The sequence below is a fragment of the Panicum virgatum genome, chromosome 8K (genome assembly GCF_016808335.1).
Source record: "Panicum virgatum strain AP13 chromosome 8K, P.virgatum_v5, whole genome shotgun sequence".
NCBI lineage: Eukaryota > Viridiplantae > Streptophyta > Magnoliopsida > Poales > Poaceae > Panicum > Panicum virgatum.
The window spans coordinates 37310644-37375282 of NC_053143.1; the positions used below are offsets into that span (position 1 = coordinate 37310644).

Genomic DNA, 64639 nt, shown 5'->3' on the forward strand with positions numbered 1-64639 from the left:
GAAAAAAAATGAATGATGATGAAAAGCTCCTCGGTTCCTTTAGCTTCATTAAACTCCAGGTACTTTGAAGATTATTCTATACTCAATTATTCCAACCATGTGCAATCTGATAACAAGGACTTCAGTTGTGCCTTGGGATCAACTGTTGCCATTTGCACATGTCCACCATCTAAAGTGTGTGTTCCATTCTCTCCCTCTCCATAATAAAGAAATTATTTTCCAATGGTCTTTTTGATGAGTCTCGGTAAATCCATAAGAAGTATTTCTTGTTTTGATAATATCTTGATTATAATATCTTTTGTTAGGACTAACCTTTCCAGAGCTCCAGATAAAGCTTCACACATACATATGAGAGAAAGAAAGGAGAAATTTCTAGCAAGTTTGAGAGACAAGATGAGCTGAGAGTTTCCATGAGCAAATTGCAATGAGGTTTAAATTATTGATCTTGGTTTAGCATTATTTATGGAACTTACTTTCTTAATTCTGAGACTTGTTTAATTTTGAGAGCATGTGCTTAATAATTGTGGGGAAGCATTTAACTTGTATCTACCCTCCACATTGAAAAAGCTGGTTACAACTTGAACTATTAACTGCAAAATATTTTGGGAGCATTGTGTTTTCTCGTGTATGATCGAGTGCAGGGATTAGACACTGAAAGGCAGCGCTGATTTTTATCAAAAACTTACTCGAGGACGAGCAAGGTTTAAGCATGGGGGGAATGTTGGCGCTCCTTAAGTATCCGTTTTATCCCCTGTTTAACTTTGATAATGGCATGAATTTAATATCAGAATCACTAACCATCCTAACCTCGGCCCAATTATTGGTCGTTTTCGCGTTTGCACATATATTTTGGAGATACTTCGTTTTTGCAGGTTTTTGACCAATTTTGGAGCATGAAATGGTGAGGCCCACGATCACGCGATGACACGAAGAAAGACGAAGGCCAAAGCCCGAACAAAGGTTCGAAGGCCATGATGATCAGAGGCCCGTTCATGCACATCCACCCTCCAATGAAGCCCAAAAGACAAAGCCCACAAGATAAGATCGAGATACTTCGGGGCTAAGCAAAGCAAAGAGATATTTAAGGAAGGATTTTCCATCCTATCCTTCTCCTCGAAGAAATCTCGAAGATAACGACGTCTAAAGGGGTGCAATCGTGAAATACATAAACTCTAGAAGATTCCAGGAGGCTTGGGGAGAAAGTTGAGCACGAGCCGGCAAAGGAAAGTGCTAGGCCGGCCGGCCTAGGCTCATTGGGCCGGCCGGCCCAGGCCTTTTTTAGGTCGGTTCGACCTCTCCTTTGACCGAGGGTTCCCTGAGGCTATTTAAAGACCCCTCCCCAAGGTTCACGCAGAGACCAATTCGGGAGACGACACCAAGGAGTAGAGAAGATAGAGGGACACCTCTCGGAGAGCCGAGGGTCGTGCTAGTTGTCTAGGGTTTGCCCTAGCCGACGTGGGAACCTTGCAAGGAAGACCACGTCGGAGTTCTGGAGCTAGGATCATCAAGATCAAGGTAGGGCCCCGGTTGTGATCTTGTGATGTATTATCATTCATGGTGAAGTTATTTGTGTTTCCGAATGTTTAGCGACCATGTTCTCCTCTTTCGATTTCGTTCTTTTCTTTGGGTTCGCTTCATCTTAGATCTATTATCGAGATAGATCACTTAGCATGATCTTGTAGTCATGGTGGCTAGAGGTTCATGGTGGAACTGCCAATGGGGGTTCGACTTGCTTCAGGGTATCTCGTTGAAAGGGGTGGCATCGTGACAGGCCGTTGCCACTTAGTAGGTTGGGTATCGAGGGATCGGATTGGAGATTTTGGGTTTAAAAAGGCTTTTCATTGAGATTCACATCTATCTTACTTCACTTTATCTAGCTGGAACTACAACATATGCATGATCTAGGTGATCTAGATTGGTTATCTCTAACTTTCTCTTGCTACCTTCGGTGTTTGTCGAGTTTTTAGTAGATTAGATTCGTTTTCACCATCTCAACACAAAGGAATCTCTATGCTAGTAGATTGTTTCTTGTCTCTTTGGTTCCGTGGATTGATAAACCTTGGGGGAATACTCTGAGGGAAAAGCTACACGAAACCGTGCGCTTGCAGTATATAAATCGGGGGCGCTAAGGAGCGTCAACACTCCCCTCGACCCCCGTCCGCTAATCGGTTAGCAGAACCACCGTAGGGGCGGCCCTTCGGGCCTAGCTATGCCTATCTTCTCTTTGTCATCACTTGAACCTAAAAGCCTGGGAATGTTCATCTTAACAATCATATTAGTCCAAGTGTTGTGTGTGTCATCAATCGCCAAAACATTATATTGAAATATGGCATGAGAGGCCATTTTCGCTACAACGGTGCGAAGAACGGCCGCTAAACCTGACGCCGACACCATGGGCAACGCCATGGGCAGGCGTCTCAACACCCCTTCAGGCTGAGGGACATCGCAGAAGCAGGACCCCATGGGCCCGATGTGCTTCTGCTGATCCCACTGAAGATGAGGGATGGTAAGCATGCCCTCTCCAGCATTCGCCCGCCGCTCGCAAGCATTCTTCTAGCCTCAAACCTAAGTACTTTGGACCACCCAGTCTGGCGGTCGGCCATTGGAAATGAGAGGAAACATTGCAAGTTAAAGGGAGGTTAGGAGCAAGAGAAGGGAAGCTGGAGTGGCAAGGGAGACCCTGGACCCCTATTTATAGCCCCATCGGACGCTAAGCCTTAGCCCAGCAGCGTGGGCAAGGTCTGTAGCACCCATGAAGGCACAACACCTCACAAGCAAAAGATGCCCTCGGCGACCATGCCGAGGCGTGACCAAACAAGGCAAAGCCGAAGCCCCTGGACGCTAGGCAGTGCAGCACCGATGCTGGCCGACTGCCCTCGAATGGCGCGTCGCGAGGCAGCCAGGGAAGGCAGAGCTGAGACACTGCGCGCGGGACAGCGCGGCGTCAGCACTGGCAGTGGAGCAGCAGGCGTCATCATGACCCTAGCCCGCTCAACGAGCTGATGCGTCTCGTCACCAAAACAAACAAGAAGGGGCGCGCGCCTCGGAGTGTTTTTTCTGCAGGCGCACTACCCCGGCGCCTGAGCTGTCGCATCCAGCAAGAGCGCTGCGCCGATCAATCACGTCAAGAAGTAAAATCGCCAAAATACCCTCTGGCCGAGTCCCCCGACTCAACCAAATGCTCGGGGACTATTGTCGGGTACCATAACTATGGGGCACCCTAACCCTGGGCTAAAACACGCGCAAAACATAATTCGGCACCCGGGCTGGATCCTTCCCGAACTCGGACACCCGAAGCCTCTTTAGGCACGGAAAGCCCAAGACATGCTTGGCCCACGGCCCAGCACCACGATTCGGCCCCTCTAAGGCCTTGCTGACCGAAGATGAAATCTCCGCCTCGCTCGAGGATCACCCGTCGGGACCCCTCGATGCGAGGATGATCTCCGCCTCGCTCGAGGGTCGCCCGTCGGGCCCCTCGATGCAAGGATGATCTCTGCCTCGCTCGAGAGTCACCCGTTGGGGCCCCTTAATGCGAGGATAGACTCCGCCTCGCTCGAGGCTCCCTTGGGCGAGCCCTCCACGGGGCCTCGGTGTGGGGGAAACCTCCACCTCGTTCGAGACTACCCTCGACGGACAGAAGCTACGGCTCAACCACCCTGCTGGACAGGATGCATTTACTCGCCAACCACTCCGCGGCGGGGGGCGGGTGGCGGATGGTGTTAGGTGGCATCAGCTGGCATTGGCCATCATGCCACACAGCGGACGTGGTCGGCATCTCATCAAACTGCACCCGCCACTGTGATGCTATTCCCGACACGGGGCGGGACTGTGAAGCTCTGTGCGGACTTGCCTGACACCCCCCGCCACTGTGCCGCCTACCCCTTGTACTTTTCCTTTCCGCAGAACTTTCAGAGGGCATGGGTGGTGACCCTCGAACGCAGTACGGTGCTTGACCGGGGCAAGATTTGGGCGGCGGCACCCTCGATGCCTCACCTCATCCGACGTGGGGTTCTGCGCACTTCTGCAGCTATCACCACGCCATTGACTGGCGCCACAGGACAAGGACGCGCTCCGGGCATGGGCAGAAGGATTCGTAAGGACGATGACCATAACTTGCGCCATGCCCCACAGCGCTCGGCGATAGGGAAGACCAATTGTTCTCCCCCGGACCACGGGGGGAGAAGTAGACGCCCTCACTGATCCTCATGCATGTAACCCTACTTCCTTGAGTCTATAAAAGGAGGAAGGGGGAACGGATCGAACAAGGATGACGAGAGCTCACGCTCATCCCTACACACTCACACCCCATCCGATATTGGCACTTGCCTCAATCAAACCCCTACGCACCAAGGGACTTGGGAGCTTCCCTCCCTCTCTCGCCACAGCTTGTACCCCATACTACGAGCACTTAGGTGCAAGTAATACAGTGCATACCCCTCTGCTGGACGTACGGCCTCGTCGGCCAGAACCAGGATAAACCCGGTGTCATTGTGATTCTTCTTGCACCAACCATCTGGAGGCAGGGACACGCAGCATATTCACTAGTTGGTGCTAGACCGCGAGGTACGGACACCGACACTGATGTAGTTTAGTAATTTCCTAAGTAGGACAAACTTCGTGACTGACTCCTTGGCCTCAACGCCGCCGAGATGGAGGGCATTGATCCGGTTGCTCACCCCGGCCTCCTTGTCCTCGTGGTGGAGGTCCTCGAGGTCCTCAGGCTCCCCATCGCTAGTCAGAAACCACTCCACATCATTCTCCGCCAGCTTCAAGTCCTCCATGTCCACACCGCAAAAGCCGAGCAAGTTTGCCACGCACGCGATTCTTTGACCCTCCATGGTGACGTTGTCGACCACCTCTAAAATGGAAGCTGGATGCGCATGGGCGACAACCTCATTCGCCTTCTGCCTCACACCATCGAAACGGATCTTCTTCATCGCCAGCCCATCCTCGATATCCATCTTCATCAAATCAAGAAGCAACTCAAGAAGATCCAACTTCTGATAGTACTCGCTCGCTTGGAGAAGCGTGGCCAGCGAGGCGTCGTCGACCGGCAATCTGCATCCTCAGGCTGTGGAGAAGCGGGCCCGCCTCGAACAGATCTCCAACGCAAGGGACAAAGACGTGGACATGAAGCCACTCCTCTCCCAACGAGCCCGGATAGTCTCCTCGAGATCCGCCAGACTCATGACCTCCACCTGGCAGGGCGGCGGGGAGGCAGCCTGGAGACAGGTACACGGCGGCGAGTAGTTGGGTTTTGACGTGGATTGTATTTGGATGGGTTAAAATAGGTTGTATTAGCTAGGAGAGGAGATGGGGGTCCGTTACCGACCCTGCTAATGGTTTGGGTTAAAATGAGTTTTATGAGTTGGTTTTTGACGTGGATTGTATTTGGGTGGGTTAAAATGGGTTGTATTAGCTAATGGGTTGGAGCGGAACGAGTTATATGTAAATGCGAGTTGAGATTGATTATAGTGGGTTGAAATGGATACTTTGTGCAAAACAGTATATATGGATCCTAAAACTAAAAATCACGCATTCACACCATAAAATATTTAAATTTGACTAAAATTTATTAAAGATGACTCAATATGACTAGCAGTTACTCTGTGCAAAGTAGTATGGTTAGATCTATACTTGGGCCCCACGCAAAGAGCCGGATCCTAGAAATAAAATCTCATGTTCGCACTATAAAATTTAATCAAAATTGACTAAAACTTGTTGAAGATAACTCAGTATAACTGACAGCTACTCTGTGCAAAGCGGTGTGGCTAGAACTACACATGGGCCCCACGTCAAGAGTCGGACACAGAAATAAATCCTTGCGTTCACACTATAAAATTTTATTAAAATTGACTGAAACTTGTTGGAGATGACTCAGTATGACTGACAGTTACTCTGTGCAAAGCAATGTGGCTAGAACTGCATACACGTGGGCCTCACGTCAAGAGCCGGACTCTAGAAATAAAATCTCGCGTTCACACTATAAAATTTATCGAAATTGACTGAAAATTTTTGGAGATGACTCAGTGTGACTGGCAGCTACTCTATACAAAGCAATGTAGCTTGAATTACATATGGACCCTACATCAAAAACGGAGCCGCCAAACTAGTTGGAGAGAATTTGACGTAGTAGTTCAAAATCAGTTTGTTTGGGTTGAAATATTGATTTGATTTACTTTGGAAGAAGAGAGCAAGTAGCTTGGGTTGGTTTGGGTGGAATAGCAAGTGGATGAAGTTGATTTGGTTTCTAAAGTATATTAATAATGAAGTGGTGTGCTTTTAGTTTGGTTTCCAACTCAATAGCAGCGTGTACGGGCTTACGGCCGGCATCCGACGGCTTTTATGTTGCGACAAACCAATATTGAGCGTAGAATCCACCCCCGATCCGCATCATCCTTCTTCATCAGCCATTAGAAAACAGACGTGTGGACGAGCCGAGAAACTGGTTGGCTCCAGCTGGCACTGCCGGGGCGGGCCGCGGAGCCGTCACGGAGCTGGGCCGTCAGTCGGGGCCGTTTAGGTCCCACCTGTCAGTCTACAGAGGGGCGGAGACTTTTTCTCTCTCCACTTGTTGGACTGACGCTGTTTGGTTCACGCGCCCGGTGAAGCCTGCGCCAAGAACCTGGTTTGTTCAACACCTAGTAGAGTTTCCACCAGAAAAAAACACCTAGTAGAGTTAACCACATTATGCAGAATAATCACTCTGGCATGGGAGTGAAGACGTTTATAATTCGAACCTACCCTTGTTCGAATCTCCATCCTTGTTATGTTGACCGCTGGCTTCGAAGTGCCATTACACCTGGAATTAGAGAAATCAAAGTATCAATGTTCGAATGTGGTGGGATAAAAGTACAACTTCCCAGGTTCACTTCTATCTAGTGAGATAAGAATCTCAATTCAGACTTTTCTGCTTAAGGAATGTTCTTTTCACTGTGCGGCCCAAGTTGGTTGTATGAGTAGCCTGACCAATTTGGATTTGCGTTCAGTAAACATTACTGGGGAGGAACTATATAGTTTTCTATCCAATTCTTGTACTCTGGAGCAATTTAGGCTTTGCAACTGCAATGATATAATTTGCTTGAAGATACCTTGTCTGCTGCAGAAGCTTGATATCCTCGATGATTGATAGCAGTAAGCTGGAGATGATTGATAGCAATGCCCCTAACCTCTCCGCTTTCTTCTTTTCTGGGTTCCCAATACATATCTCGCTTGGTGATGCATTGCAAGTGAGGAAACTAAGATTTAGCCGTCACCATTCACCTGATGCGCTACATTATGCTAGTGTCAAACTTCCATCCATCGCGCCAAATCTCCAAACTCTTGTGCTATCAACAAGTGATGAGGTTAGTTTTATCTTTCCCTATAAATTCATCGTTCTGAAAGCAAAACTGATGGTAGCATTATAATTTTATATTTACAATACTCAGTTACTCAATTCACATTAATCTTTGGTGGCATCTCTTTCTTCAGACAGTCAATACACCAAAGGTGTTTGGCAAATTCATCCAGCTCAAGTATTTGGAGACAGTGGTTTCCGGATCAGAGTTTTCCCAAGACTATGATCTATGCTCTCTTATTTCTTTTCTTGATGCTTCTCCTGCCTTGGAGTCTCTCATTGTACGGGTATGTCATCATTTATCCCTGACAAGCTATTGTTTAGAAACTTCTTATTTAGGGTGAAAATTAGTGTATTTAGACTAATTGAAACCTTGTTGTTATTATTAAATAGACTGACATGTCATGTATGTCTATGCAGATAACGCAGCCAACCATAAGACGCGATTCAGTTATTGAAGACTCAAGTGGTTACTCATGTCCACGCTGCCTTCAAGGACAGTGCCATGACAACCTCAAGAATGTGATGATAACCGGATTTTGCTCTGCGAAGAGCATGATCGAGCTCACGATCTGTATTATCGAGAAAACAAAGACACTGACGTGCCTTACATTAGACACTGCCCGTGGTCATGATAGGAGGTATGCCAAGATTGATAAGTGCCTGCGGCTGAATAAGGAGGCACTTGTGGAGGCTAGAAAGGCCCGTATTGCCATTCAGAGATATGTCGAGGGGAGAGTGCCCCCTTCTGTGAACCTGAATGTTATTGAGCCATGTAGCAAGTGTGTCGAGAAATATTAGGCACTTCTCCAAAATATGATATGCATAATTTAGCTTCCCAATTCACCCTGAGTAACTAGGGACAGTTCTGTACGCTACTTCTGCCAGAAAGCATGTAGGAGAACATTCTTATTGCTTGATAACAGAAGTCGAGTTAGTAATGTAGACACTAGCAGATTGCACGATTCAGTTTCCTGCAATCTACTGTTCGTTGAATGAGTTGACTTCTCCACACCTACTTTTCAAAAGACCCGACCCTAGAGAAAAAACAATTAGATGATATTTCCCAGATTTTGTATTTATTGGTGGGTGATAAATGTTCGAAAAATTCGTGTAATTAATATATTTAATGTCTTAAACTTGTATAATGTCATATGAACTATGGACTATGGATAGTTTCTATCAAAATCATGTGAAAACTCTGAATTTGACCTGATATTTCTGATATTTAGTGTTCATTGGTCGAGTCTAGGAAATCTGATTTACTGAGTTGTTTCCCTACCTCTGAAAATCCATATCTCGTACTACTACTGTCTGTCTATCTTCCGTTGAGGTCAAAATACGGGCCCGTTTGACTGTCATCCATTTAAGTATTTTTGGTTTTCCAAGGGCCAAGACAGCAGGACGTGTGAAGAGGAAAGAAAAGAAGCTGCAGCGTCTCACTTGTAGGCGAAAATGCTCAGCAAAAATGCTTGGTGTGTGGATCCATGACAGAAATGTTTTGCAAGAAAGTTACTGATCACTCCCTCTCGTCATAAAACAGAGGACTATAGTATTTTTGGCATCACTATGACATTGACACATGGGACCCCTCATATGTCACTCGCAAAACGGCTCATTGAGCACCAGCAAAAAAACAGCACCATCAGTAAGGAAGTTGAATTTCCTTAGCTGACGGATTTTGCTTGGTGATTGCCTACCATGGACTGTTTCCTTAAAGGTTTTAATACTTCTATTTGCTATTTCTGACAGTCAAGGTTATTCTGATTTGTGGTAGTGTATATGCCTATGCCATGATATATTTTATCAAGCTGTGGTTAGTTATAAAACCCCCAAAACCTATGTCTTTGTGATCACAAGGTGAATCAATGGGCTTGTGACTAGACCTTAAAATTTTGATGTTTACGCATTGTAAATTCGAGTTTAGACGACGAGAGGGTATATATGGGCCCACTCTTATTCTTCTCTTTCACATCCAGTACGGAGGCAATGGAGGTTGAACAGGCATAAGTGGAATTGTAACACTGGAATGACAACAGAAGAAAACAAAATCACTCGGTTCATTGCATTGTGTTTTATTAGTAATATTGTGTATGCATTATCGACTTTCCACAAACATTCATCACTCCAAACTTCGATGAAAACAAGATGCACAACCTATAGGTGTTAAAAACTTCACTGTCGATTTTCCCTCAAGTATTCATGGCACTCGATTCCAGTGGCCAGTACCCTAAAGCCTCAGTAGATATATAAGCACTTAGCTTATGTCTGCCTTTCTTACATACCTTTTCCAAGTTACAACCACAAAGACATAAATTCCATCATAGAACTTATCAAGTAGGAGAAAATAAGCAATCCTCAAGGCTTTGTGGAACAATAGGGCACAAAAAACCACCCAGAGACCAACGACATATCCGATGCCAAGTCCAAAGTACAAGGACATTGGCTTAGAACGGTTTTCATCTCTCTTCTCATCTCCATGTGCAGATGTGTTATTGCTCGGGCAGTTCCTTTGAATAGGAGGCCCACATAGACCAATATTTCCGTCATACATTGAGGGATTATTCATGTAGAGTGTGTCAAGTTGACGTCCTGATGGTATTCTTCCTGTCATATTATTGTTAGACAAGTCCAAAATGCTTAAGTATGTCAAATTTGATATGCTTGATGGGATTTCTCCTAAAAGATTGTTATTGGAAAGATCGAGTGACTCCAATGACTGCATGGCCCCAATCTTGTCTGGAACTTCTCCATTCAATTGGTTCCGAGATAAATTCATATCTACCAGTCCAGCCAGAGATGTTATTTCCTCTGGAATTTTACCGGTTAAATAGTTGGATGAGAAGTCAATGTTCATTATCTCCAAAGCACCATAACCTCGGTAATTTAGTTGCTGCCTCTTGGTTTCTATTGATAACTCACCAATTATTACTTGGAACCCATGGATGATTTCATCAGGATCCAGTATATATCTTCTTGTCATGAACGTTAAACTTGAGAGTTGCGGAGGTATGACACCTGATATCCAATTGGCTGCAAGATTCAAATGATAAAGATTTGTGAGAGCAGTAATATTTCTCGGAATATTCCCATAGAACATATTGTGATTCAGTCGCAAAAACTGTAATGACCTAAAACTCCCGATCCACATGGGCAATGTTCCAGAGAATCTATTATGTGATAGATCAAGAAAAGATAGACTTGTGCAGGTTCGTAGAACTGTTGGGAATTTTCCAGAGAAGCTATTGTTACTCAATAATAGGTATGCCATATCTGTCATATTTAAACATTTTGGGAGTCCTCCTTCAAAAAGATTATTGGCCAAATCCAATGCATACAAGCCCAATTCACATATAGATGTTGGGATCTGACCTCTAATGTAATTAGAATACAATATAATCCCTCTTAGCTTTGGTGCTCCAGAATCTGATGGCAAGGGCCACGGTCCTGATAAAGCGTTTCTTGAGATATCCAACAAGCTAAGGTTTCTTGGTAATTGAGGTATTGGACCGGTCAAATTGTTTGAACTAGAATATAGATATTCCAGCGACATGATATCCATATTTATTGGCACGCCACCGCTGATTTGATTATTGGAGATGTCCAAGTTTACAACCCTTGAAAATGCATTGCAAAACCAATCTGGCAGCCTAGCTCTTATACCTGTGCTTGAGATATCGAGCGAAAGAAGATCCACTTGCGATTTAAGCCATAAGGGGAATGAAGGACCCATCTGGCAAGATGCAAAAACTGCTTCCTGTAGCCTGAAGGTAGGTACCCATTCTGAACCCACCACAAGTTTCAATTGATTATCGGATAAATACATGTATTTCAAGCTTTGTAAACCATCCATGTGTTCTTCCGTGATTAGGCCATCCAAGTCATTGTGTCCTAGATCCAGTTTAGTTAAATTGCCCAGCATACCTATTTCAGATGGCACATGTCCAGTAAGGTGATTAGCAGAGAGGTCCAGGGTCTTCAGATTCGTGAAATTCCCTATGAACGCTGGGACAGACCCTGTGATGTTGTTCCCATGGAGTTGAAGAATGACTAAACTGGCCAAATGCCCCATGGAGTTTGGTAGGGACCCTCCCAGGTTGATTGACCGCAGATGCAACTCCTGCAACCTGTTCGATGAACACTGCGGCAACCTCTCAAACAGTTCTGCTACATTTCCATACGAGAGAGATGCATCAAGGTGTACAACCGTCAAGTTGCAAAGTTTCTCCAAGGTCGTCGTCTCGGTGCTCAACCGATTACGATTGCAGCACATTTCTAGCACTTGAAGGGATACCATGTCTCCCAGCGTTCTTGGAAGCTGTCCGTGAAGGGAAGTTGCATCCAGGTAGAGGTGCTTCAGACTCGTCACGTTCCAAAACCAGCAGGATGCAACTGGGTGGTCAAAGGCATTGCAGGAAAGATCAAGCTCCTCAAGGTTTGTAAGGTTGAGGCGCGGGAGCGATTGGTTTGCGCTGGTTAGGGAGCAACCGGAAAGACTTAGGACCTTCAAAGAGGGAAGCATGTTCACCAGGTACGGCCAGTCATCTGCCCGGCCGAGATTCACCCAGTCCATGCCGAGATGCTGCAACAAAGGCATGTGTCTCAACCACGAGAGATCAGTGCAGTGCAACTGCTGCTGCAAGACCCAGCTCGTCGAGAGATCAAGGTGGTGTAGCTTTGAGAGATTCCCAAGCTGCGGCGGCACCGCACCGGAGAACGGTATGCCCGAGAGGTCGAGATACCTTAGGTTCTTGAAGGAGCCTAGGAACTCCGGGATCTCGCCGGCTGGTCCCTGGAGGCCGTTGAGGTCTAGAAGTTCCAGGTGCTGCAAGGAGAGCAGGGAACGACTTATCTCGCCGGTCAGGCCTCCTTCACCGAGGTGGAGCTGGAGGACATGGCCCGTCAGGTTGCTGCACTGGACTCCTCCCCACCGGCAGCAGTCAGGTTCATCCGACTTCCATGTTGCCAAGAGGTCCCCCGGGTCGCCGGTGATGCCCTGCTTGAACGCCAGGAGGGCTTCCCTCTCCTTGGGCGCGCAGGCGACGCCGGCATGGACTCCGGTGAAGGAAGAGGAAGCAGCGGTAGCGGAGACGACGAAGACGAGGAGGAGAAGGAAATTGGGGGTGGACATGCTTAAGCTCAGCCCAAGCACCATCTTCATCTTAGTTTTGGGGTGAGATAGATTTTGCAGCCATAGGAGGTTTACAGATACTGCCCCACGCCGGCCTAGTCATCTGTGATAATCACGGAGGTTGGCATAGTCGTCGGCGTTGGAGTGCGGGGAGGGGCGTCGCCTGTGTGAATTGTGATTGAGAACACGCCGCGTCGTGGGTTTTGACTGCGCTGCAGCGCGTGAAGACTTGGGACGACATAGATGGGCCTGTCTCTACTGCTAAATTTTTCTACACTAACTTTGACAACTAATAATATGTTCTACGCTCTGTAACGAACATGGCACCATTTATGCCATTTCGAGTGATTTTGATGATCGTATAACAATGCAATCAATGGGACTAATGGTTTTGTTAAGTGAATATTTCTAGATCCTAGGAAAGAAGTAAAAAGGCCATGCAAAGCAAAACACGAAGAAAGAACTAAAAAAACGCTGAATTGGACGAGTTCTACTGAAATCAGTAGCACCGGAAGAACCGATTCCTATAGCATATGTGCATCCGATGGTTGTGGGAAGATCCGACGCCCTGGCTTCGGCACGAGTCTGTGCGCCTCTGGAGATCAAGTGAAGAAAGAAGTGAAGCACCGGATGAACCGACAGTGTCAAGAGAGACATCGGTGCATTAAATGTACTATGTTTCAGAGACGATGTCAAGCGTGAAGCAGCCAGCCATTCAGCACCGGAAGAACCGACGCTCCATTGGAGCAAGCGTCGGTGCAATGACGTCAGCAAGGAGCAACGGCTATCTGTGGATCAAGTGTCACCGGAAGAACCGACGCTTAAGCATCGGTTCAACCGATGGTACCTGAAGGTGCTGCGGCCGTGTCAGAAAAGCCAACGGCTAGTTTAGAGCGCAGAGTGACCAGAAGAACCGATGCACTATGCACCAGATGTTCCGATGCTTACGCAGAAAATTGGCCAACGACTAGTAACGGCTCTCTTGAGTTGGTGGCATATATATATATATATATATATATATATATATATATATATATATATATATATATATATATATATATATGTGTGTGTGTGTGTGTGTGTGTGTGTGTGTGTGTGTGTTCCCCCGGCCATTTGAAGATTACTAGAGTTGCTAGAAGTCATACGCACACCCAAGAACACCTCCAAGCGATACAAGAGCTTATTGATCATATTCTTAGGTTTTAGCACTACCTTTGTAAAGTGTGAGTGCTAGATTAGCTCTTGAGTGAGTGAACAAGTAAGGTTGAGATCCTTGTAGCTGGTTCTAGAGTGAACCACACTTGTATTACGTTGTGCCGGCCCTTTGGAGCAATTGGTGGCTCGCCGGCAAGTCAACGACCCTCCGGCTTGGTGTGGAGCGGCGTCGACGACATTGTGCGGGGGACGGAGACTCCTCCTTCGTGGGCAATCTCCCTTAGTGAAGATCGGGATCAAGGTGACCGTGATTGTGTTCACGGAAGAGACTTGTTTGCCGGGAAGCGATACTCTTCGTGAGTGCTTCAATAACGTGGACATAGGGGCGCCTTTGTGGCAATCCGAACCACGGGATAAATCCTCGTGTTGAGAGTTCGCTTTATCTCATCCCTCCCTTTAAGCTTTCTGTAAGGATCGATGAACCAAGAGGGGGGTGAATTGGGCCTTTTTCAAATTTCTAAAACAAAGTAAAGCAACCTTAACCTATGCAATACTAGTAAGGCTCAATTCACCAACTGGCTAGCTAAGTAAATTACACAAGCTTACAAAGATACAACTAGATATAAAACTAAGCAAGGTAGAGCTAAGCTATAATCTCTAAGGTCAAGCACATGAATAATTGTATGAAAGTAAGTGCTTGAAAGTAAGGAGTGGGCAAGAGACAACCAGATTTTTTCCCATGGTGTCGATGTGTTGGCACACACCCCTAATCCACGTTGTGACACTCACTAAGAGTCTTGTCACCTCCCAAGTCACCGAGACGAGGGCGCTCACTAAGAGTCTCCGTTCACCATCCCGGCGTGGTGGAGCTCAAGCCACGTACAAACTTCTTCAGGCTCCCACAATCGTTGGCAAGCTCCGGAAGAAACACCTTTAATCACCAAGATCACCTAGGTGCTGCCAATCACCAAGAGTAACAAGCTAGGGCCTTCACTTGAGCAAGAACCGATCACCAAGAACGGATGCACACAAGCTTCTCTCTACTCAAGTCCTTAGTCTTGCTTCTTGATTGATTGAATGAACAATATGTGGAAGATGAAGCTCAAGGTGGCTCTCAACAAAGTATGAGTGTATGAATGTAGCCTTGTGTTAAGAGTGTCCAAAATGACCCATTGGAGGGGTATATATAGGCAGCTCACACGAATAGAGCCGTTGGAGAAAAGCTGCCAGAAAACTGCGTAGCGCCGGTTAATCCGACGATCCTCCAATAGTCTGCGTCGGTTTAACCGATGAATGTAAACTGCCCCTTCTGAAAACTAGCCGTTACAACTTGGGCAGATTAACCGACGTATCATCGGTTTAACCGGTGAGTGTAGTTGTCCACTGATCAGCTGAAAAACCAAGTCTCTGGATAACTGCACCGACGTTAACTCAAGTCTATCGTCGGTTTAACCGGTGAGTACAACTTCTGAAATCCTTGAAAAACCCATCTCACTGGTCAATTGCACCGACGTTTGATTTCAAACATCGTCGGTTTAACCGGTATATAGAACTTGAAATACCCTGGAAAAACCAACTCTGGACTAATGCACCGACGTTAAATTCAAACACGTCGGTTTAACCGGTGTATTGACTTGTCCAGACTCTACTGACTTCGTTTAACCGACGTATAGAAATTTAGAGTCGTCGGTTAAACCGGTGTTAAAGACTTTTTCTGATTTTGTCTTTTCTGATTTGAGTCTTGAATGAAATCCAAATATTCTTGAGATATAAGTTGAATACCACTTATTTGAACTTCTAGAAACCTGAGTGACCATAGTGTGCATCCATTTTTTATTGACCATGTCCATGCTCAAGTTACTTGGCCTTAACCCCTCTTAATAGTGCGATCACTACAAAACTATAAAACCTATACTAACCTAAGTGTCCTTCTCAACCTTACGACACTTAGGACTAGAAAGATCCTTAGTCTTGATATATATTTGAGTTGAATACCAAGATCGCCTTTTTGAATAACGAAATTGAGGGGCCTCTTTTGACATATGACCAAATGAGCGGTAATGATTTATTAAACTGCACAAACTCATTAGTCACAATAATGGTTGTCATTAATCACCGAAACATACCTTGAGGGCCTAGATGCTTTACAATCTCCCCCTTTTTGGTGATTGATGACAACATAAACATAAATAGCGAGAGAGCGAGAAAGATAAAACAGGATAAACACAAGCAAACTCGAAAAAGGACCAAAGAGCTCAACGGCTCAAACGAAATTCATAGATATGTCACAAACCACAGCATACTCAAGCGTCAAATGTACATATTCATGAACTAACATCAAATGATATCAAAGCCCTGATAACTACGAGCTCTCTCTATCTCTACCATCCCCCTGACTCCAACTCCCCCTGACTCTCTCCCCCTTTGGCATCAAAGCACCAAGAAGGCGAGCTACTGGTCCGGCTGTCGCGGTACGGCGAGGAAGCGGTCCGGGTCATCGTCGTCGTCGTCGTCGGACGGTGAACCCTCGGTGATGGACGGGAGCTGCTGGTCAGAACTGCCGGCTGGATCTGAACTGACTGGGGGTGTAGCTGTCGTCGAGGCTCTCGTGCTGGCACTGCCTGGAAGAGGGTCCGTAGAAGTGGTAACCGGCTCAGCAGAAGATGTGTCAACATCTGAAGTCGTGAGTGCTGACGCTGCCGGCTGTGTCGACTGCTGAAGTAAAGAACCCTCTCCTCCTCCCCCTGAAGGTAGTGTCTGTGGTACGACGGGGAGGGCGACTGACTGGACTGCCGACGGTGAGTCCTGGAAGAGTGTAGTCGCTGGCAGTGGTGAGAAAAGTGGACGATCGGCAGACCCAAGGAGTGCGGACATCGAGAACGTGGTCTCCGGTGTCGCTGAGGTAGCTGGGGCTGCAGTAGGGGCTAGAGCTGGAGTGACTGCAAGCTGAGGTGCCTCAACACCCTGAAGGCCTGGCTGTCCTGGCTGCTGCGGGGCGAGTCCGGTGTGAGTGTAAAGCTGTGTAATCATCCCAAACATCGCCATCATCCCCTGCTGCATCTCCTGGAACTGAGCGTCTGTCCTCTGTGATACTCGGTTGATGAGGCCGACAAAACGCTCCTCCGTTGCAGCACGCTCTCGGGCGGCATCCCTCTGTATCGCTGCAAGCTGAGCCTCATGGGCTCTCCTGGCCTCCTCCTATGCTATTCGATGCTCTCTCTGCTGAGTGACAAGCTGCTGTAGGAGAGAGGTAAGCTTGGACGGCTGGGTCACCTGTGACTCTGTGACTGTAGCAGCAGTGGGTGACCCTGGGGCTGGCTCTCTGGACCCCCCTGCCTCGTGGTCGTGACTAGCTGGGGCTGCTGCAGGAAAGTAGTCGACATCCTCGGAGGAGTCTGACTCAAGCTCAGACCAGTGTATCTCATCGTCTCCTCCGGGAAGCTGTGCCTCGGCTGCCAGAAGTTCCTCATCCTCCTGAGCTACTCGGGCCTGTGCCTCAGGTGACAACTGTGCCATGGCAGCTCTCTCGGCCTATCTGCCTCTCCTCCGGTCCTAGGGAGCTGTCGGACGGTAAACTGGGAACCGGGGAGCCTCTTCCTGACGGTACACACTGCTGACAGGCGACTCTGCTGGTACAATCATCGAACAAATATAGCTGATCCAGTGTGCATAGGGGAACTGGCGTACTACACCCATCCCGTCTGTGATCACATCCTCGATCTTAGCCAAAATAAAATCCACTATGTCAAACGCCTCGTGAGTGAGGATGTGTAGAAGTAACAGCTGCTGTAGACCTGTAAACCCCTCTGGGTAGCCACTCCTCGGTAACAGAGTCCTCCGGAGTGCCATGTGAACTGCATATGCCTCTGGGGTCAGCAAGCTGGGTACTCTGGCATACGACGCTGGAAACGGCTGGCGGAAGCACTGAGAGATCGCCTCGTGAGAAGGTGCAATCCCGCCAATCATAGCTCTGCGCGGTGGATCTGCGTCTCCGTATACCATCTCGTGCAGGGAGACGTCAACCAAGTCAACTCCGAGAATCCCTGCTAACGTCGCCCTGGACAGACCAAAGACCTGGCCTCCAAAAACAAAGTGTACGGCTCTACGCTCGGGAGCTATCCAGGCTGTGGCATAGAAAACTCTGACCCAGTCCTCGATATATCTATTCTGCTCTATCTGAAGTAACCTGGGCAGGCCTCTGAAGTGAGCGAAGTGCTCTCTGACGTCTGCTCCCCCTGCAGCTGTCCTCAGTGAGACCCAGTCGAGCACCCTGTGCGGAAAGATCCTGTGCCCTCGCCTCTGGTAGGTCTCGTAGAAGCTGGCCTGAAGTAGTGTCCAGAATCTACGATCGACCCTGCTGTCACAAGTCACGGGGAACCAGTCCTCCTCCCCAACACTCCACCTGAGCCTCTTGACCTTCGCCGCATTGGCCTTGGTCAAGTTCTGGAGCAGCACACCTGGCTCCAGACGCACAACAGTGTCCATACAGAACACTGCGCGCTCGGCCTCTAGGGCCTCGGCTCTACGGGCTGCTGCTGCTGCTGCGGACCTGCGAGGCTCCTGTGGCTGGTGACCTCCTCGCGTCCTCGGTCCAGTGCGACGCTCGGTCGCGGGTGAAGACTCTCTTGCTGGGGACGTCTGCCGAGTGCGGCCAGAACGTCGTAGAGTCGGTGACCCTTGAGTGCTCTGCCCCTGAGACTGCTCAGACTGCTCTGCCTCTGAATCTGCATCTGAATCTACAGCTGTATCTGAGTGATCTGACTCTGCTGCTGCCTCAGTCGTGGCTCTGGTGGCCCTGGCACCTCTGACTCTGCCCATACCTCGGCCTCTGCCGCTGCCCATGGCTGGCTGCTCTCTGATCGCGAACGGGCGAGCACGGCCTGACGCCTGCTCCTCTGCGGCCTTGGCCACCAACTCGGCCCTCTCGACCTCCCTCTCTGCGCGAGTCCGCTTGCGGACGGACTTCTCGACCACGACCTCCTTCCCCTTCCTCTTCTCGCGACCCATCTTGATCAGGCAATCTGTCGAACACTTGGTGTGCGAGGCGTGAGTGTGTACTGCGGCTGCGGCGTGTGGCATGGAGGCGCGGCTGCGGCGTGTGGCGTGAATGCGCGGCTTCATGGACGTCGGCGTGGGCGGCGCTGGTGCATGGGCGGCGCTGGACGGCGTGGGCGTGCGCGGGCGGCGCAGGTGGGCGGCGCTAGCGGGCGGCGCAGGATGCGCTGCAATGGATGCGCTGCAATGGATGCGCGGCAGCGAGGATGGCGCGCGGCGGCGGCTCGGGCTGGCGGCGTGCAGGCAAGCGGCGGCGTGGGCGTGGGCGGAGTGGAGGCGCGGCGGCGGCGTGATCGTGGGCGAGCGGCGGCGGCTAGAGGGCGAACGGGTGCGCGGCGGCGTGAAGGAAAAGAGGAAAATAGAGGCAGTCGGCGCGGGCATGAAACATATATGACAGGTGGGCCCCACGATTTTCCTTAACGCCGGTTAAACCAATGACTAGGTTTAGAATGCCAGTCAATTATATCGGTGCAGTTCACCCGAGACTCCAGCAAAATTCATCTGAGCGCCGGTTGATCCGACGTAATGCATTTTGAACTCACCGGTTGAACGGTGGTATCACCGGTTGATTGCTGGGACAGAACTTCATTACGTTCACCGGATGATCCGATGTCTTGACTTTTGTATGCGCCGGCTTAACGTCTGAAACTGACTGAGCTGAGACACTACTTAGTAACGCCGGTTAAACCGATGAGTTAAAACCTTTAAGCGTCGGTTTAACCGGTGAACCCGAAAACCCTTCACTCAGCTCACTCTTCTATGCTAAGTCCAATAAACTTATAAAATTCAACTAAACACAAGTTAATGGACTTACATAGGCGACTTTACCCCTCAAAATAAATAGGGTAGCACACTAGCTTAATAGTTTTTCTTTTTAACTCAAGGAAAAGCCGCAAAGCGAGACAAAGCACCAAATAAAATGTATGAGCCTTGTCATAGGAATATTGAAGATAGAGAACTTCAAACTCATTATGACATGACTCACTAGGCAATAACGTACCTAACACTTTGCTCTTTTCACTTTTCATGAATTAAGATCTTGCATATGAAACAAGTTTCATTTTCATCAAGTGATCTCCTTTGTGACCCTTACGCATGCAATGATGGTGCAAGCTACAACCACATGCGAAAGAAAAGTAAACATGAAGTGCACATCTATATGACAAGGAATGCATAACAAGAATTTAAATTCTACTTGTCAAGTTTGAACCCACAGGAAGCTTCTTCATGATGAGCCTTTCTACAAGCCTAGAGGAAAATAAGTGGACCACCACCTCTAGCTAAACCCTTGCTCATCACTATCTTACCATGGTTAGACAAGTGTCCTATATGTATGCATTTTTCTATATGACATGGCAACTTACATGACGTTTGCCGCATCTAGCACATTAAGCTCATTTCTTAGCCTTACAAAAGTACTCTCGTCTAAAGGTTTTGTGAAAATATCCGCCAATTGCTCCTCGGATCTCACACCTTGAAGAGATATGTCTCCTTTAGCTTCGTGATCACGCAAGAAGTGATGGCGAATATCAATGTGCTTTGTGCGAGAGTGTTGAACGGCACTTTCATTGTCACAAAGGAGTGCTTTGGCAATTTTTACGGCACTTTCATTGTCACAAAGGAGTGGTATCCTATCTAGTTTCACACCAAAGTCCAAAAGGGTTTGCTTCATATATAGGATTTGGGCACAACATGCACCGTCCGCTATATATTCCGCTTCCGCGGTGGACAAAGCCACGGAATTTTGTTTCTTACTTGACCAAGAAACTAGAGAACGCCCAAGCATGTGGCAACCCCCGGAGGTACTCTTGCGATCCACACGGCTTCCGGCAAAATCCGAATCCGAGTATCCCAAGAGATCTAAGCTAGCGCCTTTAGGGTACCACAAGCCTATGCTAGGGGTGTGCTTGAGATACCGAAGGATCCTATTCACAGCCGAGAGGTGTGATTCCTTTGGGTTTGCTTGAAAGCGGGCACTCAAGCACACACTAAACATTATATTGGGCCTAGATGCGGTAAGGTAAAGCAAAGACCCTATCATAGAACGATAGAGGAATTAATCAACCGGTTTACCGTCCACATCCAAGTCAAGATGCCCATTGGTTGCCATGGGTGTCTTGATCGGCTTGCATTCATCCATCTTGAACTTCTTCAAGATATCTTTAGTATACTTCTCTTGATGGATGAATGTCTCTTCCTTCATTTGTTTGACTTGAAAACCAAGGAAGAAGGTCAATTCGCCGATCATGGACATCTCGAATTCTCTAGACATCATGGTAGCAAACTCATGGCTTAGTGAATCATTAGTTGAGCCAAAGATAATATCGTCAACATAAATTTGACAAATGAAAAGATCCCCGTTGATGTCTTTTGTGAACAATGTGGTGTCCAGCATCCCGATCTCCGGTTTGATTAGGAAGTCTTGCATGATTAGGAAGTCACGAAGCCTCTCATACCAAGCCCTTGGAGCTTGTTTGAGCCCATAGAGTGCCTTGTGCAACCTATAAACATGATTAGGATTCCTCGGATCTTCAAACCTGGGAGGTTGCTCAACATAAACAAGTTCGTTAATAACGCTATTTAAGAATGCACTTTTCACATTCATTTGATATAATTTGATATTATGATGTGAAGAGTAAGCAAGAAGGATGTGGATAGCTTCAAGTCTCGCGACCGGAGCAAAGGTTTCACCAAAATCCAAACCTTCGACTTGAGAGAACTCTTTTTCCACAAGTCTTGCTTTGTTGCGTATCACTACCCCATGTTCATCATGCTTGTTTCGAAAGACCCACTTGGTGCCGATGATGTTCTTGTCTTTCGGAGGAGCTTCGAGGACCCAAACTTCATTGTGGGTGAAGTTGTTCAATTCTTCTTGCATGGCCATCACCCAATCCGAGTCCTCAAGTGCTTCCTCTATGCTAGTGGGTTCAATACAAGAAACAAATGAGTAATATTCGTAAAATGAAGCACGCTTAGAGCGAGTTCTTACTCCCTTGGAAGGACTACCAATGATTTGACCAATTGGGTGATCCTTGGAGATTCGACCATGCTTCACTAGCGGTACTTGTGTGGATGCTTGTTGGGGTGGATTATGGGTGACTTGTGCTTGTGGTGGAACACTTTGCCCTTCTTGTTCTTGGACTTGGGGTGTTAGTGTTGGCACATTTTCTTGAGGTTGTGGATCATCTTTCTCTTGATCTTCATCCACTTGGGGTGCCGTAGAGGTACTTGGTGTAGATGAGGAGGGTCCTCCCCCTTGATCATTGCCTTCATGCACCTCTTCCGGCTTGATATCCCCAATGGACATTTTCTTCAAAGCTTCATCAATCTCCTCATTACCTACATTATCATAGCCAACAACCTCCTCTTGGGAGCCATTAGATTCATCAAACTCCACATCACATGTTTCTTCAACTAACCCGGAGGTTTGATTGAATACTCTATATGCTTTGGAGTTTGATGCATAACTAAGAAAGAAACCTTCATCACATCTACTCTCAAACTTACCGAGCCTTTTCTTCTTATAGATGAAGCATTTGCAACCAAAGACTCGAAAGTAGGATATATTTGGTTTATTCCCGGTGATGAGCTAATATGGAGTTTTCTTGAGGAGTCGGTGGGGATACACTCGGTTGGATGCATGGCACGCCGTATTGATTGCTTCCGCCCAAAACTTCTCGGACGTGCCACAATCATCCAACATTGCTCTTGCTAAGGTGATGAGTGTCTTGTTCTTTCTTTCCACCACTCCATTTTGTTGAGGCGTGTAGGTGGCGGAGAACTCATGCTTGATGCCCTCTTCATCGCACCATTCTTCAATCTTCATATTTTTGAACTCGGTGCCGTTGTCACTCCGGATCTTCACAATTGGGGAGTTGTACTCCCTTTGAGCTCTTCTTGCAAAGGTCTTGAAGACTTCCGGAGTTTCACCCTTATTGCCTAGAAACATGACCCAAGTGTAACATGAAAAATCATCAACAATTACTAGGCAATAGAGGTTACCACCAATGCTCTTGTATGTAGTTGGACCAAAAAGATCCATGTGTAGTAGCTCGAGCGGCTTGGAGGTAGACAACATCGTCTTGATTGGATGATGTGTTGCAACTTGCTTCCCGGCTTGACATGCTTTACATAGCTTTTTCTTGTCAAATGTGACGTCCTTCAAGCTGGTGATCATCCCTCTCTTGTGGGCTTTCTTGAGGTTGCTCATGCCAATGTGAGCAATTCTTCTATGCCAAAGCCACCCAAGAGACGACTTGGTGAAGAGGCATGTCATAGAGCTTGTTTGCTTTGAAGAGAAATCCACCAAGTAAATGTTGCCATGCCTAAACCCCGTGAATACCAAAGACTTGTCTTCTTCAAGAGTTACTACAACACCATTCTTGTCAAAGGTACACGTTAGTCCAAGATCACACAATTGAGCAATAGAAATGAGATTAAAACTAAGTGCTTCTACAAACAAGACATTAGAAATAGATAAATCTTTAGAGATTGCTATTCTACCCAAACCTAAAACTTTTCCCCATAGGTGACATGTTCATGATCGCCGGGGTCTTCAAGAGAGGTGAACATGCTATCATTGCCGGTCATGTGTTGAGAGAAACCGCTATCAAGTACCCAATGTTTTCCACCGGCTTTGTAGTTCACTTACACACATGAGAATTCACTTTTGAGTTTTTGGAACCCAAACAAGCTTTGGGCCTTGCACATGTGTGACAAGAGCTTTTGGGACCTAAAGTTGCTTGGGGAGCTTCTTCTTTGACTCCTTAGCAATTTTGCCAATGAATTTGGCCTTCACCTTGCCCTTCATTTTACTCAAAAGAAAATGGTTATTTTGAAACATTGAAGAGTAATTCTTTGGTAAAGTAGGAAGAGGGCGTGATGGTAAGGTGCACTCCCTAGTGTGGTGCCCGGTGACTTGGCAATATTGGCAATATGAACCAACTTACTTGATGAAGCTAGTCTTGATCTCCGGAGATGGAGTAGTGCCTTGATTTGGCTCCGGAAATGAACCAAGACCTCTCTTGCCATAGTCACGTGCATTGTTGAAGAGAATTTCCTTGTGGATGCATTCTCCTCTTGAGAGCTTCTCCACACAACTCTTGAGGCTTGCTACTTGATCCATCAATTCCTTTTCCCTAGAAGGAGCAAGCTCGGGCACAATATTAGTGGCATTTGCATCAATGAGTAGGTCATCACATGAAGTAGAAGCATTGACATTTTCAATAGTTTCATTGACAAAGTTCTCAAGACTTGGGTCAATTGCTTCATAGACAAATTCAAGTTCTTGATACTTGTGAGCCAACTCCCTATGCTCTTGTTTAAGCTTTTTGTGGCTCTCTTCAACTTGCTTAGCAAGTACAAGTGACTCATTGTGCTTTTTGAGCAAGTCATTGTACTTGCCAAGCAAGTCGGAGTAGGCAAGCTCTAACTTGGCATGAGTACTCTCAAGAATCTTGACTTTGCCCTTTTCCCTCTTGATGACGGATGTATACTCATTAATGAGGTTAGTGAATTTATAAGGGTCAAGCTCTTCATCACTATCATTGTCACTATCACTATCCTCCTTACACACCTTTGTTTTACCTTTTGCCATGAGGCACATGGGAGGCGGAGATAGTGGTGGTTCTTCATTGGTGAGGGCGATGGTGACGATGTCTTCTTCATCACTTGAATCTTCACTTGAGGAGACATCGGTCACCCACTCTTGTTTTTCTACCAATAAGTTTCTCTTGGTGTTGCCCTTTTTCTTTGGGAAGAGCTTTGTCTTCTTGTCATGGTTCTTCTTCTTCCCAAGTTTCTTGTTTTTGTTCTTTTTTTCTTCTTCATCATCATCGCTTGAATCATGTCGATGCTTGCTCTTGTTGTCCTTCTTTCTCTTGACCGGCTTGGGGCAATTTGGAGCAATGTGACCTTTTTCTCCACAATTGTAGTAATTTTTGTTCTTGACATCTCCCCATGGCCGGAACATTCTTCTTTTAGGGTCAAAGTTGAAACCCTTCTTGTTGATCTTGTCATTCAAGCGTGTGAACTTTCTCATCATAAGAGCAAGTTCTTCATCATCTTCTTCATCGGATGAGCTTTCATGATGATCTTCTTCTTCATTGCTTGAGCTTGATTCTTACTTAACCATCTTGAGCTTGCGGGGCTTGTTTGCCTTGGTTTTGAGAGAAATTGACTTGCTTTTAGTTGGCTCTTCGGACATACCAAGGATACCCATTTCATGAGCGCGAATTTCGCCCACAAGCTCTCTCACTTCCATCGTATCAAGATTCTCCTTTTGAAGCATAGCATTTATGATGTTGTATTTGGGCTTTGGTAGGAGCATGAGAATCTTGCGGTTGATGGAGCCACTGTCAATTTTAGACACTTCAAGAGCATTAATGTTCTTGACAATGACATTCAAGCGAGAATACATATCATTGCAATTTTCATGAGCTAGCATCTTAAAGGAATCATATTTAGCTCTAAACAAGTGATACTTTTGCTCACGAACTGTTGTAGAGCCCTCATGAATTTCAATTAGCTCTTTCCAAATATCACTTACTAAGTCCATGCCATTTACTCTAGCAAAGACTTCCTCACTAATGGCTTCAGAAATTGCATTTCTAGCAATTGCATTCCATTTTAATTGTTCCGTGGTGAGAGTTCCGGTGAACCCGGTCTTAGTTGCCAACCATACTTCGGGGGCAATCACATCAAGATATGCGGCCATACGAACTTTCCAATAGGCAAAGTTCTTGCCATCGAAGTGAAGCGGCGAACCTCTCATCTTGGCCATAGCTCTAGGCGGTGAAGCCTAATGATCCAAATGAGCAACGAGGCTCTGATACCAATTGTAAGGATCGATGGACCAAGAGGGGGGTGAATTGGGGGCCTTTTTCAAATTTCTAAAACAAAGTAAAGCAACCTTAACCTATGCAATACTAGTAAGGCTCAATTCACCAACCGACTAGCTAAGAAAACTACACAAGCTTACAAAGATACAACTAGATATAAAACTAAGCAAGGTAGAGCTAAGCTATGATCTCTAAGGTCAAGCACATGAATAATTGCATGAAAGTAAGTGCTTGAAAGTAAGGAGTGGGCAAGAGACAACCGGATTTTTTCCCGTGGTGTCGATGTGTTGGCACACACACCTAATCCACGTTGTGACACTCACTAAGAGTCTTGTCACCTCCCAAGTCACCGAGACGAGGGCGCTCACTAAGAGTCTCCGTTCACCATCCCGGCGTGGTGGAGCTCAAGCCACGTACAAACTTCTTCGGGCTCCCACAATCATTGGCAAGCTCCAGAAGAAACACCTTCAATCACCAAGATCGCCTAGGTGCTGCCAATCACCAAGAGTAACAAGCTAGGGCCTTCACTTGAGCAAGAACCGATCACCAAGAACGGATGCACACAAACTTCTCTCTACTCAAGTCGTTAGTCTTGCTTCTTGATTGATTGAATGAACAATATGTGGAAGATGAAGCTCAAGGTGGCTCTCAACAAAGTATGAGTGTATGAATGTAGCCTTGTGTTAAGAGTGTCCAAAATGACCCATTGGAGGGGTATATATAGGCAGCTCACACGAATAGAGCCGTTGGAGAAAAGCTGCCAGAAAACTGCGTAGCGCCGGTTAATCCGACGATCCTCCAATAGTCTGCGTCGGTTTAACCGATGAATGTAAACTGCCCTTTCTGAAAACTAGCCGTTACAACTTGGGCAGATTAACCGACGTATCATCGGTTTAACCGGTGAGTGTAGTTGTCCACTGATCAGCTAAAAAACCAAGTCTCTGGATAACTGCACCGACGTTAACTCAAGTCTATCGTCGGTTTAACCGGTGAGTACAACTTCTGAAATCCTTGGAAAAACCATCTCACTGGTCAATTGCACCGACGTTTGATTTCAAACATCGTCGGTTTAACCGGTGTATAGAACTTGAAATACCCTGGAAAAACCAACTCTGGACTAATGCACCGACGTTAAATTCAAACACGTCGGTTTAACCGGTGTATTGACTTGTCCAGACTCTGCTGACTTCGTTTAACCGACGTATAGAAATTTGGAGTCGTCGGTTAAACCGGTGTTAAAGACTTTTTCTGATTTTGTCTTTTCTGATTTGAGTCTTGAATGAAATCCAAATATTCTTGAGATATAAGTTGAATACCACTTATTTGAACTTTTAGGAACCTGAGTGACCATAGTGTGCATCCATTTTTGATTGACCATGTCCATGCTCAAGTTACTTGGCATTAACCCCTCTTAATAGTGCGATCACTACAAAACTATAAAACCTATACTAACCTAAGTGTCCTTCTCAACCTTACGACACTTAGGACTAGAAAGATCCTTAGTCTTGATATATATTTGAGTTGAATACCGAGATCGCCTTTTTGAATAACGAAATTGAGGGGCCTCTTTTGACATATGACCAAATGAGCGGTAATGATTTATTAAGCTGCACAAACTCATTAGTCACAATAATGGTTGTCATTAATCACCGAAACATATCTTGAGGGCCTAGATGCTTACACTTTCGCATTTCATATTACAACTTGTGTGTCTTTACTTTCTTAGTATAGTATCTTGCTAGGATTGGCTATATATTGCAAAACTCTTTTGGGATGAGAGTTTCACACTAAGGTGAACCGTAGTTGCACATCCAGATAGCTTGATCTAGTTTAAGTTTTGTGCAAATTAGTTGGAGCCATAGGTTAAGATTTTAATAGTGCCTAATTTACCCCTCCCCCTCTTAGGCTAGAGCACCCGATCGCTTTCACACTCACTCTTTCTTTTTATAAGACGTATTAAGATTTCAAAAGGTCTTCACAGATGTAGTGCAATTATCAAATACAAACAATATCTTTATCTAGTTTTAGGAGAGAACCGTTTCATTAGTCCGCCCTTAACATTTATCCATCAGTAAGGTCTCATGATGGTGGTGGGTTCATGGATGAAAAACGATCGAATCAAAATCGGAAATCAGACTGAATCTTGTATTAACGGTTTGAAATCATATAGAATTAGCGGTTTTTTAGGAGATATAGAATTAGAGTTTGACAAGAAAAAACAGAATATACTAAAACATGTAGTAGGTTATTACTCTTCTAATTACAATTAAAAAATACTGTAAAATCATATTGAACACTAAGTATTTTAATTAATATATTTCTATAACTTTAGATGACTCTTTTGACGATACCAACAGACGTTTTGTGAGGAGAATTCAGGAGGTAGAGATCGGGGAGGCTTTGAAGAGGATGAAGAGAGGTAAAGCGATGGGCCCTGATGGTATTCCCATTAAGGTGTGGAGATGCCTAGGAGATAGAGCAATAGTATGGTTAACTAAGTTTTTTAATCTCATTTTTCGGTCAAACAAGATGCCGGAAGAATGGAGGAGAAGTATATTAGTACCTATCTTCAAAAACAAGGGCGATGTTCAAAGTTGTACTAACTACCGTGGGATTAAGCTGATGAGCCATACGATGAAGCTTTGGGAGAGGGTTATCGAGCATCGCCTAAGAAGAGTGACAAGTGTGACCCAAAACCAATTTGGGTTCATGCCTGGAAGGTCAACCATGGAGGCGATTTTCTTAATACGACAATTGATGGAGAGATATAGGGAGCAGAAGAAAGACTTGCACATGGTCTTCATTGACCTTGAGAAGTCATATGACAAAGTACCGAGAAATGTCATGTGGTGGGTTTTGGAGAAGCACAATGTCCCAACTAAGTACATTACCCTCATTAAGGATATGTACAAGGATGCGACGACGTTTGTCCGGACATGTGATGGCAACACCACTGACTTTCCTATTAACATAGGCCTACACCAGGGGTCAGCATTGAGCCCTTATTTATTTGCTTTAGTGATGGATGAGATCACAAGGGATATACAAGGTGAGATCCCTTGGTGTATGCTCTTTGCTGATGATGTGGTGCTAGTTGACGAGAGTAGGGCAGGGGTTAATAGGAAGTTAGAGCTGTGGAGACGCACGTTAGAGTCGAAAGGGTTCAGACTTAGTAGGACCAAGACCGAGTACATGATGTGCGATTTCAGCGCGACTAGGCATGAGGGGGGAGACGTTAGTCTAGATGGGCAAGTGGTGGTCCAGAAGGATACTTTTCGGTATTTAGGATTGGTGCTACAAAAGGATGGCGACATTGATGAAGATGTTAGGCATAGAATTTCAGCTGGCTGGTTGAAATGGCGGCAAGCTTCTGGCATCCTTTGTGACAAGAGGGTGCCACAAAAGCTAAAAGGCAAATTCTATAGGACAGCAATTCGTCCGGCGATGTTATACGGTGCTGAATGTTGGCCTACAAAAAAGCGACATGTGCAGCAACTGAGTGTAGCAGAGATGCGGATGTTGCGGTGGTTTTGCGGGCACACAAGGAGGGATAGAGTCCGGAACGAAGTTATTCGGGATAGGGTCAGGGTGGCACCAATTGAGGAGAAACTTACTCAGCATCGGCTGAGATGGTTTGGACATGTCCAACGAAGGCCTCCTGAGGCGCCGGTGCGTAATGGGGTTCTTGAGTGGGTCGATAATGTAAAGAGGGGTAGAGGTAGACCTAAACTGATGTGGGATGAGTTGGTTAAGAGAGACCTTAAGGATTGGAATATCTCTAAAGAGATAGTTTTGGATAGGAGCGCTTGGAGACTAGCTATCAATGTGCCTGAACCTTGAACTTTTTTCTTCCGGGTTTCATCTCTAGCCTACCCCAACTTGCTTGGGAAAAAAGGCTATGTTGTTGTTGTTGTTGTATATTTATATAACTTTACATGTAACAAGTAACAACATACGAATTTATATGAGCACTACAACAGAGGGGGACTTCCATCTTTGATATTTTTCTCGACCTATATTTGGCTCGGGACTAAAAGCCACTCTTTAGTCCCGATTGATGTCACCAACGGAGACTAAAGAGTCCTGCAACTGGGATTAAAGGATCATTCATGTGTTAGTTTAAAAGAAAATCACCCTAATTAGAGTTATATGTGTTGTGTAGGTGGGCTGATAAGTTTGTTCGTGAAAACAAAACGAAGGCGACAAGAAAAAATAAATAAATTGCGCACACAAGGGAACACATGCACACATTAGCGAGAACACATATTTCATTAATTTCGATCATTTACAAAATTCATGAATACATGACTCGTGATAGTTCGTCTTCTTCTGTCTTCTGCGTCGATGCTTAAGGAGAGGTCTAACTCATAGAGATTGCGTAGTTCACTGATTCCCGGGGCCGATTGGGCGCGTTCGGTTAATTACATCTATAGAGCGAGTATACAGAAAACCTCCGATTAAGCTGCGCTTTTATGGTCGTCATCAACTCATCTGCTCGTCATCATCCATATGCAATATATGGAGCGTAGAAGTATGGGTGGCTTTGTTTCGCCGCCACCCGGTCACGACTGTACGTCGCCATGTCGGTGATAAATGGAAAACGTCGATGAAGGGGTGACTTTCGCATCGTCAGTGCCCAGTCATAGGGCCCAGCTTCATTCAACATGGATATATATGTGTCACCGCGACTGAGAGAGGGAACCGTCGCTGCAGAGAAGCCACCGCGACCAAGGGTACGGCTGGGGCCGTCGCCGCCACCGCATCCAATGCAGACTGCCCGAATCCCTTTTTCTTCCTTGCTGCGGCCGGCATGGACATCTCGGGCGTACCAAATCGGAGAGGAGAGTGCGAGGTGTAGATGGATCAGGTGGATTGGGGGAAGTGAGGGCCAGGTGATATGGCGTGTGGAGATGGATTTGGCGCAGAAAACTCCCGCGTGCCCAAATCTAATCCCTGCGCGCCCTCGGTTGCTGCCCGCGCGGGATCCGAGCACACCATCGGCTCAAGGAGACGAGGCCGTACAATGGCGCTGCTCTCATCTTCTCCGCCTTGGAGCACGGGATAGGGGCGTCGCCCCGTCACTCGGCTGGGTTGGGGGGTTTTCTGAAAAAAGTCCATCACCGAGATGGGATAAAGACGCCCGTTGTACCTGCCCTTAGGGCAGGTACAACCCACAGACGGATTCTGTCTCTAAGCGCCTCGAATATACCATACAGACAGATATAAAGACAGATGATACAACCCATAGACTGGGTTTGTCTCTAAAGTTGTTTAATGTTTTGCATATAGGTAGGATCAACTTGTAAATAAATTGTTGTATACCATTGTGTGGCTAGTTGATAGAAATGTATGGAGCATAAATAAGAGCAACAGAATTACAATATTTTTTAGAAACATCAATAATAATTATATTATGCATAGTTGAAACGCCTTTCTTGTCTAATTTCCTTTGTTTCCATATCGTTGTCATATGTGCTCGATTAGATCCTTCTTGAGTTTTCTATGTGTCGGTCGAGCTTTCATAGCAGAATTTCTACGAAGTACCTCTGCGAAGCATGGATTAGGGTTGTCGCTTGTATGCACTTCAGGTGGGAGAACTATGGTTGCACTTTGATTCTCATTTAAATCCAACACTTCTCTAATTGATTCCTTCTCATCTTCCACTATCATATTGTGAAGGATAACACATGCTTGCATTATGTTGATAACGTCCGCTTGCTTCCATAACCTTGCCGGTCGGCAATATCAAAGCGTGATTGTAGCACACCAAATGCGCACTCGACATCTTTCCCCGCACCTTCTTGCATCAATGCAAATAATTTGTCTTCCTCCGATTGAGGGGCCGTCACAATATTCACAAATACCGCCCATTCTGGATATATTCTATCGGCAAGATAGTAACCCATGTCATACTGTGTTCCATTTACGTTATAGTGTACCTTAGGAGCTTCCCCTTTTATTGCTTGAATGAACAATGGTGACTTGTTTAGAACATTTATGTCGTTTTGAGACCCGGCGGTACCAAAGAAAGCATGCCATATATGAAGATCCCGAGTTGCCACAGCTTCAAGGATCATAGTAGGAATGCCTTTATCACCACGAGTGAACATCCTTGCCCAACCTTTCGGACAGTTCTTCCATGCCTAGTTCATACAATCGATACTTCCTAGCATTCCTAGAAAACCACGAGCCTCATTTTCTTGTAAGATTTTTTCCATTTCATCGCTTCTTGGAGGGCGTAGATATTCTTCACCAAAATTTTCAATCACTCCTTCAGCAAATTTTCCCAAAATGTCCAAACAAGTGCTAGCAGCAATCTTTAACACCTCATCAAGTTGATCAGCGGAGGTTCCATAACCTATAGCATCCTAATAGCAGCCGTACACTTTTGAAGTGGTGAATGACCATCCCTACCGGTTGCATCAAGTCTTTGGGTGAAATAAGGAGACCAATCACTAAGTGTGTCCACGATGCGTAGGAACAACGGCTTATTCATTCTAAATCTTCTACGGAACATCTCATCAGTGTAGATAGGATTTTCAGAAAAATAATTAGCGACAAGATCATCATGACCTGCTTGTCGATTCCTTGGTATGTACCTCCTTGGTACACTCTGTCTACGGGACGACGAGTTACATTACTTGATGCTTCTTCATTGATATTGGCCTTGAATTCCTCTTCTACCATATCTTCTAAGATTTCATCCTCTACTAGCATATCTTCCACCGTGAACACCTCTGCAGGATCGAAGTCTTCGGCATCTTGCACTTGGTCTTGTTCATCATGTGGCTCCATAGGAACAAACCACAGCACGGTGGTGGAAGGGACAAATGTACAGTGGCCGGATGCACTTCACATCATTTTATAACACATTCACATACATAGTAGGAACGGTAGTTACCATTTACTACTGATACTAGTGGTGCACTAGTGACCACTTATGAATGTAACTGATACCCGTGGAGAACTAGTGACCATTTTCAAATGAAACTGATACTAGTGGAGCACTAATGCCAAGTACTAGTGACCATTTCTAAATGTAACTGAAACTAGCAAAGGTCTGTTCACATTCAGATAAAAAATAGCAGTGAACCATAATCAGTTAGCAGCTACCATTTAGAGAAAAGAATGCAGGATGACATTTAGATAACAGCTAGCAAAGCTCTGTTCACAATCAGAAAAAACTGCAAGTTCCTGGGCACATTCAGCAAGTTCCTGGACACATAACAGTTTTCAAACATCAAATAAAGTTTCACTAAAAGATATGATAAAGTTTCAATAATAGATAGGATAAAGTTTCAATAATAGGTAGGATCAAGTCCTCATAGCCCAGCTCCGCCAAAAGAAGCCTACACAAAATAGTGCATATTTGTTTCAGGAAAAAGAGCCTTCCTACAGGAAAGTGATTGTTTGACACGTACAGGTTGCTTCACTTACCTGTTCAGAAAGTTTCAGGAAAAAGTTCCTTCCTAAGACACTTCATGGCAGCAACCCGCTCTGCCTTTACCACATCGGACATTGAACTTGTATCTAGTGAGATGAGGTTGTTATAAGTCTCCATCATCTTTGATTCTTTCTCAAGCTTCTTTCCTTCTTTGTTCTCTTGTGCTGTAAGGTGAGCAATTTTTGTGCACTCAGGCTTCTCAGATGATAGCTTTTGTTGCAGTTCCAATAACTTCATGCGGTTTGCATTTGTTTCCTCCTGAAATTTGCTATATCTATCTAATTTGTCTAGATCAATAGCAGATTCTTTCGAGTTACCATCATCTTCGCTGCTAGAGCCTTTTAACTTGCCTTTTGCAGCTAGAGTTGCCTTTTTAGCTGCCTTCTGACCCATTGGTCGCTTTGGCATCTCATCATAAATTTCATCATTTTCCTGTGAGCTTCCTTCAAGGTGAAACGATTTCCTTTTATGTGCATTCCTCAACTCTTCGTTATATGTTTTCCACTTTGACACTTCTCGGCAAGTTTTCCAAACCTCAATCAAAACAAAGGGTCCTAGCTTTGCTTCTTTGTTGTCCACATAGAATTGGTGGGCTGCATCAATCCACATTTGATCAGAATATCCACTTGTAAATACATTGCGAGCCTTCACATAAGCACATTCAAAGAGGTCTGTCCACCTATTAATTTTGTGCCATCTATCCTTGCATTGCTTCAGATTTCTTTTTCATAGTGGTGGTGTAGTCTTGTAGCATTCAACAACCTCACCCCAATATTGGTTACCACCCTTATCAGCTCCACAGGTAGAGTCTGTTGAATGTTCTATCCAAGCGCTCATCAATCTAAGATCCTCTTCTGCTGTCCACATGATCCTCTTCTCAGTCCTAACATTGTCATTGTCATTGTCAGGCTGCCCAAATAAAATTTCCACTTCATTGTCGTTGTCATTGTTGGACAATGGTCTATTCAAAGGGCTGTTGTAAATAGGTGCACCAACCAAATGAAAGTTGTGTGGCTGATTTCTGAACTAGCCCATGAAACAACCAGATGGACGAGGATCTTTGTCCATGCAGGAAATTCATGCAAACATACAACTCAAAAATTCGAAGAGGCACATATACCATATTTCAGAAAATAAAAACATAGTTACAAGTGACCATGTCATACAGAACTGAACAAAAGCTGAACCAAGCCACAAAGCAAGCAAGCAAGCAGGACATTTCACAATCAGGATCAGGATCAATTCACCAAGAACCAAACTAGCCATTATGGAATGATACTTGGAGTACCTTGTCTAAACAGAAATAAAATTGAACTACAGTAATTTGGTTTTAAAAAAAAGCACTGCATGTTCAGTTCCCAGCAGCCACAACACGCACTGACTGAAAAATGACAGGATAGTAAGCTGAAACATACTTATCTTGTCTGCGAGAAACAGAATCTTAGTTTTTTAGTACAGCACAATGCACAATTACAAAGCTATCAGCATTCATCAGCATAGTAAAAGATAGCAACTGAATCAGAGTTTTGACTACGTAGCACAACTCTGTTTTCAAGGCGTCGCCTAGGCGACAAGGCGGTGGCGGCTCGCCTTGCTTAAGGTCCTGCCTTAGCCCGCCTAGGCGTCGCCTAGGCGATAAGGCAGTGGTGGATCGCCTCGCCTCGCCTTACCGCTTTAAAAACATAGGTAGCACACAATACCAGCATCAAACCATGATCCAACTGAATCAGAATTTTGAGTGCTTACCATGATCTTGGAGAAGACGGATCACTACCATCCGCATCAAACCAAGCTGGAGACGGTGAAGGAGGGAACAGAAATCCATCAATGGAGGATGGCGCCGTCACCGCGTCCTCGCCAACACCACCGTTGGTTGGGCGGGTCGCTGCCGCTGCTGAACCGAGGGAGCGTGCCGTCGACGCCGAGAAGCCACCACGACCGAGGGAGCGGGCCGTCGGCACCGAGAAGCCACCACGACCGACAGAGGGAGCCGTCGCTGCAGAGAAGCCACCGCGACCTAGGGTACGGGCTGGGGCCGTCGCCGCCACTACATCCAACGCCGACTGCCCGAATCCCTTCTTCTTCCTTGTTGTGGCTGGTGTGGACATCTCGGGCGTACCAAATCGGAGAGGAGAGTGCGAGGTGTAGATGGATCAGGTGGATTGGGGGAAGTGAGGGCCAGGTGATATGGCGGGTGGAGATGGATTTGGCGCGGAAAACTCCCGCGCGCCCAAATCTAATCCCTGCGCGCCCTCAGCTGCTGCCCGTGCGGGATCCGAGCACGCCATCGGCTCGAGGAGACGAGGCCGTACAACGGCACTGCTCTCGTCTTCTCCGCCTTGGAGCACGAGATAGGGGCGTCGCCTCGCGAGGCGACCGGGAGTCTGTCTCTCGGCTGGACTGGGGTTTTCTAAAAAAAGGCCATCACCGAGACGGGATAAAGACGCCCGTTGTACGGGGCCTAAGCAGTTAGCTTATGTGTACCTAGTTTTGCTCTGGTGGTCCCTTCCATAAAGATTGCATGCATATTAAAGCAACTAACAATTAATTTTATTTTTTCTCCCGCTGGGTAATATTTGGGCCCGACCCTACTCGTGCCCTAATGAGGCCCAGTCCAAGTCCAAAACCCGCTACCCAGAGTCCCAGACAAAGGAGGAGATCCGTTCTTGTCGTGATTTTTGCCAGCATGGCGGTGGCGGCAGACAGCGATTGGGATGGCCTCTATACCGTGTCTGCTGCATCGCCACGCTACCACGACGCCGTCCAGCACCGCCGCACCCGCCTCATCCTAATTCAATTTCGTCAGCAGCTACAGCATCGGGCATTGCATCGACGGCGTGCAGAGCTGGAGCGACGCTCGAGGGGAACGGGGACGGCGTTGACACCATTGTCGCCGCTTTGCCTGCTTCCTCGACTGCGACCATCTCCCCTGCACCCGCCACACTGACCCGAATTCGGCGGTGGCGGCGGCGGGCATCTGCATCAACGGCGAGCAGCTCTGACCAACCTCAAACAATTGCAGCACCCGCCTCACCCCCAATATGTTTTCGTCCACATTTCTGCGAGCTTGAGTCACAATAGCTGATAGTACTAATTTTGCAGTGGCTGCACATGACAGGAACCATTGCTTTGGTCACAATATACTTCCGCATCAGCTGTTCGATGTGGAGTTCCTACCATGTCCTCTATGTTTCGGTGCCGGCAACCCTTGGCACCTCCTTCTTGGCAGGCTATCCCGACGATGTCCCTGGCCTCCCACCTCTACACCGACCAACGAGCTTCTAGTGATGGCGTCCGCAAGTTGTTCGACGCTGGGTCCCTGCCAGAGCACCCGGGTAGGTTTTTCATGAAACTTTGACCAAATGCGTACGCAGTTCACAGTAGATACAATTTCATTTGCACCCAGTTCAGGAACCTGACTATTTCCTTGGGCATAATTTGTTTTATGTTTCTATTTTTAGTATCCTTTATGCCTGCTCCAGTCCAGTCGATTTTAGAGCTTATTCGCATGCCATCTGGTGTAGTTGTTGCATTGCTGCTTGCTATTCTTCAGAACAATTTAATCATGCGCAGCTTCAGAACAATTGTTGCTATCAGGCTGTGGTTGTTTGGTACCACCCTAGAAGTTATTAATTTTTTGAGGCATAATTTACTGTGACTCGTTTCTTTACATGTTCCCAAGACTGAAAACTGGCCAGGAAAGAACAAGGCTCTGCCGTGAACAAGGATATGCCATCAGCAAGATGTTTCTCCTGCATGACTACGTCATCATCGTGCTGAGAAACCTGAAGTGAGCAGCCAGCAAGTCACCTTGCTCATCTTTATTGAAGACTGTAACTGAGAAACATGAGAAACCTTGATGTTACCTTGCACATCTTTGTTGAAGACTGTAATTAACTTATCTGATAAATGCTCCCAGTTCACAGAAACTCAATCCAACGAAGTACAAGATGTGATAACTTTTGAGTAAAGAATCCGGATTTTGAAATACATATGTTACACTACGGTACTCCATCTTACCTTTTAGGAGGTAAGAGTTCAAATAAATCTCAGCCCTTGAATATTAGGAGAAAAAAAACTAAATAACTAATTAATTCAGGGGAAATCAGCCGGCTATCCTAACTACCTGCATGCTGCTTCCGTGGATCTAGGGGCTTGCATGTCTGCATGTATGCATGCATGAAAATCTCGATATCCCCTATTTCTTTTTCATCATGTGCACGTTTGTTACATGCTGGTAGCTAGACACATTTGTTACATGTCGATCTCTCTTGTTTGGAAACACTAGTCTATCAACCTGTGCTCCTGCACGGGCTAGTTAGAGATATCTAATAATTATCTATCTTACGCTTTCTTTAATCAATTAAATATTCTAACCCAATAGAGTAAAAATACACATTTATCATTATATAATTGTAATAAATGTGACAGATTTAGTTACTAATAATTTTTTCTCACTTTGCATCGCATCTCCATATATGTTTAATATGTATTTAATTGAACATTTTGTTTGAGCTATGTGAACAACATGAAAATTGATATTCTTATCTCTTCTCTTATACATAAATATATGGTGACACACATTATGGTTAGTATTTTTACATAAATAATATATTAATAATGATAGAAATAGTAGTTTAAAATTTTATATTGAAGTACTTTAAGATGTTATTATAATAATATAATTTTGATTCAAATTTGAGTTATTTTAACTTTTCATTATGATATCATTGGATAATGTATATGAACATTTAGGGGGTTATTTGATATTATTTTATAATGGCATATGTGGATAATTTACATGAAGATTAAGGGGTTACTTTAGATTATTTTTATAATGGCAGAGGTGGGTAATTAAAACACATGTTTTGGGGGTTACTTATATTTTCATAATGGCAAAGGTGGATAATTTATTAGAAAAAAATAACAGATTCAATGGCTATAATAAGAGTTGCCGAAATGATGGCCGGATGTTTCTGATTTTTGTGAGAATTTATAGAATTTCTCTATTTTTTTAGACTGTCCACCTAGAATCCTAAGTGGCTTCACCTGGAGGCTTCAAAAGGAGCCTCCAATTAGTAATAGTAAGATTTTTTTTCAAATTTGCATGTCATACACATCCCAAGTTAGATATTGAAATGTTCATGTATGCATCTCATATCATTCCAAAATAACGTTACAAACTCATGGTGGTTCCTTCATACATCACAAAAAAAATTATGCAAACTCAAGTATGCAAAGGCTCCAATCATATGTTTGTCATTCACCCAAAAAAAAGAAAAAAAATGTTACACGCATGTGTACACAGGCTCCATCGATGTATCAATGAAAAGTTAGATCTAAATTGTGTATGATACATCATGTATTATGTTACAACACATGATGGCAAAAAAATGTTACATATATGCGATCTACTGAGTTTGTCACATGCATGGAGGGGATAAAAAATATTTCTTGTCTCAATTTAGTGGCCGGCACATTATGTAAAAATATAGAAATCTGATATTTCAACTAATCATGCATTCATGTTAGATCTAATCCTCTATTTCTTATTTAAAAATATGAATTAAAATAAATATTTAAACTATTACCTCTTAAGAGGTAATATGACATTAGATCAATGGTCCACATTCATTTGGGTGTACCGTAGCATATCATTGTTTTTTAGCAACACACACCAGTTCACGCTTCTGAAGTACCAATTGCACACATAAACTTCAGAAACTAATAACAAAACCAGCAGTCGCAACAATTTTCTCCCAGTCCATTAAAGCATCTCGAGCGCTACAGCAGGGGCCATGTTTGTAGGTGCAGTGAAGCGAGAACTTCACCTCTGATCTAGGTTGCCAGCCCCCACAATCTTTAACAGAAGTCTCTCCATACCCTGCCAATACACATTATGAAAAGAAATGTCATTTATCAGCTTCCGGAGCCTCCACAAAGCAGCTGCACGAATTGTATTGGTTACAGTAAATGCACTTCTTCCTTGTCGTGCCTACACTTGATGAAACTGAAGAAGCTAGCATCATTGCAAGACTGACGAAACTGCATATTCAGGTTGCCCCTGGTACCAACAAGGCCATGACACATATAAAATTAGACACTGCTTCTTCTGAAAACAACTTAATGAACATACACCAACAACTCTCAAGATCAGGTTCCTATATCTGTGTTCCCCTCCTTTGAGTTACAACATGAGGTAAATGATCTCCTACCCAACAACAGAAATCCAGAAGCAAAGTACACACATAGCACAATACAAAATTTCTTGGTTCTAGTGGTTCTACTATGGTTGTACAAAGAAGTCATGGATTACCCAACCTGCTTTCAGGATATATAGAAGCCTACAAATTAACCAAGATTTAGCAGCATCACAAAAAAATCAAATTAACATAAATGATATTCAAATGTACTTACTCCCCACGGATTGGATCAGGGTGATTCGTGAGGGAGTTGCTGTCGTCCCTCCGCACGAATGGCGCAGCTACCTTGGAATGCCTCGGCTCGTGGAGTGCTGATATCGACCGTGCTGGCAAAGGATGCCCCAAAATTACTCATCACTGTTGTGCTATTGTCAGAGTCGTCGAGTGAACGCCATTCTTCCGGTTCCGGCGGCCACACAAACTTTGGCCTTTCAAGTGGCACCTCCGGCGGTGGCGCCAACTTGGTGATGACCTGCACCGCCTCCGCCATGCTCGGGCGACTCGACGGGTTGGGGTTGGTGCACGCCAACCCCAGGAGCAGTAGACGTTTAGCCTGACCGGCGATTTCTTCAGGATTCATACGGCTTTGGGTTAGCACCACGCCATCCACAGCCTCGAGCAGCTGCCCCTCCCCATGAAGACGCCAGACCCAGCCGGAGATGTGGCCGTCTTCCGTTGGCACATCCATGTTCTTCTTGCCCGTAACAATCTCAAGGACGAGCACCCCAAATGCGTAGATGTCAGTCTGGCGCGTGGCCCTATGGCTCATCGCGTAATCCGGCGCTATGTAACCCCAGGTGCCAACCATGCCGGTGGCCGAGCTCCGGTCTGCAGCCACCGTGCAGGCGATGCCGAAGTCGCCGACACGGGCGTGGAAGTTGGAGTCGAGCATGATGTTGCTTGCTTTGATGTCACGGTGCAACACCATTGGCTCGTGCTCGTGATGGACGTAGTGCAGGCCCGTGGCTATGTCCCTCACGATGCTGTAGCGGGTGTGCCACTGCCGGATAGATGTTTCTTCTTGCTGATGCCGCTGCTCGCCATCGCCGCCTCTCCGAAAGAGATGTTGATCCAAGCTACCATTCTTCATGTACTCATAGATAAGCAAGGGCTCTCCTTTGTGGTAAGACCACCCTGAAATTAGCACGCAACACACAAAGTTATCAAATTTCTTATCCGATCGGGTAAACATTAATTAGAAAACTTTGAAGGTATCTACATGATGCTCCTAAATGCTCAAATCAAGATCAATTCATTCCTCCACCCTGAAATTAAGCAAGGTTTTATATAGAACATATATAGGTCTTCTAATTCTCATGGCGGGTGAACCAGAACGATTCGTGTCGATTTGGAGGAGATATGAAGGACTTATAGATGTGGAATCAATCACTTGGAGCTTAAATCAAATATCACTTCGTGAAGAACACACATAGGTGACGACCACAAATAAAAATGATGTTGCGCGTTACTTTTGTCCAATTAATAATGGCCACTAATAACAAGGGCCATCACCTATATGGCCTTCAGGTTGGGGATAGAACATAGCCCGTCACGATTGACAGGTAAAAAATGATGCTTATTAGTAGAGCCCACCACTCAAAACAGTGGTGTGATGGGCTCTGTTTAATTCCATCAGTTATATTTTTTATCATACGTTATGGTCAACGCCTTGGCCAGTCAAAGATGACGAGCAAAGTGGTGGCCCGTCACCTTTGGCTTATACTGATGTCTTCACCCCATGTTATAAGCAGGCCATCCATCCCCTGCCCTTGCTATTCCTTTATTCTCGGATCCACTGCACGTCATCCCCTCCTCCGTTCTTCACCGCCCCGCGCCGTGCACACCCTCCTCCTCCCCCGTGCCATTTCGCTGCCACTCGCCACCCCTCCTCTGCCAGCCCTTCTCCGCCACCCCGCTGGGCATCGCCTCTCCCCCGATGGCCCTCCTCCTCTCTGACCTTGATATCCATCACGCACTGCCCCTTCCCGCCGCCGGCCCTCCTCCTCCCTCGCCATTGAAGGTAATCCTCTTTTTTATTTTTCTTTATAATTTGTGGAACTATGAATTGATGAATGGATATGCTATATATACATAATTTTCTGAAATTGTGAATTGATTTGCTATGCATGCATGAATATATATGAATAGATTTTCTATACATGAATAAATGTGTGAATTTGCAAAATTTGTTAAATATGTACCATGTAATTTGCTAGTAAGCTGAGAAGAACCACCTGATGAATAAGCACATTTTCGTTCAAGCATTATTGAGAGTGGGGAGCTCCTCTCTCCTCTAAACAAACATAAAAAAATGAGAGATACGAGTGAAATGTCAGGACTCGTGCTTTGCCAGCTGGTTGCTCTCAGCTTACAATGTAATGTGAGGTACTCACTATTTTCTTTTTTTACTTTAATTTGTCATGGTTTATATGTTTATCTGTGTGACATAATACTTATTGTTTTGCTTTAATCTGAAAGAAACCTTGTGATTCGGTCCATGAGTGGTGGACGACGTTAGCTTCCACACCCTCTGCCTCCTCGAAGGGCCAGGGAGATTTGGAAGGAGCGAAATGTGAGGATTTTTTAGCGACAAGAATCCTCAAACTTTAGACTCTTAAGCAAGATCAAGGATGAAGTGAGACTGTGGGCCTCCGCAGGTGCCAAGCATCTTGGAGTTTTTTTGCCCTGCTCTTGAGTTTTCCTTCTTCCCCCATTGTTTTGGGGGCGGTGTAATTAGCTGTATAGCTATTTATTTTGTGGGAATGTAGTCGTCTAGCTTTTCTTCTAATCATAATCATAATCAATCATCAACCTACTAAGGCATCGATTCAAATTTTGCTATGGCCACCTCTAAAATTTTACCCAACAGAGATGGCTGAAACATCGTGTGCCAAAGAAACTGTACCCAGGAATTCGGATGGCTGAAACATTCGGAAAATTCGGAAAACAGAGAGGTTGGTGTGGTGGGAGCGGATGGCCGGTTTAATTTTATCTCGGACCTTACCGAATTGGGCGAATTTCGGTGAAATTCGGCCCATTCAGCCTAAATCCCAAAACCTTGGCTCCTACTACAGCTAGCGAGCTTCTAAAGTTCAGATGGCGCTAGCAGCAAACCATGACCTTGGGCAATCCAAGACGAGCATCGCCATGAGGTGGTCCTGTCCTCTCTCTAATCCCCTTCTCTCCCTCTCAGAGTCTATTCTAATTTGTGTTCAAAACTACTGCTAGCTCACTGCCGTGTAGTGCTGCTGCTTCATTGAGCCGGCCGCCATGCTGCAGCACAGGAGCCGCTTCGTCCATTGTGACTTCCGTAAGGCTTAATTTTGGTGGGCAAACACATGTATTGCATAGGCCTGTAGGCTTGTGATCTGCTGTTCAGAGAACACACAGGAATAGTTTGTGTGAAATATGTTCCTGTGGCAAGTCTGAAAGAATTCAATTAGTAGCTATGGTTGTGGTGTGACTGCAGGCTGAGCCAAAGTACTTTGATTTCAGGTCTCTATTTCTCTATACCACCATGCGATTGTGTTATAAATACTCCCTCCGTTCCAAATTATAAGACATTCCAACAATCTTGGAGAGTCAAAGTTTCTTATGTTTGACCAAATTTATATAATAGAATAATGACATTTATTACATAAATTAAGTACCATTAGATTTTTTATTAGTTATATTTTCATAGTACATCAATTTGATATCATAAATTTTTATATTTCTCTCTATAATCTTGGTCAAACTTGAGATTGCTTTGACTCTCCAAGATTCTTGGGATGTCTTATAATTTGAAACGGAGGGAGTAATGTATATCGAGCAACATGTATGCACATCAAAGTATGACAGAGCAGCAGGTTATAGCTAATTGACCTGGGAATGAACCGATGCCCTAAAGCATTCTATTGCTCTGTAGGAAGACAACTACCACAACTGTCAGCTGCAATTCCTCAAGAGTTATTGCTTGAGGGAATTGATACTGAAAATGGAAATTATATGACAAGAAAAATGCAAAACCTAGAGTTGTTGTTCTAATCTGACAGATGCATGCTATGAACTAATTCTTCTTGCCCCTCTGCTACTCCTGATCAATTTATTTTTCCAGGCTATGAACAAGAGCTATCTGATGTGCTGCCGAAATGAAAGAAGCCTAAGGTTGAGGGTAGAGCTTTGAGTGGATCAAGTTTTGGAGAAGAAAATGCTTCAGGTAAAGTTTTTTCGTGGTTTATTCTGCTTGATCAAGATAGAAGATGGTAGCAGTAACAAGTGTGCTACTGGATAAGAACAGAGCCAAGCAAAGAGCCAGGTTGCTTCATGCTGTGTGCGTTGCTTGAGAGAGAAGAGAGCAGAAATGAGCTTCTCCATCAGAACAGGAAGAGCTCAGAAAAATAGAAGTTAAGCAAACTAAAGGCGACCTGGCGTACGTACTTTTTGTGAAATATATATATATATCTTTAGGTGATATATTATTCATATAACAATTTTTAGATATTCAAACTCAACATGTAAAGAATGAACTTATTTGTGACTAGAGGAAAAGGTTGACTTGACTAGAGGAGAAGATTGCCGTCGCATCAATCAAATCAAGTACTCCCTCCGATTTTTTTTTAAATAACGTTAGGACAACAATCTATAGGCTATTTGTAATATAAATAAAGTTTTGTCTGAAACGTCAAATATTAACGTATGGACTACGGAGGCAGTAAAAAACTGAAAACGTCAAATATTGACGTTAGGTAGGTACTGTACTGACCGACGAGCGGGACGACGTTCTTGTGGCGGAGGCGGTTGATGATGCTGACCTCGGCGAGGAAGTCCTCGTAGCGCTCCTCGTGGACTCCCCGTGTGAACTTCTTGACGGCGACCTCCGCCGTGGAACTGGAAGAAGTCGAAGCAGCAGGGAGGCGGCACCTGTAGACGGAGCTGAAGCCGCCAGTCCCCAGCCTCGTGGTCTCGTGGAAGCCGGCGGTGGCCTTCCTGATGTCGGTGAAATCCACCTGGGTAGGCACCCCAGGGAGGCGCTGCATGATCCTTGTGAGCTTCTCCTGCTCCTTCTTCCACCTCCGCTGCTTGGACCGGAAGTAGAATGCGGCGGCGACGGCCACGGCCGCGGTGGCTGACACCGACCCGGCGACTGAACCCACAGTCATGCGTAGTCTCTGTCTCCGGGCTCTCTTAAGCCGCGCTATGTTCTCAAGGATGAAGTACTCAGAATCGGGCAACTCGTCGCCCTCCGTGCTCCAGGTGTGGACTTGCTTCAGTTGCCCCAGCGAGGAGAACAAGCCGAAGCAGGCCGTCCTGTGCACCGGGTCCCTGTACCTCACCTGGTCCAAGGTGACTACAGCCTTTTCCGGCCTGCCCTTGCTTTTACCGCCGGCGCCGATGTAGACTGCCAAGATCCGCCTCCGGCCGTCATACTCGATCCAGACGGTGTACCGCTCCTCCGCTGGCTGCCGGATGCCGGTAATACGGATCACCAGATGGCGACTTGGAGGGTCATCCAGCGGGAGCGATGCGTCAGATGGCAGCCACCCGAGGTCCCCGGAAACGCTTCCGGCGCCGGCGATCGGGGCTGTCCAGCTCCTGGGGTTCGAGAGGATGAGCGATCCGCGCGCACCGAGCGCCAGCAGCTTTGTCAGGGTCTCGTTGGCACGAAACACGTTGACGATGTCCGGCATGGCGAGGAAGGCTACGCCCCTGATGCTGCTGGTGTTGCTCTGCCCCGCCGTCGTCTCGTTCCACGACGGCGGATACAGGCTCATCGTGAAGGAGACGTTGAAGGACGCCCCCAGGACACAGGCCTCCTCGTTGTAGGTGATCAGTCGCACCGACGACGTTGAACCTGGGATCACGTACATCGACGGCCGCTCGCCGGCGCCGGCGTCGGACATGTCGGCGAGCTCCTGCCAGCTAATGTTAGCGAACAGACCTGAATCATTGGCTATCGTGCACTGGGACTTGGTATCCAGGGTGGAGTCGTAGTTGAATTTGCCCAGCGAAGGAGGAGGCTCATCGGAGTCCGGACATGATTTCGAGTACGAGCAAGGGACTAGCAGTACTGGTGGGAGGAACAAAATGGAGATGATAGCCTGCAGCTTATTACTACTCGGGAGGAGGCCCATTGCTTGCCTGCTTCCTATACTTGCTCCTTTCTTCCTCCCTTGCTAGCGCTATATATAATATATACATAATTACTTAGCTTATGTGTAGCCGGCTACAGAATAGCCTATTCTGCAGCCGGACTCAAACAATCCTTTCCGACCGAGTCAGGTTGACCGGGTCCGTGTACCTCACCTTGTCCTTGACGCGACTATAGCCTCTTCCGGCCTGCCCTTGCTTTTACCACCGGCGCCGACGTAGACTGCCAAGGTCTGCCTCCGACTATCACCGCAGCAGCCACCGATGTCAACTCCATCAAAAATCGATGACAACTCGTTGAATGAATAGTACAAAACAGTATTTTGTTACTGACTTTGGAGAGAGCCGTTGTTGTCCGCTGACAACATAACTACACGTGGCTCCGCCCCTGCTCAATCCAGACGGATACGGTCATAGTCTGCTCCTCCGAAGGGCGCCCGATGGCAGTAATACGGACCACGGATGGTGACGACTGTGTTGAGGGTCATCCTCCTCATCCGTCAGCTGGAGCGACGCATTAGCTGGTAACCATCCGAACTCCCCAGAAACGCTTCCGCCAGGCTGACCAGCTTCTAGCGTTGGAGAGGTTGAGCGAGCCGCGGCATCGAGCCCCAGCAGTTAATATCAGGCCGTACCGGTACGCTCCCCATCAAAAAGCTGAAATTGTGAAGCAACTCCAAGAAATGCTCAACAATGGGATCATCAGATACATAGCGTCAGCCCATTTGCCTCACATGTGCTGTTAGTCAAGAAAAAAGATGGCTCCTGGTGTTTTTGCGCGGATTATCGTTATCTCAATGCCATCACAGTGAAGAATAAACATCCTATGCCTGTTGTGGATGAGCTGCTTGATGAGTTAGCTTGCGCTCGCTGGTTCACTACACTTGATTTCAGTTCCGGCTTTCACCAAATTAGAGTAGCCCTGGGAGATAGAACATAAAACAGCCTTTCGTACTCACAATGATTTATTTGAGTTTCTAGTAAAACCCTTTGGACTGACTAATGCTCCTGCAACCTTTCAGAGTGTTATGCATTCCATTTTTAAACACCTGCACAGACATTGTGTTCTAGTATTCATGGACGACATATTTATCTATACCAAGACCCTTGAAGAGCACTTGGAGCACTTGCGGCAGGTATTTCTTATTCTGCAAGAACATCAGTTTCTCATCAAGGCCTCAAGTGTAGGGATGTAAACGGTATGGATACGGACGGATATTAACAAAATTATATTTGTTTTTATATTATTTTTGGATACGGATCGGTCACGGATAGCTATCAGATACAGATACAAATATGGATTATCTCGGCTACAAATACAAATAAATATGTACTGAATGCGGAGCAAACCGGATGCAGATAGTATCGGTTACAAATATTTCTTCGGATACTAAGTAAAGTAGCATCCATATATATCGTATGTGTTGTAGTCATTCAACCACTCCAATAGTCCAAATTTCAAGTAGAATATATTTAAAGGAGAAAATTAGCAATATATGACAAAACCATTAATTATTAGGGAGTCACACATACCCTGATACCAAGGTTCACCAAACCGTCGGTAACCGGTCCGGTTTGACCGGTTACCGGTCAAACCGGTCCGGCCCGGTATGAAACCGGTCCAAATTCAAAATTTAAATTTGAATTCTAAAAAATGAAAAATTCCCAAAAAAATTCCTAAAAATACTTCAAGTTGCGACGAATCTAATGGTGTCAAATTTTCTCAAAAATTCATTCGTTTAACATATTTTTCGGACATTTAAAGTTAAAACAAAAAAAAGGAAAAAAATAAGACGGCCCATTAAGGCCCACTTGGTAAACCGGTCAAACCGGTCGGTAAACCGGTCTAACCGGCCGGTATACCGGTTACACATGCGATTTTAAATTTGGATTTGAATGCAAACCGGTCAAACCGGCCGGTAAACCGGTCAAACCGACCGGTAAACCGGTGTAACCGGTCGGTATACCGGTACGAACCGGTTGAACTGAGTTTTTTGAATTCAAATTTGAATTTGACCGGTTTCTACCGGTAACCGGTCAAACCGGTCCGGTAAACCGGAACCGGACGCCGGCGATTAGGTCCGACCGGTCGGGAAATGAAACGCTGCCTGATACCCGACACTACCATTATTTTCTGATGAAAAATTTATAATAAAATATTTTCTTTATTTGCTGTTGACCTGGTGCCATGAAAAAGAAATCACAACGAAACTACTCCGGCCGCACACCGGAATTTGGTGTCCCAATTGCGACCGCACACCGGCTACTGAATAGCCTAGTCTGCAGCCGGACTCAAACAATCCTTTCCGACCTTGTCCTTGACGACTATAGCCTCTCCCGGCCTTGCCCTTGCTTTAACCACCGGCGCCGACGTAGACTGCCAAGGTCTGCCTCCGACTATCATACTCAATCGAGGCGGAGACGGCCATACTCTGCTCCTCCGCAGGCCACCCGATGGCAGTAAAACGGACCACCAGTCACCAGATGGCGACATGTTTTAAGATGGTCAACCTCCTCATCCGTCAGCTGGAGCGCCTGTGTCAGCTGGTAACCATCCGAACTACCCAGAAGCGATTCCGCCGCCAGCGATCGGGGTTGACCAGCTTCTAGCGTTGGACCCATATAAAAAATACTATTATACGATATATATATATATATTGTATAATATCATACTTTTTTATAAAATCACATTTAACATTACAATACGGCGTACGCTAATAATCAATATATTTATATGGTGTATGCTAATAATTAATATATTTATATTACTTCACATGTAGCAACGTCTGAATATATGAGACATGTGTTTATAGATATCAAGGTGGGTCTGTTCCGAAAAAAAATAAATCGCGCTTCATATTCGAAAAAAGGTGGGTCTGTTGTCGCAGGGTGTTAAGGGCTTAAGACTATCCGCAGTAGTGCCTGTAAAAGGCACGGTAAACAACTTACCGTCCGTGTGTACTCTTTTTTTGGCTGTAGCGGTGAACGCGAAAAGTGCCAGTATCTTTCCGCAAATCAAGGGGAGTAGAGAAGGAACGGTACGCACGACGTGGCGTGGGACTCGCGCACTCGCGCGCCATGCCAACGACCCGGCCGGCAAGCGGGGAAAGAGAGGGCCACCGGCGAGCGGGGAGAGAGGGCCACCAACAAAGCTCGAGGCCGCCCGGGAGGGCCCCTGACGGAGACAGAGAGACGGGGGGAAGCAGAGCTCGGAGGCCGGGCCGTCACCGCCGCGTCCCCGCGCCGCGCCCGCCGCGAGCAGAGGCCTGCCCGTCGTCCGCCCGCGCGCAGGCTGCCCGGCCGGTCCAGACGCGCCGCGCGCAGGCTCCCCCTCGCCTTCGCCGGGAGCTGGCCGCTCCTCCCTCACCGGCGCCTCCACCTCGCCGCGGCCCCACCGCGCCTCCGCCTCCGCCTCCGCCATGGCCCTGCAGAGGGAGAGTAGGGGCAGGGGGTGCCGCCGCGAGGCCCGCCGCCAGCTCCCCGTGGAGGTGCGGGGCGGGCGCACCGGAGCCGAGCCGAGCTCGCCGCCCGCCGGGGCTAGAGGGAGGAGGAGGGGGAGGGAGGCGAGGCAGGCCGCGGCGGCGCGGAGCTCGGCCGCCCGCGAGCCGCGGGCCCGTGGAGCTCGCCTGCCCGTGAACCGTGGCGGCATGGAGCTCGGCCGCCCATGGCGGCGCGGAGCGTGGCTCCCAGGTGCCGCCACCGGCGAGAGAGGGGGACGGAGGAGGCCCGTGGATGGCCAGAGGAGAGGGCCGCAGAGATGGAGAAAAGGACGGGGGAGGTGAGGGGGGCAGATAAGGAAGAAGGGAAAAGAGAAAAAAAATAATCCTGATAAGTGGGTCCCATGACTGGTAGTTGCTATAGAGTAGAAATATAGAAAATAAATGGTTGCAGCGAAATTGAACATAAAGCAAAGAATCTTGATGACCATGATAGAATATTTCGTTTAGAGTATGGATTTGAAGTACTCCCTCCATATAGAATTTAGATGTCGTTTGGACAAGATTTGAATCAAATATTGAGGATATAAATTATAAATAACTTTTAAGTTATTGAGTTTGATATAGTGAAAATTATATGAATAGATTTATTTAAAAACAATTTTATTAAAATATACATATATCACTTTTCAACAAATATTTTTATAAAAATAAACAATCAAAGTTATGCTTTGAAAGCCGTGTTGTCGTCCTAAACACCATCTATTTTCTGTACGGAGGGAGTACTAGCAGTGCGGATCGGCCAATAATCTCAAAGTTAAAGGTGGTCGTTTTGCATTTTTGCACGAATAAAGCATTTTTTTCACTTTTCGTCTTTTCCACACAAAATCTACCAAACTCTTCCTCCGCCGCCGGCCGCCGCCCTGCGTGATCATCCCCTTCCTCTCTTTCACGGCCGCAGCACGGCCACCTCCACCGTTGCCGTTGTACTTCTGGGCTTTCAGTGCCTAAATCCGCGAGAGCGAGGGACCGTCGATCTCGCCGGCTTTGGCTTCGATTTGGGGGCGGCGGCCATGGGGACGCCCGAGCAGATGAAGGCGCTGTCTATCCAGGGGCAGACCCAAGACCCGATCACAGGTACGCCTCCTGCTCGATCCAATTTCTTGATTCGTACGAAGAAGATCTCTTAAATTATATGCATAGATTTGCATATTTCGCCCCCTCTTGTTCACCAAATCCTCAAAACCTAGGCTCTTTTCAGTTTATTGTTATTGACGAGGAAAAGTTGAATTACTGAACCGATGTGGCATAAAGCTGTTACTTTATGCCCTTCTGTGCCATGAGTTCATGACCTCGCTGATTTGCAGGTGACGGATCAACTTGCTCGGCTGCTCAAATAAAGGCGGATTCTAATTGTGCCGAAGGAACGGAATCGCCGGTCCACCTTCCCGAGGTTTGAGATGGGATCCTGATAGTGATTAGTCTATTTAATTGCAAGTGGGGAAAAACATCGTGTTCAATTGTTTGTGGCTAGCACCAGGCGCATTTTGGATTATAGAAATTTGCTGGTCCATCTTACATTCAATCTACGGTCAGGTCCGGAGTTGCTGTGCAAGTTAAGTCTGTGGTCTGTCTATAGATGTGTCATTATGTCTTCTTGTCAAGTGGGGATGGGTATGGGTAAGTTTCTGTTTTCATAATTAGAAGATGGGGATGGCCCACGGTGTGTGCAGCTCAGAAACAGTGTAACTTGTTAGGAAAACGTAAATGCTATCACATAAATGGGTAGGAATTTCCTGTACTATCAACTCAAAGAAGCATTATTGTTGCATCCATTTTATGATGTTGATTATTTCTCTCATGCTTGCACAGGACATTCTTCACCGGATACATGCTCTCATGCCAATTCGAGATGCCGCTCAAGCTGCCTGCGTGTCTCATGCTTTTCTGCGTTCTTGGAGATACTATCCCAGGCTCATCCTTTCTGTTGATTCTTTAGGCATAAAGGATTATGGATCCAAGTATGATGAATTGACAAGGGATTTTATTAGTAGAGTTGACCACATTATGCAGAATCACTCTGGCATGGGAGTGAAGGAATTTAGACTAGAAAACTACCCTTGCTCCACTATGGATCCCAGTACTGTGGACCGCTGGGTTCAAGTTGCCATTACACCTGGGATTAAAGAGTTTGATCTATCACTGTTTGAACTCAGTGACATAAAGTACAGCTTTCCATGTTCTCTTTTATCTGGGGAGAGGGGAAGCTCCATTCAGTCTTTGATGCTTGCTGGATGTTCTCTTCGCTCCCTGGAACAAGCTGGTTTCATGAGTAGCCTGACAAATTTGGATTTGCATTCAGTTGACGTCACTGGCGAGGAACTATTTTGTTTTCTGTCCAACTCTTATGCTTTGGAGAAAATTTCCCTTTGGAACTGCAATAATATAATTTGCTTGAAAATACCTTGTCAGCTGCAAAAGCTTAATTTCCTGGAAGTGCTGGATTGCGAAATGCTAGAGATGATTGACAGCAATGCCCCGAATCTCTCAACACTCTCCTGTTCAGGACGGCAAACACATATCTCGCTTGGACATGCATCACAAGTGAGGAAAATAAGATTTCGTTGTGACTATTCATCTAATGCACTTGATTATGCTATTACCAAACTTCCACTCATTGCACCGAATCTCCAAATTCTGTATCTGTCAATAATTGATGAGGTCAGTGTCATCCTTCCTATTTAATTTATTTTTATGAAAGTGAAGCACTGTTGAATAGCTGTATGCTTACACTAAATTTCTCATACTTGGTACTAATTAATATCTGGGGCATCCTGTCTTCAGACTATCAATATACCAACGGCGTTTGGCAAATTCCTACAGCTGAAGCACCTGGAGATAATTTTGCACGCACCAAATTCCCTAGACTTTGACTTTTGCTGCCTGATTTCTTTCCTTGATGCTTCTCCTGCCTTGGAGACTTTCATCTTGCGTGTAAGTCTTCATCTATCTCTGAAGAACTGTCCATAATGAAAACAGATTTAACAATTATGTAATCTCTACTTTTGAAATACAAGCTAATTACTTGCAGTTATATGCCAAGAAAGATTATATTACCTAGCTAAAGAGCTGGCAAAATCTGAGCCACCCTCGCTTCTGTTTCTGAACCTAGCTGGCTCAGATTAAGAAACTAGAGAGCTAAGATTTCAAGCACCAAGGACATGAAAAGCCAGAAACTCGGTGTCACTTGTTGCTGAATGGAAACTGGATTTAACTAAATATTTCCTTAGTCATGGTTTTGCTACAAGTGAATTACATGTTTGTAGTGAAGATGGTTATATCCAGTCAAATTGAAAACCTTCTGGCTACATGGAAGAGACACTAACTTTTTCCTGTGCAGATTGGGATGCCAACCATTAGGCATGATTCGATTGTTGAAGATGTGATCAGTGATTCCTCACATCCACTGCACCTTTCAGAAAGCTGCTATGACAACCTAAAGAATGTGATGATAACTGGCTTTTGCTCCGCGAAGAGCATGATTGAGCTCACAATCCACATTATGGTGAAAACAAAATCATTGGAGTGCCTTACACTAGACACTACCCGTGGCCATGACAGGAGGTTTGCCAACATTGACAGATGCTGGCCGATGGATGCGGAGGCGCTTGTAGAGGCAGGAAAGGCCCGCATCGCCATTCAGAGATACATTGAGGGAAGAGTGCCCGTGGCTGTGAACCTGAAGGTTATCGAGCCGTGCAGCAAGTGCAGCTACTGATGGACTGTATTATTTGAGCCTAAATTGCCAGAGGTCGTTAAATAGCATTTATCAACTTAACGGTACAAGTAATGCGCCTTTCCCCAGTTTTTTTTTATGTCATTTCCTCATATATGCTAGTTAGTATGCGAGATTCCTACAAATGTTTAATGGAAGGAAGATGTGATGTGCAGCTTTCGAGTTAGCATTATTGAATGCAATTACCTGTTTTTTCCCCTCCTGCAATTGCTTTAATAAATTCATTTGAGTCTTGCAATCTGCTTAACTTGATTCGGTCTGCATGTACACAGATGATTGACTTCTTGAGGATTCTTCATGAACCATATCCAGTTGTAGATTGCTCATATCCTTTACCCCCCGCGACCTTTATACAGGTAGGACGTTTATGCATATTCATCATAAAGGACGTTTATTATCTTGAAAGTTGAGATCAAAATTGAACAATGCAATCCATGCATGGATGGATGAAACTCATACAATCCTTTTTTATAATAAACTCATTACGATCCTTGAGCGAGACATTGCTACCAAGTTTGTTGGTCAATGTAACCCGATCGAATTGGATGGATGAAAAAGTAGTGCCGACGACTTCAACGAATGTCAAATACGAGGAAGAAATATTACGTTTATTTTCAGTTCAAACTTTTCAAAAATTCATACATCCAACTCTGAGATGTTTCTTTTGAATTGCAAAATATAATTGCCCATCCCTTGCAAATTGAATATAGTTTTAAGAGTAAATAGGTTCCTTGGTCCTAAAAAAAAGTTGCTCTTAGTTTTTTGGCTCCTTTTCATTTAAACTTGCTTCATTGGCCTCAAAAGGAATTTCATTTAGTTTCTTGGCCCTTCCCCCTCTGGTTCCGTCCAGAGCTACCATTGCCCCTTCGAGCAAGTGCGCGCAAAAAGACAGGACTACCCCCGCGTTACCCATTCAAGCAAGCGTAAACGAGCGAGCCCCGTACCCCGAGCGAGCACAGCGTGCCACCGCCGGCGCTCCGCCGTGAGCCACTACATGCGTTCTGCCGCGGGCCTACGACCCCGCTACGCGCGAGCCCTCGCCGCGGGCGAGCAACACCTCCACGCTAGCCGCCGACGGTGAGCTGCGTCCCGAGATGGCTCCGCCGCCAGCCACCGGAGGCTCCCGTCTTCCCTTCCCTGTAAAGAGGAAGATGCTGATGCGCGGGGTCCGCCCGTTAGGGGTGAAAGTCATTTCGTGTTGCTTTTAACATCGTTATCTTAACGGGCTAAGGCCTCCTCCAATGGTGGGCTTAGAGCAGCTCCAGCGTTGGTTTTTAGGTAGTGCTACGGGTGGAGAAAGAAACATTGTTAGGATGCTTCACGCTGGAGCATAGGATGCTCTGGAGCAACTCCCTAGCTCAGGTGCTGCGTTTTGCACCAGGTGCTCCAAATAAAATACAGTTTTAAGGATGTACTTTACCAGCCCGGCAGGTAAGAGAGTGAGAAGAAGAGTTATATTGACCATATTTTTTATTTGATTGGATAGCAGGGAAGTGGGTGCGTCACGCTGGATCAAAATAACTTGAAATCTACCGTGCTGACATGGCCTTCAAGCTTCTTTGTGAAACGATTATACGCTGCTGCTGCTCTTAGAGCTAGTACAGATTAATTTTTTAATCATTGAATAGTGCGAACACAACTACCAGTAGAGCTTCGCTTCCCGTCTAGTGTGAACGCACCCCGACACGTCTCTCCCTCACACGCACGCGTCCCGAGGCAGCCGTTGCTACTGCCGGTCCTCTCTCTCCTCCACATGAGCCAGCTGCTGACTCTTGTCGTTGGAAAGGGCCTAAGACCGTCCACAGTGATAGGAGGAAATGGAGGAGTAAATTTACTGTTTGACACTGTAGATGCACTGTTTGGCACTGTAGACAGAAAGAGCGTGGGAAACGAGGCAAGAGCAAATTTGCTCTTGCTCTTGCCATTGTGGACAGCCTAACAGAAGGGCCAAGAAACTAAATGAAATTTGTTATGACGCCAAGGAAGCAAGTTCAAATGAAAAGAGACTAAGAAACTCAGAGCAACATTTTTAGACCAAGAAATCAATTTACTCTAGTTTTAAAAAAATATTATCATTCCAGGTAGCTTATTCTTCCACCTGTTTTATTCCCGGAGAAAGTCTACATTACCCCTCAAACTCAGCAGAAAGTCTAAAACTCAACCCTAAAGTTTGAAACCGGGTAAATTACAACCTCAATCTCCTAAAACCAGGCACGAACACCCCTTCCGCCCAAACCAAGCTGGTTTTGGTCCACCTGGACTCCACGTTGGCAAGGGGAGCCATTAATAGACTGCTCTTTCTCTCTCTGTCGGTGGCTTCTTTTGCTCTTGTTTGGTTTGTGCTCCAATTGTAGCGCTAGTGAATAGTAACAACTTTGACCGTTAATTACGGTGTTAAACAAAGCCAGTTTACAAAACCAACTTCAGAACCCCTGCGCTAGTGGCCATGAAGAATCTAATGAGACCTTTGACCGCACGATTAGAGGATGGTTACTGTAGCATCACTGTAGCAAATCATCGATTAATTACCGTTGTTAGATCCGTCGCGAAAAGTTACACCCATCCCTAAAATTTTTTTGCAAATAAACTTCATTTAATGCTTCATGCATACGAGATTCTTTTTTCGGAATGCGTGCGTGCTAGTTTTCTAGCATAACCAAACAAGGCCTTTCTTACCCTCTCTCTATTTCTCTGAGCTCTCTATGGCGATCCCTTGATGGGCTTCTGCTCGTACTTGCGCCACGAGTACTCGTCGGCGAGGATGTCCGACACCTTCGGGCTAATCGCCGGCACGCGGATCGTCCGCTTCACCCGGTGCTTCCTGCAGATTCAACAGATTCATCAATTCGTTTTCTTTCTCTCCGGTTCGATTCGTCGCTTATAATTGATGGATTCGGCGACAAGCGCCAGCATCAAGGATGGATTCCAAGTTACCTGCGCTTGGAGCAGTGGCATCGGCCGCCGGTGGCCCTTGGAGCAGTGGCATCGGCCGCCGGTGGCCCTGTACTTGCCGCCGACGACGTTCTCCGAGTGCGCGTGCTCGTGGCACTTGCGCTTCTGTCCGGCGCCGGACGACGACAGCGGCGGCTTCCCGCAGCTGGCCGCGCCTGTCGGCGGCGGGAGCATCAGCGGCGATGACGACCCGCCGCCGCCGCGCCCGTTCGACACGCTCCCGTCGCCGGTCGTCACCGACGACAGGAACGAGGAGCTGGCGCCGGACACGCTGAACCCGGAGTCCCTAGATATTCAGGAATCGAGTGCTCACCTTACAACACTAGAATCCCCTCCCCTCCTTACTGTAGTTGCTTCAGGTGATGCGAAAATGGAGTCAAACACAGCAGCACGAACTCGATCCAGAAACACGAAGGGGGAAGGTGGCTGGCGGCGCCCAGGGAGAAATTGGGCAGGGGCGTCGGCAGTGGACCTGTTTTAGGCCCCCCCTTGCCGAAGGGGATGAGCTCCCCATTCACGCGCCGGCCATCTCCCTCCACTGCTCGCCGGCGATGGGAGTCTGGGACCACTCTGCTGGGGGTGAGACTGTGCATGAGCGACAGCGAGAGAGAGGGGAGGAAGACAGAGCCAGCGAGAGAATTGGAGGAACAGAGAGCCAGCTATTGTATTGGCCCCTTGCCAACATGGCTGCCAACGTGGTAAAAAACTAGACTGGTTTGAGGTCGAGGGTGTTCGTTGTCTGATTTCGGGAAATTGGGAGTGTAATTTACCTGGTTTTTCGGAATTGAGTTTTAGACTTTCTGCGGAGTTCGAGGAGTAATATGAATTTTTTCTTTTATTCCCCACCTCCCAAACCTCCCAAGTTGCCAGAAGACAGTCGTACATCCCCACTTACACGTGGGCCCCACCAACTTTATGAGCGCACCGCCCCCCTGCTTTCCCACCCCCGCGGCCTTATCCCCAGCCGAAAATGGACGCCGCCACGGTCGCTCCGCGCCTCCTCCTCCCGCTCCGCGCCGCGCCGCCGCCGACGCGGCGCGGCGCGGCCGCCTTCTCCCGGAGGGTGTCCGGGCCGAGACGAAGGCGGCTCCGCGCCTCACCCGCGCGAGCGTCGCTCGACCGCGCCGCGGTCCTGCTCGACGCCGCGGCGGCGGCCGGCGGGACCGGGTACTCGCAGGCGAGCTACTACACGTCGCTGGGGCTCTTCGTGCTCTCCGTGCCGGGGCTGTGGTCGCTCATCAAGCGCTCCGTCAAGTCCAAGGTCCGTAGCTAATCCGTTCCCCTTCCAATTCCCCCCTCTCTGGATGGCATCCCCCGCTTGCATCCGACTAGCTCCCGCCGCACGCGCGCTCGTCGCTGCTCCTGGCGAGCACGCGCGTGCACGAGTGCGCTGTGAGCAGGGCGCGTGCCGCACACACGTGCCGGTGCGCCGTGCTCGTGCCACTGTTACGGTAATTCCGCGTAGATGCATCCGCGGCTGTATAGCTGGGTGATTCTGGATGAGCTTTTCTTGTCTCCGGAACTGTGGGTGATCCCTGGCGAGCGTGCACACGCATTCGAGAGCCTGCGTGGCTCTGAAGCAGGCTTCGTTCTTCCTTCTTTTTCCAGATGTGACTGCTAGTGCTCTGTGATGTGGATACTGGTAGTGGTAGTGGAGTGGACTTGTTTGTGTCGGCCAAAGAGGACACCTTCTTCTTTTCTCTTTTGATTTACATGTCCAAGATGCTACCACCATGTCCGATAGGGACGGCACTGCATTGTATAATTAAAATTTCTTAGCTCTGGATGCGGCAAAGTTGTTTCACCAAAAGAGTTTCATAGTGGCTAAGTTTGGCTGCTAGCCTACTACTTTAGAGGCTAATGCGGTTTCTCAAACCTTTTTGTTTGGTTCTTGGCCACAATTCAGCAGCACCGTTTGTCATATGTATGCCGAATTGGTGGATGCAGATTGTACAGAAGACATTTATCAAAGAGGGAGGGCAGTCGATGGCGCCAAATCAGGTGGCTGGAGAGATCCTGTCGTTCTTCACCCGCAACAATTTCACTGTATCAGACTGCGGTGAGGTTATCACGTAAGTAATATGCTGGCGTTGTATACTAGTGCAGCAAAACGTAGCTAAGTTACTACCGGACAGAAGTAGCAAACTATATTTTAGTGTGGTGTGAGTGTGACAGAACTCTTAGGAATGCATATAACATAGTTCAATTTGTTTGCCATTCTAAATGTTGCTGCCAATTTGGATCTTTGAGTTCATAGTGATCTCCACCCTAGCATTGGACACAGTAATTGGTGTTTCAAGGAACAAAAATAACCACACAAAGATAAAATTATCCATAGTAGTAATACTTGTGTTACTTAGAAGTGCTAGAATTATAATGATGTGGTTGCCTATAAAAATTTGAAGAAGAAGGCATCTATCAACTGATTCCTAATTAATAGCTGCAGAGTAGTAATGAAGCAGACTAGCCACTGTTTTGGTCAATGGTGACTCATCTGATGAAGCTGCAATTACTAGTTTCCGTAATTTAATCTAATGTGCTTATGGAACTTGCTTGGCATGGGAATTTGTTGTAAATCAAAATATTTTTGTATTTCTGGACAGCTTTGAGGGCACGATGGTACCAAGCAGAGGACAGGCAGCGCTGCTGACCTTCTGCACCTGCATTAGCCTCGGTAGCGTTGGGCTTGTTCTATCGATCGCTGTCCCAGAAGGTGGAAACAACTGGTTCTGGCTTATGACCCTAAGCCCCTTGGCGTATGTCTCTGCAACTCTCAGCTCCTGGCAATCCATAATGAAACTTCCAGCGAAAATGTAGTAACTGTCCCTTCATGATGCTCCAGGGGAGTGTACTACTGGACAAAAGCATCAAGGAAAGAAGAGATCAAGGTCAAGATGATCCTGTCAGATGATGGGAACGTATCTGAGATCCTTGTGCGAGGTGATGACGTCCAAGTTGAGCAGATGAGGAAGGAGCTCAAGTTTAGCGAGAAGGGGATGATTTACGTGAAGGGCATCTTTGAGACATGACCTGGGGTTTGATTTCTGGGACCATAATGTGGAGTCCAGTCTTTGCTGCGATGTGAATTGCGAAAATCAGGTGAGGGGATGCAAATTCAACGGGCAAATCTGCACCTTGGCTTATAGAAAAAGAAGTGATCTTCGTACGGCGTTTGGTTATTGTGAGTGTTGCAAATATGAGGATCCTCAATGTATTAACTTAACAGGAAATTGAGGTCATTGTAAAAAGTTATCGAGAAACACCTTTTTGAACTTGGAAATAATAGACCTTTTAGGGGAGAAAGAAGTATCTGTGGGAGTATGGCTGCATCTCCAACTCAAAAGAACTACAACTGAGCTAGTGCTTAGACCAATGCTGTCATGCTGCCTCTTGTTCTTCACTGGCAAGGGCTCTCCTTTTTCTCCAGATCTGGTTGAAATTTTCAACTAATTCGAACTTTAGAGGTCATTAGTATTTTTTCTTGTTTGAAAATGAACAGCTAATTCCACCAAAGCTTTGAGATTTTTCCAAAAAAAATTTAAAGCGACATTTTACCAAACTAGCATTGGATTGTGAGACTGAGCTGTGACTGGGGATGACGGAGTGTATATAAAAGAGGAAAAGCCTGCAGGTAGGCCCATGATGGAGTTGGACCTACATGTCATTGACACAACTATCTGTAATATTAGGTGTTTCCCCACACGTTGATGCGGGACTTGAGACATAGAAGAAAAATTATTTTAGCTAAATAAAATATTAATGACAAAATAGCACTCGTAAAATATGAGACATTTTTTTCTTTTTATTTGCTTATATTTTTCCTTTGTCTCTCTCATTTTATTTTTTCATGTTTATTTTCTCTACCTTTTCCTTTTCTCCTTTCATTTTTTCTTCCTTTTCTTTTTCACCCTTTTAATTCTTATTCTTGTATTCTTATTATTACATTATTCTTTGCCCACCTTTTTTGCTCCTCATAAGAAAACCATAAAAAAGAGATTGAAAACCAAACACCATGAAGATGAGCGTAAACACCACCAAATACCTTTGATCTCCTTTTGCTAGATGCTGCTATGGTTGGGGAGTGGACAGTGGGCATGGAAGTTGCAGTCCTGCAGCATGGCGGCGGCATTGCCGAAGATGAAGTCGACGGCGCCCTTAGAGTGCCGAGTAGGGCAGGGCATGCCGGAGGTGGAGTGGAGTTATTTAAACTCGATTGCACGGACGATCTTTGAGTTTCTTCGTATTGCAGTGACGGCCTTTGGTTTTCTTCAGCTCCTTTCAAGTGTGTTTGTTGTGGTGGAGGAATCATTTGCGTTAGAATTGATGACTTACAATAGTGACTTGCGGTTGTGCACAGAAAATTGGTAGAAGGCATAAAAATCATTGGCTAGCTTGCATGTTGAAAGAAATAGAGTTAATGACTCTTAGTGGGGACTAACTTTATATGTTTTATAGATAAATGCTAAAAATCATTGGCTTGATGATTTGAATCCTACCTACATGTGGCATAGGTCATATAAGTGAGAAACGCACGAAGAAACTCCATTCTGATGGGCTTCTAACTTCATTTGATTTTGAATCATACGAGATATGCGAAGCTTGTTTGCTAGGCAAGATGACTAAGACGCTATTCATAGGTTTTTCAGAGAGAGCATCGGAGTTGCTAGAACTCATACATACTGATGTGTGTGGACCAATGAACTAGATTGCTAGAGGAGGATTCCAATACTTCATAACTTTTACTGACAATTTGAGTAGATATGGTTATGTCTACTTGATGAAACATAAGTTTGAAACCTTCGAAAAGTTCAAGAAATTTCATAATGAAGTTGAAAAATAGCGTGGCAAGAAGATTAAAGCTTAACGATCTAATCGTGGAGGCAAAGATCTGAGCCACGAATTTAGCAATCATTGTTGACGGCTACTAAGTATCAAATTTAGGCCATCAATTCCTACATAAACACATAAAATGTGAGCATCAACCTAGTGATAGGAGTTTATTACTAACCATTTCTACGAGTGTTGGTGATTATTTGTATGCAAGTGAATTAAGTGAGAAAACACACTTCATGAGCAGGGGAACACACTCCACAGATCAAGGCAAAATGCGCAACTACGTACAAGGATCAAATGACCCACTAGATAGCCTCACATGAGAAGGAATGCAGCCCACAAGCAAGGTGGCACGTCATCAATCCGTGGCAACACCCTCTCAACGAATCAGACGCGTTCACGAGGATCCATGGGCCCACCAGATCATCTAAACCGCCTTAAGAGGGGCCCACACACCTGGGTATGACACGGGGGCCCACCTAGCAGCCTCCAGACCAAGTTTGAGGCGGTTCGGCCACCTTTTCCGGTCGGCGCCTCTGGACCTCCCCCTTCCACGTGTCAACTCCTCATTCGATGCATAGGTCGGTTCCAGGGGGAAGGGGCCCAATCTCGGGGCTGAAAAGGCCATGGCACCCCCCTATATATATGAGAGGAGGGGGTAAGAATCAACACATCCATCAAGTGCTCACTTCAAGCCTTCTATTGGTTTAGAGTTGTCTTAGAGTAGGGAGAGGGTAGAGGTACTCAGGAGGGGCGCCGGTCTTCGGCGCTCTTCTCCATTTTGTACCTCTATGAGACTGAGAGAGTAGTTCGGGAGAAGTGCCGGGGTGTCGGCACTCTGCTCCCAGCTTGTACCTCTACGGATGCTGCTACATTCTTCGGTATTTAGTAAGTATTCGTGGCTCCTATCTCTAGTATTTTACTTGGTATAGTAGATGCTAGTAGTGCTTGTAGTTGAGTGAGATCAGTTCTCTTACTCACAAGTTCGTCGCTCTGTATTCGTACAGAGTGCTGTAGTTTGCTACGGGGATCCATACGTAGTTAGACTATAGTAGTAATCAGTAGCGTAGGTGTGGTGTCTAGGCTAAGGGTTATCCTTCGTTTGCCTTATATCCCACGGTTTGTTAGAGGTAGGCCGTAGGTGGTGACAGCCCTATTGGTCATTCGTAATCCTCCACGGTCGGATATATCGTAGAGCTGTTGGCCGGAGTCAACTGGCAGACCAGTTGTAAGCCGGTGCCCAAAGTGAGTATTGTGCCCGAGAGATCGACCTTTAACTCAGCAGTAGTGCTATCTTAGGAATCCTCTCATCCCTTGCCCTTTATCTTGGTGTGTCCTTGGACCGACTAGAATAGGAGTTAATGCACACATGTTCTCTGTGCATTCGATAACCCTTAGAATACTCTGAGGTGAAAGCTACAACGGTATTCGTGCGCTTGCGGAATTATTCGTGACGCTAAAATACCCAACAAGCTTTCTAGCGCCGTTGCCGGGGAACGGTTGCTGTATCTTTCTTCGAACCTAGTCGTCCTCGTATCCTTTGCCTTTTCTTTTCTTCTACCTTGACCCCCGCTACCCATAGAGGAGCTATCCTTTAAAAGCTTCTCTACCCTACAGGATTTATCCTGTATCATCTTTAGTTTTCTTCTTGCTATCTTTACCCCCGCTACCCATGGAGAAGCCATCCTTTCACAGCCTCTCTGCCTCAAGGGGCGAGTTCAATGAGCCACCATCCTCTTCCACATCCGGCTATGAACCTTGTCCTGACCTTATCGCTATGGTTCAGGAGCTTTCCTTTTCTGGGTTAAGTAGCGAGAGCCCAGACCACCATATGCGGGAGATCGAGCAGCTTTGTTCACACTTTGCCTCTGCAAGCATGAAACAAGATGTCCTCCAGTGGATGTTGTTTCCCTTCTCTCTTAAAGGGAGGGCAGAGCAATGGTATACATCTTATACATATACCGGAAAGGGCAGTTGGAACTCCTTGAAGACGAGATTCTCTACCGTCTTCTTTCAGCAGAATGCGAAGGAAACTTTAGGTGCAACCTGGGCCAGATTTTCACTCCTAGTGAAGTCCGACCCTACCATGTCGACACTCAATCCTTTAGTCCTATGGAAATTTAAGAAGAGTCTCGATAAGGATTCCTCCAATTACCTCAACTCAATCACCGGAGGAGTACCCCTCAAAAAGTTCCCGGCTGAGGTTAATAAAATCTTAGATTATATTGCCGAGTATACCTCCTTGTCATCCGAGTCTGATCCTCTCCAAGAGGAGTGTGAGTTGAACCAAGAGGATCTTCTAGTAGTTAAATCCAATCTTTCATCTTCCACATCCTTAGATTCAACTCTAGAAACCTCGCTCGAACCAGGAACATCGGAGGGAGAAGAGATTCAGCCCCCGAAGTTCTCTTCTAGATTCGAGGATGAATCAATGGGAAACCATGGAAACACCTCGAATCTCATAGATGCCCATTCAGGGAAGGAACCTTCCTCTGTCCATACCGATCGATCCAGAGATCTCCTGACAGAACCTTCCCTTAGGCTGTTGACGCCTACCAATGTCACCACTGGGAATCAGCGATGGCGTCTGCAGACGTCAATGGGGTGGCAGGTATTTCATGGGCCACAAATGAATCCGCAAGCGCACGGAGTACCGCCGTAGCATTTTACCCGAGAGTAACCCGGGGTGTCATTTATATTTCTGCAGGGAAGGCGGCGGTGTGTAGAATGTAGTTAAGTTAGGAGGAACCACTATGGATTAATGTCAATGATCCGAACAGGGGAATAATGTTCATGATAAAAAGGGGTAGTGAACACACAAGCACAACTAGATAAAATGTCTAGGACATCGAAGAGGGAAGATCAAGATCAAGGGTAACTAGAGCCATAATCTATTGTACTCTCGTGAGCAAACCGAACTGAGTCGTTCATAGACAAAAGAAAAGCCTGATCAATGGACTAGGGAGACCGCATCCAGATGAACAGAAGGAATCTGAGCATCCGATGGCTTTATGTACCTCCTACCCCTCTATTCGAACGTGGAGGATTACTAGGGCTCGAACAGGGCTGTCACGACCTACCGGCTACCTCTACAAACTGTGGGATAGAGTTGCATTCAAATATGGTTATCAACCCAGGCACCACGCCTGCGCTAACAAGCACTACTCTAGCCTTGCGCAAGGACACTCTTGTCTATCTGGAGCCTTAGTTCTAGAGCGCCCAATTAAGGAAGATGAAACAAAGCCATGATACACGAACTAGTCTATGTATATGAATCACTCAAGGCAATCATAACTCACAAGGAGGATCACATACACAACAAGAGCATATGAACCAAAGTACTGAATAAATAAATAAGCATCTAATACAAACTCAGAGAATTACATAAAGAGAAGGTGAAAGTGATCGGGTGCTCTAGCCTAAGAGGGGGAGGGGGTGAATTAGGCACTAATAAAAACTTTGACCTATGGCTCCAACTAGTTTGCACAAAACTTAAACTTAAAACAAGCTATCTAGATGTGCAACTAGGTTGTTCTAGTGTAAAACCCCTATCCCAAAAGAGTTTAGCAACCTATAGCCTTTCCTATCAAGAAACTACTCTATGAAAGTAAAGGCATACAAATTGCTAGTATGAAATGTGGAAGCTTAAAGAGCGGGATAGGAGATAGCAAACTCTTGACGCGGGTGTTTATACCGTGGTTCGGTTAGCCACAAAGGCACACCTACATCCACGTTGTTGTAGCACTCACTAAGAGTATTGCTACTCGGCCACCAAGTCTCTTCCGTGAACACAATCACGGTCACCTTGGCCCCGGGTTCCACTAAGGAGCTTCTCCACAAAGGATGGGGGTCTCCACGTCCCCCGCACAAAGTGTCGTCGCCGCTCCACACCAAGTCGGAGGGTCGATGACGTTGCCGGCGAGCTTCACGCTCCAAGGTGCCGGCGCACCAAGCTCTTGTTTTGGTTCACTAGAGAACCACAGCACAAAGGCTCAAGGCCTTGCAATCACACTCACTAAGAGCTAATCTAGCACTCACACTTTACAAAGCTAGTGCTATAAGCTAAGGATATGATCTATGAGCTCTTGTATGGCTTGGAGATGTTCTTGGATGTGTATGAGGTGTCTTGGGACTCCAGCAATCTTCAAATGGCCGGGGTGAGGCGTATATATAGGCCACCAAGTCTTGTAGCCGTTGCTCCAACGGTCAGCAGAATTCTGCGTATCACCGGTTGAACCGATGCCTCTGGCAGGGGTAGCGTCGGTTCATCCGGTCACTCACAACCCAAAGTAGCCATTGAGCTTCTGACAGCTGACGCAGTGATCA

At 46.2% G+C, this 64639-nt stretch overlaps 5 protein-coding genes, 1 long non-coding RNA gene and 1 pseudogene across 9 annotated transcripts; 4 read left to right on the top strand and 3 right to left on the bottom strand.

Moving 5' to 3' along the window:
- Nucleotides 1-5187: 5187 nt before the first annotated feature.
- LOC120645678 lies at nt 5188-8140 on the top strand (annotated as a pseudogene).
- Nucleotides 8141-9381: 1241 nt separating this feature from the next.
- On the bottom strand, nt 9382-12615 carry LOC120644523 (receptor-like protein EIX2). Its single transcript, XM_039921156.1, has one exon. It carries the CDS (start codon nt 12498-12500, stop codon nt 9597-9599), a length of 2904 nt encoding a protein of 967 aa, XP_039777090.1. The 5' UTR covers nt 12501-12615; the 3' UTR covers nt 9382-9596.
- Nucleotides 12616-35640: 23025 nt separating this feature from the next.
- On the top strand, nt 35641-36953 carry LOC120646285. Its single transcript, XR_005664357.1, has 2 exons — nt 35641-36298; nt 36646-36953. It is a non-coding gene; the product is annotated as an uncharacterized LOC120646285 (long non-coding RNA).
- A 1622-nt stretch (nt 36954-38575) lies between these two features.
- Nucleotides 38576-45322, bottom strand: LOC120644524 (L-type lectin-domain containing receptor kinase IX.1-like). Of its 2 annotated transcripts, none has more exons than XM_039921158.1 (3): nt 43911-45322; nt 39381-40300; nt 38576-38847 (listed from the first exon to the last, which is right to left on the bottom strand). In XM_039921158.1, the coding sequence occupies exons 1-2, from the start codon at nt 45277-45279 to the stop codon at nt 39396-39398; spliced, it is 2274 nt and encodes a 757-aa protein (XP_039777092.1). In that variant the 5' UTR covers nt 45280-45322; the 3' UTR covers nt 38576-38847; nt 39381-39395. The 2 variants fall into 2 exon arrangements, with proteins under 2 accessions (XP_039777092.1, XP_039777091.1); XM_039921157.1 differs by lacking the exon at nt 38576-38847 and adding an exon at nt 39053-39307.
- A 4256-nt stretch (nt 45323-49578) lies between these two features.
- On the top strand, nt 49579-53031 carry LOC120644525. Of its 3 annotated transcripts, none has more exons than XR_005663787.1 (6): nt 49579-49869; nt 50100-50185; nt 50605-51453; nt 51577-51726; nt 52133-52578; nt 52801-53031. XR_005663787.1 is itself a non-coding variant. In XM_039921159.1 (5 exons), exons 1-5 carry the CDS (start codon nt 49806-49808, stop codon nt 52508-52510), a joined length of 1527 nt encoding a protein of 508 aa, XP_039777093.1. In that variant the 5' UTR covers nt 49579-49805; the 3' UTR covers nt 52511-52766. The 3 variants fall into 3 exon arrangements, 1 of the variants encoding a protein (XP_039777093.1); XR_005663788.1 differs by having other exon boundaries at nt 52133-52572; XM_039921159.1 differs by lacking the exon at nt 52801-53031 and having other exon boundaries at nt 52133-52766.
- A 1550-nt stretch (nt 53032-54581) lies between these two features.
- Nucleotides 54582-55774, bottom strand: LOC120644528 (WRKY transcription factor WRKY51-like; the record flags this gene model as incomplete). The annotated part of the gene is made up of 3 exons (XM_039921161.1): nt 54582-54852; nt 55200-55349; nt 55463-55774. Coding segments are annotated over 2 exons (354 nt in total), but the record flags the coding sequence as incomplete, so codon positions are not given.
- Nucleotides 55775-56413: 639 nt separating this feature from the next.
- Nucleotides 56414-58789, top strand: LOC120644527 (protein COFACTOR ASSEMBLY OF COMPLEX C SUBUNIT B CCB1, chloroplastic-like). The gene is made up of 4 exons (XM_039921160.1): nt 56414-56741; nt 57428-57552; nt 58084-58236; nt 58323-58789. Exons 1-4 carry the CDS (start codon nt 56451-56453, stop codon nt 58507-58509), a joined length of 756 nt encoding a protein of 251 aa, XP_039777094.1. The 5' UTR covers nt 56414-56450; the 3' UTR covers nt 58510-58789.
- Nucleotides 58790-64639: the final 5850 nt, after the last annotated feature.

What these genes read in the sequence shown, in the direction of transcription:
- LOC120644525 (XM_039921159.1), top strand. Translation starts at nt 49,806, where the DNA reads ATGGGGACGCCCGAGCAGATGAAGGCGCTGTCTATCCAGGGGCAGACC. An exon ending in CGCCGGTCCACCTTCCCGAG is followed by an intron (nt 50,186 to 50,604) that starts GTTTGAGATGGG and finishes ATGCTTGCACAG; the next exon opens with GACATTCTTCACCGGATACA. An exon ending in TGGAGACTTTCATCTTGCGT is followed by an intron (nt 51,727 to 52,132) that starts GTAAGTCTTCAT and finishes TTTCCTGTGCAG; the next exon opens with ATTGGGATGCCAACCATTAG.
- LOC120644524 (XM_039921158.1), bottom strand. Translation starts at nt 45,279, where the DNA reads ATGGGCCTCCTCCCGAGTAGTAATAAGCTGCAGGCTATCATCTCCATT. An exon ending in GAACGTCGTCCCGCTCGTCG is followed by an intron (nt 40,301 to 43,910) that starts GTCAGTACAGTA and finishes TGCTAATTTCAG; the next exon opens with GGTGGTCTTACCACAAAGGA.
- LOC120644527 (XM_039921160.1), top strand. Translation starts at nt 56,451, where the DNA reads ATGGACGCCGCCACGGTCGCTCCGCGCCTCCTCCTCCCGCTCCGCGCC. An exon ending in AGCGCTCCGTCAAGTCCAAG is followed by an intron (nt 56,742 to 57,427) that starts GTCCGTAGCTAA and finishes TGGTGGATGCAG; the next exon opens with ATTGTACAGAAGACATTTAT. An exon ending in ATGACCCTAAGCCCCTTGGC is followed by an intron (nt 58,237 to 58,322) that starts GTATGTCTCTGC and finishes ATGATGCTCCAG; the next exon opens with GGGAGTGTACTACTGGACAA.
- LOC120644523 (XM_039921156.1), bottom strand. Translation starts at nt 12,500, where the DNA reads ATGAAGATGGTGCTTGGGCTGAGCTTAAGCATGTCCACCCCCAATTTC.